Genomic DNA, 72,089 nt, shown 5'->3' with positions numbered 1-72,089 from the left:
CTTAGCTATGACCCGCAAGTGCTAATTAATTTTGAACAAAGTGTGTTTACATTAGTGGAGAAATACTTAACAGGCAAGCTTATGGCATCGCATTTGTGTACTTGTACATTATCTTTTCTGAGTGTGAGTTGTTCTCTCCTTATTTGTCTTTTGTCCCAGTTGCTGTTTGTGAATATGTATGTGTGGGACTTTCTTTGGTCTTTTGTGAGGGCATACGGATTACTAAGCTCAACGAAAGAATTACTTTTTGATACTTCATTTGAAACCGTTTCCTTAAAAGCTAGAGTACCATTGTGTCACCAAGTGCAGCAGTTGATTAATGCTCGACCTTTGAGGAAAGGCACCATGTTTGGCAACAAGAGGGAGGGGAACTCAATTTTTTTTAAATGAATATGTTTTGACGGATAACTATCATCACTGTAGTACCTTAGCAATTGACATATATTATAGTTTTCCTTTAACAGCTTGAGGACAAGCAAAAGTATAAGTTTGGGGGTGTTGATGCGCCGTGAAATTACGGTGCATTCAATACCAACTACTTATTCTTTTGTAAATCCTCAAGTACTTTTGATATCGTTTCTCGAGCTTTTGTGTTAATTTGTAGAATAACATGTGTTGGAAGCAACTTGAGGCAAAATGAAGTAAAAAACCAGTTGAAGTGAACCAGAACATCACCTGCGAGTCGCATGTACTGCATGTGAGTCGCAAGTGCTGCAACATCTAATGACAGAGATGGCTAAAACGGAGGACAGTGGTGCAACACATGTGAGCACCACATGCGAGTCGCACGTGGTACATGCGAGTTGCACCTGATGCAGCAGATGTTGCACCATAGCTGCTTGAAGATGCAGTACCTACGAAGCTTTGGTGGAACCTGCGACTCGTAAGTTGCACATGCGGCACCAAGTGCGATTCGCACTAGATGCGCAGGGGTATTTTTGTCTGGAAATTGTTTCCGTTTTGGAGATTCTATGAATAGATTTTCTAGGGTTATGGACTAATTATTCTACAGATTTTAAGTTGTCTTTTTGTGGAGCTCATTTATTATTGGTTGGTGAAGCTTTTAAGAGATTCTTTTGCTTTTGTCATCTTCTCCATTCAATACTTTTGTAAGCTTTATGAATACACTTTACATTATTGCTTTACCTTTAATGAATATTAGTAGCTAATCTCTTTAGCTAGGGTTGTGGGACCAAATATGTTAGTTATGTGATTGACTTTTATATTCATACTTCATTTATATGCTAATGGTGTTTTCTATTAACTCTTCACGCGTTAATGTCTTGTGATGGTGTACAACATTACTTGTACCTTAATACTATTACTTTGCTTGGAAAAAAAAACTAGAGGTTAGGAAAAGAGTTAATAGCAACAATTTGGGTCATTAAATCCATCTAATAGCTTGAGCTAGGAATAGGAAATTTAGTGGAGGCTAATGGGTGTTCTCATATAAAACATTCTAGGGCTTAAAAAAACCTAGGATGGAATTTGCTAATTTGATTGGAAAACTTTTAGCAAGATTCACGTGACCCTTGGTTTAATGCATCTAGGCATACGAATAAGTTGAATTGATACCCAAGCGCATTACTTTCTATTGGAATCACAAGCTTGGTCCCATTCACCAATAGTTTAGATCTCATAACCACTCTTAGTCTTTAATGAACAAACAACAACCAAACTACTATTATATTTCCCTCTCCCTTGAAATATAGCCTAATAGTCGGGCGTTACACTTGACAAGTATATTTCTTCATTGTATTCTCTGTGGGATTCGACCCCAACCTCGTTAGGTTCTATATTTGACAACGACCGCTTACGCCTGATATTAAAGGTGTAATTTTGGGCGTATCACGCAACTATTACGATATCATATAATTTTATTTTTATTTGAGTACTAGTAATATATTTTTATATTAAGTAATATTTTAGCACGCGTTAATGTATAGTTAACTAGAGAGCATCTTTTCATTTAAGTTTAGAGGCCTAGAAATTAAAGGAAGAATGGATCAAAAAGGCCAATAGGCAATACATATTCAAATTTCAACCCATCAAAAATGGCCTATCTGCCTCCATTCAAAGTCGGCAGGCCAAATCAAATGACCAACCCATCAACCAATTTATCCCATTTAACTCTTTCTCTTGAATTAAATTACTATACCTAAGCGTATTTGTCCACAAAAAGATGCCGCTCAACTCTTGTCTCTAATCTTCCTCCATTTTTGATAAAGCCATCCCCTCAATATTTTTCAAGGTCAGAAATTGCTACTCCATTTTGGTGCAATATCTTCATCGTTCTCCCACCATTACGAGTAAGGATCCTAAAGCTCCAATTCACTCTCTGAATTCCATTCCATTCTTATTTAACCCATTGCCAAGAGTTTTGGACTATTCCAACAGCTTTGACTTTTTCAAACTTATCTTGCTATTTTGATATATAAAATTAGAATTGCCAAAGGTTGCTCCACCTTTTTGGTGAATATTTCTGTAATCGTAGTTGGCCTCAGCAAGAGGGCTCAAAATTTTGTTTGAAGTTCCAAACCCTAACGTTTCAAAATCCCGCCCAAAGTCCAGCTCTAGGAGCCCCTAATTCTTCTCTATAAATATCAGCACTTGGGAATAAATGAGAACAAGGTTTTTTGCCGCCTTTCCCCTCTAAACTTCTCAAAATACCCTGTTCAAATAGCAATTAATTTGCAAAATACTAGCCCTGAAAATCACCCTTTTTTTTCCTTCTCATATCTCTATCCACTTTTAGCCGTGGAGGAGACTTACTTGGCTTCAATCGTGCCATTTTATTTGTGAGGAAGGTCAGAGTCCGTCGGATCCGAGAGCCCGCACCCCAGTTCACTGCACCCGCAAAAGGTATATCTATCACCTTTTCTTTGTTTTTGTCTGTGTGCTATAATGCTCTCTGTATTTTAAGAAATTATGTCTGAAGGGTATATTTGCTTAGCTAAGATAATAAATAGAAATGATGTTAAATATGATTTCTTTAATTAAAAGGTTCTAAGTTTTTTTTAATTTCAAATAAAATTTATCACTGTTGCGGTGTGGTGTATATGTTCCTGTAAGAGATATGATAGCATGTTGTTGTGTTTTCGTCCTTTCATTTATATATATATATATAAAAGAAAGTAGTATATAGTTTACTGTTTAATTGAAAAGGGACTAACTATTTGATCTAAAAGTGAATACGAGTATTATAATTTAGTTAAGAGTCTTTGTTGAAATAAATTATAATCTTGTATTCCCTATTGTGATTATTATTAGTATATTAAAGAATTGGTTTCTTTCCCTAATCTAGTTTCCCTATCTTTGTTCTTTGTCTCTGTTATGAAAATGCTAGGCCTATTTATGAAATTGTGTGCTGAGAGTTGTTCTTTCTTAGTCTTTATCTTTAAAAAAAAACAAACAATGAGATAATGATGTTAAGAACTTAAGTTTAACAATGTATGCAGTTAAATGATGACTGAGTTCTCCCTAAGATTTAGTCATTGCTATGATAACTAATGAACGTTTAAAGGATTATCAAACGTTATGAGGTTAGCATTATAACCTTTAATAATATATTTACTTCCTGCCCAAGCGTCCGTTAGTTTCTTAACTATTGTGTGGGAGTATTAGGCGAGAATCGAATCTTACGGGGGGCAACGAGGTTAGTTAAGTGCTACTGTATTTTCTTTTCATTTCATCAAATACTAAGGCATGAGATCTTGTAATCAACAATTATTTATGTATCAATAAGATGAATCTGTGAAGTACTTTATTTGTTTAATTCTCGTTGGATTAAAAGTTTTAATATCTTGTCTTCAGTCATGTATTTTATTTAGTTATGGCCTAATTATCTAGGTTAGCTAACCCCATTTCATTTTTTTGTTGTTTCACATGATCATCGGAGCCGACGAGTCTCAATTGAGACTCAACGACGCCGCACGGAGCCAACATGACATAATTCCTCCTTGTTTCTGTTGAACAATGAAGTTGGCAATTTACCATTCCCAGAAAATTGGATGGAAAACATGCTTTTCATTTTATGTCATTTTGTTTTTGTTCTTTTCTTCCTAGTTGCTAACGTTACCTATGTGTTTGTGGGCCATAAATTTAAATAGTTGTGGGATTAATAGTTAGGCTATTTTATTATTTAGAATTTTCTACTTCCTGATATTAATAAGTACTTATCGTGTAGAGAATAATACTTGGATATAAAGATTTAAGTTGTGATAATAGTTACCCATTTTCATTGAGAAATATATTTAAAGCTTTTAACTTCGTAGACATACTTGGAAAACAATTTTGGTTTTGGATACGGCAATTTGTTTCTATTACGCAACTTTTAGTTCAAAAAATCAATTTTGTAAATAATTCTATCACTATCTAATCTATTAAAAGGTTTAAAGTTTGGCTTAGTTTGGTGAAATGACGTTCTAAACTTTTAGCTATTTTTGTGTTCAAGTATCTTTTTGAGATTTAAGCCTTCAAATACAGAAGCAGGACTTTTTTTCAAATGATTTATAAATTTTAATATTACTTATCAAACAAAATGTATTACTTAGCACTTATGTTTTAACGACCTTTCAAACCCTATTTTATTAACCTAAGTTTAAACGGTAACCGTAATTAACGGATTCTAATGGATGCCTAAGACCTTCCCATTAGGATATTTAGAACCCTTACCTAGAATTTATTAGGTTAGTAAGACCTTTAAAATTAGGGTTTATTTTAGACATTTACTTAGTTAAAATAGGTGTCTTAACTCACCCTAAAAAATAATTAGGTGGCGACTCCTTAAGTTAATAATATAGGAATCACCAATATGTTATACACCGCTTTGACCCGTTTAAAATGGTGTATAACAAGTCTGAATAATAATAACGAGCCAAAATGGCTAGAAAACTCCAAATATCTGACATAACATAACTGACTAGTCTATGAAACCTCTTACATGAACATGAGCCTGCTAAACATAACTGCTGGGACAAGGCCCCCAGCATACCTTTAATGCATAACTAATAGGACATAAATAATGACTAAACCCCGAAGAAAATGGGGCTCACCAAAAGCCGATACGTGGATGATCCTACTGAGCAGATGCGTCGTCCTGTAAATCCGTACCTACATCATGAAATGCAGGCCCCCGCGCAATCGAAAGGGAACGTCAGCACATTGAATGTACTGGTATATAAGGTAACTGAATAAAATAAACATGGCACGTGCGATAACTGTCACGCCTCGAAACTGGGCCTGGACGTAACACGGCACCCGGTGCCTGACTGCACGTGACTGAACAAACCAACTGGCTGGCTGAATCAACATGTGATATCAAAACATAACTAATTTATAAAATAAAACTAACACATGCTGATTAACTAAAAGTATGACTGAAATATCATAATGCGGAAATACTTGGACAATCCGAACATATCTGAAAGTAGCCAACATGGCTAAACCAAAACAATTAAACAACTGAGTATAACTGTCTACAAGGCTAACATAACAAATATCTGACTGTTTAGATTGTGTATTGATAACGTCCAAATCCACTCCTCAAAGAGAAGTGTACACGGTCGTATGCAATATAATTTACCCAACTATGAGTCGGGGTCGATCCCACAAGGAACAATATGCTAGGCGATTAAGAAAGTAAGGAACTTTCACCAACTAAGCTAAAGCCAAACGATAGATAATATTTTGATTTTTGGAGAAAATTATAACTAATGAGGAAATGTAAACTAACCTAGAAAGCAAGTAAAATGATCAATGGCCACAAGCATGGATACAAGGGAAATTACTCTCAAGTAACGATCCAATGTATTTTACAATTTTACAACTAAGAGCGGGTCTATGTTAATAGATAATGATTTCTAAAATCTCATTGAAATTCTCTCAACCAAATCAATGAATTTCACTCTAAGCTTTCTCAAGCCTTAGAGTGTGATGTTAAACACAATCAATTCAACCTCAAGTTAACTATCCTATCTCTAGCTCAAGTTATTAGAAGGGTTTAATGACCCAAATCCTTGCGATCTAACTCTTTTCCTAACTTTCACTTTCTTTCTCAAGCAAAGTAAAAACACTTAGGCACAAATAATGTTTGCAACCATTAAAAGACATTTAAGCATGAAGAGTTGATAGAAAAACATTAACCCACTTCATTAGAAATAAAAATCATTCAATACATGAGTAAAATAAGAGATTCATCCAACACTTTAATCCTAGAATATTTCCATAAACAAGATTTAAGTGAAGAAAATAAACACTACACACTTAGATATATACAATACAAAGCAAGAGATTGAAGAAATGAATTAAAGGTTTAAGAAATGCTCAACCAAATCTTCAACCCCAAAGTGTGGTGTAGATGAAACCCTAACCTCCAATCCTGCAAAATGGCCAAAGATCAATAAAATTGCTCCCTTGTCTTCCTTTTGTAGTTGCCTAATTTTTCCAAGTTCCAAAAATGACAAAATATGCCCCAAATTTCAGTTTTTGCAGTTCTGCCCGTTTGTTGCAGTTCTGTCCCGTTTTTGCAAAACTGTCCACTTTTGACAGTTTTGCAAAACTGTGCAGTTTTTGTCCAATTTGGCCTCTTTTTGACTTTATTTTCGCTTGGTTTCTTCCGATCACTTCTAAATCACCTAAACCTATAAAATGGAAGTAAACGACATTAAATGCACTATTTTTTCAATCAAAACATAGCAATAATCTAAGATTAAAGAAGAAATAAGTTGGTAAAATACCAACTTATCAAACCCCCAAACTTAAACTATTGCTTGTCCTCAAGCAAATCAAATTATAATTTCCTTCAAAGGACTCCATTCAAAAGTGCACCAACATCATACCAAGTCAAAAAGGTCTACTTTAAGCACAAACACATGACTTTGATTGGTACCAACAATTAATCCAAAACATATGAATCACCAACTTCTTCTCAAAAACTTCATTTTCATTTCAAGTGCTCAAACACCAAGTTAATCAAAGTAGCAATCACGTCATGACACTAAAACTTCAAAATTTGCCTCATTATCACAAAACAACTTTCTTTTGTTCATTCATCTCAATTGGAAAATGGAACAAATTCACAACTTAAATTCTCATGTGCCCTCACAATCAAGAGAGAATCCCAAACTCACAAAATGCAATTTGAAACACAAATGGGATATCAAATGGAAAGAATTAACTCTCTTCTCTCACAAAGATGTTCAAATACACAAGTAGTACCATAAGCTTGGCCTTCATGTATTTCTCCACTAATGCAGACACACTTGGTTCAAAATTAATTAGGACTTAAAGGGTTGTAATGTAGGCTTTTGGTTAAGGTAGGGCACAATTTGAAAATAGTGACTCAAAAACCCCCCTAAGCACTACAATTTGCAACAATCAAAGCACATTTCCTTTAAAAAATTTCCACAATTTTCTTCATCTTTTCATTTCACGACCTAGTCTTCCCATTATTCACAACTCTTTATTCTTCCTTTCCTTTTTCTTCATTTTTTTTTAAATTCAAGCAAGACTACTATATCTTTTTTTTTATTTTTTTTATTTTCACCTTTCAAGCAACTTCCACATCACACTTTACCAACCATCACCCCCAAACTTAGGCTTTTAGCCTATGTTTACACTTTCAAAACACTTAGGGAGGTAGGATGCCAAAAGATAGGTCAATGAAGAACAAAGGGGTAAAGCTTGTAACATGGTTGCCAAAGAAAAGGTTAAAGGCTCAAAAGGGGTTGACTAGGGGAAATATGCAAGGGTAGGAAATTAAGGGAACAAAAAACAATCCAAGAAAGGCCTAATATCATTTTCCAAACCAAGTTAATCTAGGATTTCGCCTTAAAACACATTCTGGGCAAGTTCTGGACCACAAGTTATGCAAAAGAACTCACAAATAAACCTCACCACACATGGCACATGAAAACCTAAGTAAAATATCTATCCAAAACCCAATTGAAACAAATGAACTCAAAAAGTTACTTCTAGTCTAAAGAGACTATTTAGTGAACAAAAGAGCCAAACATTGATTCTAAAAGTCACAATACGAATCCTTACTTCAATCATTTTTCTTTTTTAAAATTCAAGAATTCATATGCCAAGGTTTAAATATGTTGGTACCAAGCAAGCCAAAAGTTAGCCAAGGGGCAAAAAATCACATCCTAATACCATTTTTACTCCTAAACTACCTAACTAAGAACGGAAATAAAATAATAAAAGTGACTAATCAACAACATGCCAAAAGAACGACATTTTCAAAAATTTGAGCAAGTTCCATTTGTAACAACGTCTATCCACAGCCACACCAACAGTCACAAAACAAGCCCGACAAGGGCACAAATAAAGCATAACCAAAATATAATGTGCTAGCTACCACATGTCACCCCCAACTACAAACATTGCAGTGTCCTCACTGCACATAATCAAAACAAAACATAAAATAGTTTGAGGGAGAAAAAGAAAAATAAAAAGAAAGAAAAAAAATAATTTTTTTTACTGGCACAACATGCGACCTAACCTGCGACTCGCAGGTTATGTCAGCTGAATTTTTTTTTTTTTTTAGTCTCTGTCACACTTTGCGACCTGACCTGCGACTCGCAGGCATGACCTGCGATTCGCAGGTTATGCCACCAGAAAACAAAATTTGGCAGCTTTTACTAGTTTGGGGGCTGTCCGGATATCCGACATGCTCATGGGGCGGTGGTAGAAAAGCAAAGAGGCCAACTCTTGGGTGTCGCATTTTGCACTTCTTGGCCCGTAAGTGAGGCATGCCATTTTGTCTTCTTGGCATAGCAAACTTCAATATGAAAACGCTTTCTTCTTCATCTCCAAAATTCTCCATAGGCTCGGTTAGTTCAACTTCCATATCATCAACCAAGCACAATGTTGAAAAATGGTTGGAATGTGGTCCAATGCGCTTCAATTTCAAATTCGCTTCATTTTTGACATCCTCACCCAAGAATGAACTAGAGTCTTCAAAAACCATTTCATGAACTTTTTTTATGCAACTCTAGTATCATTTCTAACTTCGGCATCATTCACTATTTTTGGGTTGGTAGATTGGCAATTTACCATTAGCTCATGAAAATCAATCTTGACCTCTTCTTCATTGGAAACCAACTCAAAACTACAATCCATGACCCTTTGATATTGAGCATCACATGCCTCAATTTTTGCATTCAATTCGGCCTCCAATTTTTGGATAGCAATTTCAAGTAGCTCCACTTCTTGACTTTGCTCAACATGCATTTTTAGAAATTCTTCTATCATCCGTGAAATTCCTTCACGGTGATCCCCATAGGCTTCAAGTTGTTGAGCTTGATTCATTAGCCAATCTTGGCTCAAAATTTCCATCTTGTCATGTTTTTCTTCATTGTGAGAGTCGTCCAACTCTTGTAAAAATCCATCCATGGTGAGATATACCTTTTGGATAGTTTCATCCTCTCCATGTTGAACTTCTTCCCACAATTTGGTCAAGACTTGCCCATAGTTTTCATTTCTCCCCATTATGCTTTTCAAAATTTCCTCAACTTCTTCTTTTTGAGAATTGGAGATTTCTTCTTCAAGATTTTGCTCTTCTTCAAGTTGAACCACTTCTTCACTTTCACAACTTTCGTTGTGGTCACAAGAATTTTCGGGCTCATCTTTCAAATTTGAAATCTCTTCTTCAACCAATTCATTTTGAGGAGTCGACACTTCCATGACAATTGAGGAATTGGCATCCTCACATGAATCATTCATTCTTTTCATAGCTTCTCCATTTTCTAAAATGGATTGTTGGACGAGCTTTCGCTCTTCCTCCATTTTAGCTTCCCGATCTAAGTATGTTTGTAGCATTGCCATGATGCCTTCAAATCCGGCACTTTGCCCTTCACTTGTCATGTCATTGTCCCTGTCAAGCTCAAAAGCACAACTAGCATTTTCGTTAGAACAACTTGGGGGAGAGGAAGCGAAATAATTGGGACAAGCACCCTAATGTCCATCTTGACCACCACATATATTACAAATACTCTCATCATAGGATTGAGATAGTGCACACATCTCTCTTCCGGGAGCATATTCACAATCTTGCCAAAAGTGGGGTCCTCCACAATATGGACACGGGTCATCAAAATATAGGTAGCAACCATCAAACCCATTTTTATTACAAGATGCCATTGTTTTTTTTCTTTTTAAATTTATTTTAGCAAAAGCAAAAACTGGACAGTTTTGCAGAAGCAAAAACTGGACAGTTCTGCAAAAACTGGACAGTTTTACAGTTTTGCAAAAACTGGTCAGTTTTTTTTTTTTTTTAATTTATAAAATAAAGCAAAGAAAGTTTGGACTAAAGCAAGTTAGCTTAAATCCCAAACTAACCCAAATACGCCAAATTGTTCCCCGGCAACGACGCAATTTTTTATAACGTCCAAATCCACTCCTCAAAGAGAAGTATACACGGTCGTATGCAATTAATTTACCCAACTATGAGTCGGGGTCGATCCCACAAGGAACAATATGCTAGGCGATTAAGAAAGTAAGGAACTTTCACCAACTAAGCTAAAGCCAAACGATAGATAATATTTTGATTTTTGGAGAAAATTATAACTAATGAGGAAATGTAAACTAACCTAGAAAGCAAGTAAAATGATCAATGGCCACAAGCATGGATACAAGGGAAATTACTCTCAAGTAACGATCCAATGTATTTTACAATTTTACAACTAAGAGCGGGTCTATGTTAATAGATAATGATTTCTAAAATCTCATTGAAATTCTCTCAACCAAATCAATGAATTTCACTCTAAGCTTTCTCAAGCCTTAGAGTGTGATGTTAAACACAATCAATTCAACCTCAAGTTAACTATCCTATCTCTAGCTCAAGTTATTAGAAGGGTTTAATGACCCAAATCCTTGCGATCTAACTCTTTTCCTAACTTTCACTTTCTTTCTCAAGCAAAGTAAAAACACTTAGGCACAAATAATGTTTGCAACCATTAAAAGACATTTAAGCATGAAGAGTTGATAGAAAAACATTAACCCACTTCATTAGAAATAAAAATCATTCAATACATGAGTAAAATAAGAGATTCATCCAACACTTTAATCCTAGAATATTTCCATAAACAAGATTTAAGTGAAGAAAATAAACACTACACACTTAGATATACAATACAAAGCAAGAGATTGAAGAAATGAATTAAAGGTTTAAGAAATGCTCAACCAAATCTTCAACCCCAAAGTGTGGTGTAGATGAAACCCTAGCCTCCAAGCTTGCAAAATGGCCAAAGATCAATAAAATTGCTCCCTTGTCTTCCTTTTGTAGTTGCCTAATTTTTCCAAGTTCCAAAAATGACAAAATATGCCCCAAATTTCAGTTTTTGCAGTTCTGCCCGTTTGTTGCAGTTCTGTCCCGTTTTTGCAAAACTGTCCACTTTTGACAGTTTTGCAAAACTGTGCAGTTTTTGTCCAATTTGGCCTCTTTTTGACTTTATTTTCGCTTGGTTTCTTCCGATCACTTCTAAATCACATAAACCTATTAAATGGAAGTAAACGACATTAAATGCACTATTTTTTCAATCAAAACATAGCAACAATCTAAGATTAAAGAAGAAATAAGTTGGTAAAATACCAACTTATCATGTATATGAAGCCTCTAATGAATACAAAAAGGTAACTATCTAGAAAGCTGTAAGAACTGCATGACCGATATTGCCCCGAAGGAAATTGGGGCTCACCACAGTAGTTGATACGAACACTCCTAAGTAGCTGGATCGTCAACCTGTATGTCTTTACCTGCATGGCGAGATGCAAGCCCCCAAGCAATAAAAAGGGACATCAACACATTTGAATTGTACTGGTATGTACAACAACTGAAGCAATAAAATACTGGAACTAAAACTGAAACTGAACTAAACAGGAAAGCAAGAAGGTGAAGTACTCCCTGTTCTGGATGAAGAATCACCTGTAAAACTGTAAATATAACTGTGGCCTAGGGCCCAAATAATGTGCACAAAACCTGTGGCCTCAGGACCAAGCAATACATATTCATAAACTATGGCCTAGGGCCCAAAATACAGATACAAGTGTTCAACATTAACAATTTACAAGACTGAGACTGGCTATAGCTGATAGCATGATAACTGTTTCTGATTATGGGATTCATGCAAATAACTGGTTATACACGGACTCAGACTCATGTGATAACAATTAATAAGTCTATAAATATTACGTGTTGAGTTCATGACGTTCAAAGTGACAACCATGAATGAATTCTGTAATTGCAACCCTAGAAGATAACAGTTCTATGTCATATCATGAAACTAGGGCTCAACTATATTTTGAGTCAAATTACTGACAAGTATGAAGAATGAGGCGTAGGAAGAATCATGAATATTCCTTAACGTAGATAGTTAACCTCACATACCTTAATTCCAGCCTTTGAGCGTAATACAACGTTCATCAACCCTTTCAAATTTAATCTATATCAATACAAGTCAAAGGGATTCTATATTAGCAATAATATCCATGTTTTGGTCATCTAAGCATTTTATCAAACACTTGGTGGGCATAAAGCTCCACAATCTCCATTAATGGTGTTTATTCACCCAATTCCCATTCTATTACTTCTAGGTGATTCTACAATCTCAATTTGATGAAAGTAACATCATTCTTCATCACCCATATGACTACAACAATCCTAAGTTAATTCTCCAAAACCCTAGCATAGTTCATATGATACTCTCTATCAAACCCATTTACGACTCTCCCAAGAACTCATCAATTCACAACTATAAGTGATTAGAGAGTAGAAGTATTACCTTTTTGAAGTCCAATCCTCTTGAATTCGGATGCAAAGGTTCCTTTGCCCAAGACGAAGATTCAATCGATAATCTAATGGAATAGATTGGGATTCTAGCGTTAATCTTTGTTAGATTGATGCAATAATCAATGGGGTTTGAGTAGGAACTCACCTTGTATGCTTTGTGGAAGCCCTAGGGTGTTTTCTCTCCAAAAAGATGGTTTAGAAAGAAGTGGAAAAAGTTTTTCGGAGTTGGGTACATATAAAATTCGAAAAGGACGTTTCAGGCATAATTTGTCCTGGTGCGTCACCCAAGGCGGTGCACCAGGCCTATATTATAGGCCCTGATGAAAACTATGTTTTTGCAAATTTATTGGCTTGGGGCGGCGCCCTAGGCCATTCTGATAGCGTTCGGTAACATGGGCATAACTCCTAGCACAAAACTTCATTTTGGGTCCATAATATACTGTTGGAAATATATTTCAAAGGTCTACAACTTTTATGTTTTAATCTTTCTCAAATTCCCAACGGATTTTCACGAAATTTGGCTGGAAGGCAGACGTATCGAAAACTTAGCCGATTCTATCGAATCTCAGCACCCCTCTATTAGCCATTTTGAGAAGATCATATCTCCTTGATCCGAACCTCGATTGGTCTGATCGTTATATGTCTGGAAAGGTATTTCTATGTACTAAAACTTTCATTAAAGAAGCTTTTCCAAATTCCCAACGAATCAAGGTGTTATGGTTGCCCGAAGTAGGCCCCTCAGCCACTTTCACAACACGCTCAAACCTTCAAATTTTCCACTAGATCTCTAATGATACAGGGAGTTACAATAATATGATGAAAGCTGGAATTAGAACTGAAACCTGGTCATGAACATGGATATATATATAATTTTAAGTGGGGAGCGCATAAGTATAATCGACAACATGAATCACTACGTGGGTACGTGGAGTCTGGTACCTGACCCGACCAGCAGAGCTCTCATACCTTTTCAGGGTTATAAGATATAAATGTGGCATGAAAGGGTCCAATCAATATTAAGGAATCGTCCTAAACATGGGCGGAGCGATCCTTATCCTACGGTGGCTAACGTAGTTTCAAGCTATTTGAGCCTTCTCGGTAATTTGTGCAATTCTCAAAAACATGAACATGAAAATAAGTGGCATCTGAGCCCATGGTTTTTCATAAAACATGACTTGCATTATACATGGGTATAGTTACATAATATACTTGCATGAAAACGTGTAAACATACAAAGTGTTTCATGAAAATAAACATAGTAATTAATAACTTGCATGTAAGAACCCAGGGAATGCAAAGTATGGGTTTTCATGGATTACAGACAGATTCTCAATAGCCAAACTGGAATATCAAGAATACAATAACGAACTATTCATAGAAACATGGTATATCATAGTATATAGACTTAGGGTTATCATGAACATATCCCGAACTCTAGTTTTCGTATAATCTCATACTTTCATGGAAGAACGTGGCGTGGGGAAGAAAATGATGTTCCCACACGTAGATAGAAAATCTACAATCCTGGTGACGCTCCAAACTTGAAAAAAAATCCGAACATCAATAATTCCAAAGCTTAAGTCTTGAATCCCTTTAATTGGGTTTTCTTAAAAACCCTAGTTTTGTACGTGAAATCTATTAGGCATTAGTTGTTTTGAGTGTAGACCTAGAGGACTTCCTAGGATATGTAATATTGTATGCACATATCTCATGGTTAGGAGGGTTTAAGTTCATATAATAAGCTACAGAAGAATTGGAGGGCAAGTGGATCAAGAAAATTAAGTTTGTTGGATTTTATGGAAAATATGAGAGACAGTTTTGGTCCAAATTTGAGAAAGAATATCTTTTAGTATATGAGGAGTTTTGAAGCAAATCAAAAGCCTAAATTTAATTTCATGAAGTCTAGTTTACAATGCAACAAACCGCTTGTCGATACGACGTCGGAGTAGAGAATTATGGACGTTACAAGTTAGGTGGGCAGAGCAGGGCGCACTGCTACAGTGCCAACCGACTCTTATCCGCTATAAAAGGGTTTAAAACCCCATTTTTCTCCATCATAATCTCCTAAAATATTCTAGAAATCTCAGCAACATATGAGAGCTCATATACAACACAAAAGTGAGGCTTTTGAGTAATTTTGAGTGACGGAGGATTAATCGGGGTCCGCCACGATTATAGTTTCGTTTTGCATTGGAGTTGGCTTGGATTCAAAGTAAATATTGAAGATCTTCCTATTCTAGCAAAGGTAAGGTGTGAATCTCTCTTTATTAATATTGATTTAGGAATATTTATAAGAATAAGAGTTATACTTATTGTGTTGGTGTTGTTGGCTTATGGGTTGAAGTTTGAAGGGAGTTTTGGATAGAATTGTACATATTTATCTTGTAGACCATTGAGGATATTCTTGTTGATGTTGTTGGTATTGTTTGAGAGTTGTTTTGGTATTTAGAGGAAATAGATGATATAGGGGAGATGTTTCCCAAATTTTCGTAAACTAAACTAGCCTTTGATAATTAATGCATATAAGTTGATGGAAATATGATGGAAGTATGATTAAAGATATATTTCTCAATATATGTAGGTTCGGGTGAAGGGTAGGCATCGAAGTAAAGGATCCTTTAAGTGGTGGCTTGGCGAATAAGGTATGTAAGGTGTTCGCTTCTTTCTTTCTTTGGCACGAATCCAACTAGAACATGAACATGAGCATTCCATAACAAATTCACTCCATTCCTATGCTATGTGTTTCAAATCTAAAAGCCTTAATTATTTGATTGATTCTTGAAACATTATCATGTATCGTCATTTAATTATTTCTTTGATTCGATACGGGTTCCATAAATTGTTTTGGAGGTTACCGACCTTATGTCACTCCGAAAGGCCATTGTACTTCATTGGCTCATTATATATATATATATATATATATATATATATGTGTGTGTGTGTGTGTGTGTGTGTGTGTGCGCGCACTATTTTACTACATCGAGCTGCGCTATAGTCGGCTGGGTACGATACCTATTGTGCAACCAATGCGTGTACGTTATACACCGAGTCCCGAAAGGTCCGGGTAAATTATACACCGAATCCTGAAAAGGTCGGGTATGTTATGATGATGATACTGTTTATATATATATGTGTATGATTGCATATGATTTTAAACTCATGCATTGTATATTATACGTTCTCAGATGGCAGGTTATTTCTATTCTCCTTATATCTCCGTCCTACTTATTTCATTGATTCCAGCCTTACATACTTAGTACTTTTACCCGTACTGACGTCCTATTGCACGGGACGCTGCATTTTGTGCTGCAAGCTTTGACAGGGTTATTGAGGAGCGACGGTAGTATGATTTTCCAGCTTCATCAGTGTCAGCAAGTGCTATCCTTTGGTAATTTTCTGCTAGTGTAATATATGCTCACATGTACACTCTTAGAGGCTCATAGACATAGTGGGGTATGTAAATATTATGTATGGCCTTGTCGGCCTGGTTTTGGGTTCTTTATATTGCTCTGATAGCCTTGCCGGCTTTATGATACTCTTGAAGTTGTAGCGACCTTGTCAGTTCGCATTTGTACATATATGTTGGATTATCAGACATTTCTATGTTGGGCCTTTTCTGTGTGCAGGTGTTCTTTGAGTTACGGTATATGATGTTCAAAGTAACCGTTAAGTTAGGTGCTCTCCGACACACGAGGCGGAGCTCGTCATACTCCTCATCGGGGTGTGACATTAGAATCCAATTAAAATAGGTTGGGATTGCTTACCTTAACGTTCTTGGTGATGGAGAATGAGAGCTGTTCGTTCTAGGGCTTCGAAACTGGTGAAAAGTGAAATTAGAACTAAACCCATTGTACTTATAGTTTTTTATGGACGTGGGCAATGTACTGGCTAAGATATGTCCTGTACTCTGAAGTACGGGCCGTACTTCTCAGCACGTACTTGGATGCTAAATTCCAGTGCCAATAAATTTTGACGGGGGAAGTACAGGCTCAAGGTACGCCCCGTACAAGCAGAATATGAGCCGTACTTTGCTACCCGTACTTGGGTTGTAAACTCTCAATGCTCTATGCCAATTCCCCTTGATGTATGCCCATCATTGTATATCCCGTATATCAATGTACGGGTCGCATTTTGGATGTAACTCGTACAATTGACGTCCTAAGGCCGAAAATTTTCAATTCTAACACTTTTGTCTTGGTTTCTAAGTCCCCGAATCATGAACATCAACTGGTTAAAGATATGAGGTGTTACAATATCTCCCCCTTGGGATCATTCGTCCTCGAATGATGGTCGTGGTTAAGAATGGGACTAGACTTGGCTTTAATATATAAATGTGGAAGGAAACATAACATGCAACATGGAGACTGAGCTGACATCACATGATTACATGAGAAACATGAATACTGAAGCATGAGACATGACTGTTGAATACCTGAACGTGAACGTGAAACATGAGACATGAAGACATAAGGGACATGACATGGATACGGAGGTTAGTTACCTAGAATTGTGAGCTTCTGATATAATTCGCTCTCGGAGCCCATCTACATTTGGAACACACAATCTACCGCGGTATGTCAAAGTACCGTCATCTTTCCTTGTTCAAAAGTCATTGTCTTATACTTATGAATCCCCTCTTTCATCTGTAACAAGTAGGGTTCATTAGTACTGCTTTTCTTTTACTTTAATGACTACGGAGGAATGAGATCTATTCTGAACAATAACACCTGCCATCCTCGGAGTCTAAAAGTCAAACTCCAAGACTGGTCAAACGGTGAACTTCCTTGATCATAATCCACTTACCTGCATCAACATGAGCTAAAATTCCCATGGAACGCCGACTGAGGGCATCGGCTATAATATCCACATCATAATCGTTAAGCAATTCGAGCCATCTTCTCTGCCTAAGATTTAGCTCCCGTTGCTTGAAGATATACTGCAGTCTTTTATGATCCGTGAAAATATCAATATGCACTCCCTAAAAATAACGAAGTCATATCTTAAGTGCAAAAACCACGGCTGCCAATTCTAAGTCATGAGTCGGATAACTCTTTTCATGAGTCTTAAGCTGTCTAGACGCATAAGCAACAACCCTACCATGCTGCATTAAGACACATCTGAGACCAACTCCTGAAGCATCACAATAAACCACGAACCCTTCGGTTCCTTCTCCTAGCGTCAAAACTGGAGTAGCAATCAATCTCTTATTCAACTATTTGAAACTCTGCTCACATGCATCAGACCATTGAAATTCGACATTTCTTCTGAGTCAACTTAGTTAGCGGAGCCGTGATAGAGGAAAATCCCTTGACAAAACGCCTGTAATAGCCTCCCAGACACAAGAAACTTCTGATATCAGAAATTGAAGTGGGTCTGGGCCAATTCTTTACGACATCTTTTTCTGAGAGTCAACCTTAACGCCTTCACCTGAGATCACATGGCCTAAGAACGCCACTGACTTAATCCAAAACTCACACTTTGAGAATTTTGCAAAAAGGTTGCGATCCTTAAGTGTCTGCAACACTATTCTGAGATGTTCTGCATATTCATCCTCACTACCGGAATACACCAAGACAATGACGAATAAATCAAGATAAGCCTTGAAGACCTATTCATAAGATCCATGAAAGCAGCTAGCGCATTTGCCAACCCAAAAGACATAACAAGAAATTCAAAGTGACCATAACGGGTCCTGAAAGCGGTCTTAGGAATATCAACTTTCTTAATCTTTAACTGATGGTAGTCGGATTTAAGGTCAATCTTGGAATAACATTGAGCACCCTGTAGCTGGTCAAATAAGTCATCTATTCTATGAAGGGGGTATCTGTTGTTAATGGTGACTTTGTTCAACTGGCAGTAGTTAATGCACATGCGTAAGGAACCATCTTTCTTTCAGACGAACAAGACTGGCGCACCCCAAGGCGAGACACTAGGCCTAATAAATCCTTTATCAAGAAGATCTTTCAACTGGGCATTTAACTCTTTTAACTCTTCCGTAATCATTCTGTATGGTGGAATAGATATCGACTGAGTGTCGGGAAGTAGATCAATTCCAAATTCAATCTCCTTGTCAGGAGCGACTCCGGAAAGATCTTCTGGGAAGACCTCTGGAAATTCATTAATGACTGGAATGAACTGGAGAGTTGGGGTTTGGGTATCTGAATCCCTGACTCGAACTAAGTGATAGATATACCCCTTAGAAATCATTTTTATGGCTTTAAGATAGGAAATAAATCTACCCTTGGGCACTACTAAATTACCCTTCCACTCTATGACTGGTTCATTAGGTAACCCAAATCTCACTATTTTGGTTCTACAACCCACTGTAGCATAACATGAAGATAGCCAATCCATACCCATGATTACATCAAAGTCTACTATTTTTAATTCTGCTAAATCAGCTATGGTTATGTGGTGATAGACTAAAACTGGGCAACCTCTATAAATACGTCTAGCTATAACTGATTCCCTAACTGGTGTGGACACCTCAAAGGGTTCCTGCAATTTTTCTGGTTTAATCCAAAATTTCTTAGAAATAAATGGGGTTACATAATATATGGTGGATCCTGGGTCAATAAAGGCATATACGTTAAAAGTGAAAACTGTTAGTACACCAGTGACAACATCTGCACGTGCTTCTGTATCTTGGCGACCCGATAACGCATGCAAACGGTTCTGACCATCGCCTGTATTTCCAGGACTTTGCGGCTCCACGTCCCTGCTGGGCTTGAGAATTATGAGGAGCTGCTGAATTTATGGACTGGGCCACACTAACTCCGATACCTTATCTAGCTGATAGACAATCTCACATAAAATGGCCCTGCTGGCCACACCCATAGCAAACATCCATACCCATGCGATACACCCCTGGGTGTCTCTTACTACACTTGCTGCAAATTGGAATGTCATAAATCTTTTGACCCACACTATCCTGAGAATAGGAGTGAGTTGGTCTGAAATTCTGTCTCTTCTGATCCTTCCTGATCTTTGGGATTAGGGCACTAGCTGCCGATGGAGCGAGTCCTGATTACCTGTTCTTAAAGAATTTTTTGCCTCCACCCCCCCCCCCCCCCATGACTGAAGTTACCTGCAGACTTAGCTCTTTTATTGATTTCCCTCTCTTTCTCTTTCTGAAGAGCTTCTTCTTTCATTCGGTCCTTATTACCTTGTACAAAAGCAACCATATTGGCAATGGTCATGTTGTTGTTTTGAGAAACCGTATTTGCATTACCGTGCAAGTCATATTTGAGTCCAAGCACAAATCCCCTAACTACGCCCCTCATATCGGGAACCATATGGGGAGCATGCTTGGCCAATGAAATGAACTTGTGATAATATTCTTGGACTGTCATGTTATTCTGCCTTAGCCTCTTGAATTCAATAGCCCTTGCTTCCCTGACCTTAATTGGCAAGAAGTGGTCAAGAAAGGCATCTGCGAACTCATCCCAAGCAGCAGGAGGATGCATCTTTCCCTCGGGATTGTTCCTATGACTCATACTAGATATGGGCCACATCTAGTAACTGAATATACTGCTTCTGTCTCAGTAGCATGCATAATGCGAAACACCTTCTGCAGCGCATCTATAAAGTTATGCGGATGCTCCTCTGCCTTAGTCCCTATGAACACTGGAGGTTTCATCCGCATGAATACCTGAGTCCTGGAACTAGTAGATCCTCCACTAGCACTGACGCTAGTAGTCATTTCCTGACGTTGATCCTAATTATCCACAATCTTGGTGAGCAACGGAATAGCTCCCCTAGCATCCATGTCTGAATTATTAGGAGGTGCAGCTATAGTATTAGCTGTTGGGGCTGCTGGGCCTGTAGCAGTTGTCTGAGTCTAAACGGTTTCTTCCTAAAGCTGTATCAGCGGTATTCCTTTGGCTGGTAGCTGAGTTCCTCTATGTGAATTTTCTTTTGGGAGCCATCTTATGAAATACATAATTTGCACAAGTTAGAAGAATTGCTGAAAGTACTGCTCTAACTACACGATCTATAGTATGAAAGAAATGAGACAATCCTGAATGTCTTGGTGTTCAACTGTTTATATGTGTGGGGCCCTCACATATATAAAAATGACTCTACTGGACACAGTTTCATAGACTCCCTAAGACACTTGAACCTAGTGCTCTGATACCAAGCTTCGGCACGCCCCGAACCATGGCCTGGGCGCAACACGACACTCAATGCCTGACTGCACGTGACCGAGTGAACCACATGGCTTGCTGACTCAACATGGGCATGAACTGATGCGGAATAACAGAGGGACATGCATAATTTAAGTAAAGCATGGGACCATAAATCATAAGTCTGAATAAACATAACAATAACTAGCCAAAATGGCTAGACGACTCCGAATATCTGACATAACATAACTGACTAGTCTATGAAACCTCTTACATAAACATGAGCCTGCTAAACATAACTGCTAGTACAGGGCCGTCAGCATACCTTTAATGCATAACTAATAGGATATAGATAAATGACTAAACCCCGAAGAAGATGGGAGTCACCAAAAGACGATATGCGGATGATCCTACTGAGTAGATGCGTTGTCCTGTAAATCCATACCTGCATCATGAAATGCAGGCCCCTGGGCAATAGAATGGGGACGTCAGCACATTGAATGTACTGGTATGTAAGGCAACTGAATGAAATAAACATAGCATGTGAAATAACATGATGAAAGCTGAAACTAGAACTGAAACCTGGTCATGAGTAAAAAAAACATTTTAAGTGGAAAACGCATAAGTATAACCGACAACATGAATTACCACATGGGTACGTGGAGTCTGGTACCTGACCCGACCTGACCCGACCAGCAGAGGTCTCATACCTTGCCAGGGGAATAAGATATAAACATGGCATGAAAGGATCCAATCAATATTGAGGAATCGTCCTAAACATGGGCGGAGTGATTCTTATCCTACGGTGGCTAACGTAGTTTCAAGCTATTTGATCCTTCTCGGTAATTTCTGCAATTCTCAAAAACATGAACATGAAAATAGGTGGCATCTGAGCCCATGGTTTTTCATAAAACATGACTTGCATTATACATAGATATAGTTACATAATATACTTGCATCAAAATGTGTAAACATGTAAAGTGTTTCATGAAAATAAACATAGTAATTACTAACTTGCATGTAAGAACCCATGGAAAAGTATGGGTTTTCATGGATTACGGACAGATTCTCAATAGCCAAAATGGAATATCAAGAATACAATAACGAACTATTCATAGAAACACGGTATATCATAGTTTATAGACTTAGGGTTATCATGAACATATCTAGAACCCTAGTTTTCGTATAATCTCATACTTTCATGGAAGAACGTGGTGCGGGGAAGAAAATGATGTTCCCACATGTAGATAGAAACTCTACATTCCTGGTAACTGCTCCAAACTTGAAAAAAAAATCCGAACATTAAAGAAGAATCCCAAAGCTTAAGTCTTGAATCCCTTTAATTGGGTTTTCTTAAAAACCCTAGGTTAAAAATGATGAATTCTTGCTTAATGTTCATTAACATATGTTAGAATCTGATAGAAATAGGTTGGGATTGCTTACCTTAATGTTCTTGGTGATGGAGAATGAAAGTTGTTCGTTCTAGGGCTTCGAAACTGGTGAAAAGTGAAATTAGAACTGAACCCCTGGTACCTATAGTTTTTGATAGACGCGGGAAATGTACGGGCTAAGGTACGTCCCGTATTTTTCAGCCCGTACTTGGATGCTAAATTGCAGTGCCAATTAATTTCGACGGGAGAAGTACGGGATCAAGGTACGCCCGGTACAACAAAGTACAGTCGTACTTTGCTGCCCATACTTGGGTTGTAAACTCTCAGTGCTCTCTGCCAATTCCCCTCGATGTACGCCCACCATTGTACGTCCTGTACATCAATGTAGCGGGCCGTACTTTGGACATAACTCGTACAATTGACGTCCTGAGGCCAAATTTTCCAATTCTAACACTTTTGTCTTGGTTTCCAAGTCCCCGAATCATGAACATCAATTGGTTAGGGATACAAGGTGTTACACATAACATCAAAGTGCATGAACTTGAAATATTTAAAATTATATTTTAAATACTCCCTATATTTCCTTTAATGTCTAGAAGAATATCTTGTAATCGGATTTGGAATAATTCGTAGAATAGTAAAGTAATTATACAACCAATAAAATACTCCATCCGTCCCAAAATTAAAAATGGAGCTAGCTAACAGTGGAAGAAATAGTAACATAGTTACAATGTAATTTCATGTGTCAAGTTTAATAGTACAAGTATTATTACAAATCAGATAATTTTTATTTTAAATTAAAATTAACTCTAAATTTAAATAAAAAATTTTAGATGGAAAAGTGAATAAACTTTAATGTTTAAAAATAATGTGTGTATAAGAAATATGAAATTTTCTTTATTACCAGATAGTTTTAAAAAAATATTTTAAATTTCCTAAATTTCATGTTTGTGACTATAATGAAATATCTGCACCCTGATTTAGTTTCCATCCTAGATGTGAGAAGATGAACCTTATACAATTAGGATTTGCTGAGGATCTCAGTTTTTTTTTTTTTTCCAGATTTAAATCCGTCCTAATCTTATGCTAGAATATCAAAAGTCGCACAGTTTGCCCTTTAGATGGAACTTATACCTTGCGAGACATAAGTTGTTTAAGGAATCCGGTAGAACTCGTGCCAGTTCCCTTAATGAACTCCATTTGCGGGGAAAAAAAATTAAAAACCAGTACAAAATAGGGACAAAAGTGCAAATGACCTAAATATCCCACCCTTTATATTGTAGAAAAGAACCAAAGAAACACAAACTTGAAAGCATGGCCATTATTGCACTTTCCATTGCTTTGGCAGTATGCTTTCCGATCACCTTTTGGTGCCTGAAATTGCTCTACTTGATATGGTGGCGCCCCAAAACAGTAGAGAAGGAGCTACGGCAGCAAGGAATATGTGGTCGTCCATATAGGTTTCTTTTTGGAAACCTAAAGGAGATGATGGAGATGAATAGAATAGCCAAGTCTAAACCCATGCCCTTGAACCACGATTACACTCCTCGACTTAATCCATTGTTCTATGAGCTCTCCACCACTTATAGTAACTACTCTTACCAATTTCCATGATTTTCTTTAGCAATGCAAAATAATGGCGAAGCTAGAAATTTACTTCCTTTGTCTCAATTTATGTATCACACTTACCTTTTTAATATGTCCAAAACGAATTTCACCCTTTTATCCTTAATGAGATGATTTACAGTCACACAAATATCTAATATTATTTGGACCACAAATTGTAAATAGTCTAATAGTGTTACAAAAATTGAGACGGAGAGAATAACATATATGTATGAGAAGTAATATTTGATTGTGTATACAATATAAATTTTAGATGAAAGATGTACAATTGACCACCTTGAGCCTATATGATGCAAATGAGTTTCCTTTTTATTACTTTTAATTTTTACACTGATTCTTACTAATATACCGTCTTTGCAGAGAAACTTTTCTTGTTTTGGCTAGGACCGATACCTCGAGTGACCATCATGGATCCGAAGCTAATACGGGAAGTACTGTCAAACAAATGGGGTGAGTTTAGAAAACCAAAGATCAGTGCTTTCCTCAAGCTATTCGTGACAGGGCTGGGGACTTATGATGGTGAAAAATGGGCCAAACACAGGAAAATTCTTAATCCGGCTTTCCACATGGAAAAATTGAAGGTATTAATACTGATTAGTTGTCTTACTTGAACTATGTGAAAGGTTCAAATGTATTCTTCATTTTTTTTTTTTAATAACGTGACACGCGGTATCACCGGTCGCTAAGCTTCCGCCGTTGAAAAATAAGGGCAAATGTGTTCAAATTTGCATAGTTCTAGGGAAAATTTAATCCCAATTGATAACGGCGAGGCCATATTTGACTCCAACTATTAATGAAGGACAAATCTGTTCCATTTCGCATAGTTCATGAGAATTTTTTTCCCTTTAACCTTTTGTATAAGTCATTCTTGTTCGGAGGCTTATTGTCATTTTGGCCTTTGTGCAGCTGATGTTGGGAGCATTTGCTCAATGTACAGAAGATATGATGAACAGATGGGACAAGTTAACCGGATCAAGGGGTTCTTGTGAATTGGATATTTCACAAGAATTTCACAGTTTAACTGGAGATATGCTATCAAAAGCAGCTTTCGGTAGCAACTTTGAAGAAGGGAAGTTGATATTTTCACTTCTGAGGGAGCAATGTGAACTAATTTTTACTGCAAAGATTGCTATTAATGTCTTCCCATGGTTAAGGTAATTCTAATTAACCAGTGCCTTTAATTCCCTCCCACGATTTCTTAACATTATTTTTCTTGGATTAATAAATGTCTTAACCAGTGGTGGAGCCGTTAAAATGTAAGACCATCTCATCCAAAAACTTAAGTTATTAGAGAGAGTACACTTTTTTAAATTACATTCTCAACATGCCCCTTCACGTGGGGCCCTTGATTCTTTGTTCAGGGATCAAGCACGTAGAAATTCTTTTTGATAATGGATGACGGTGAGATTCGATTCTAGAATCTCTGCCTGCTCTGGTAAAATTAAGAGTTGTGAGAAATACTTGAAAATTATATTGTGCAAATGAATAATTATTTGCTATATGCTATAAGTTATTGAACCTTGATATAATGAAATTTTTGAGTGAAATGACCACGGGGTTTAAAAATTGTTGTGGATCATATATTCGAATCCCGTGTGTGACATTCTATTTTTTTTTTTTAATTCCATTATAAAAATTTCTGAGTCCAACGCTGATCTTAACAATTGTTGTCGTATGTAATAGGTTAGTGCCAACAAAAACTAATAGGAGAAGATTGTACATCTATAACACAGTTCGTAGTTCGCTAAAAGGAATAATAGAGAAGCGAGAGAAAGAGGTACAATCAGGCAAAGCACACAATGACGATCTATTGGGTTTGTTAATGAAATCTAATCAAGAAGAACAGCAAGGGAATAGTAAGGACTCGAGCAAGGGAATGAGTACAGAGGATGTGATAGAAGAGTGCAACTCATTCTACTTCGCTGGTCAAGAGACTACTGCAACATTGTTAACATGGACTGCAGTTGTTTTGACAATGCATCCAGATTGGCAGGAGAAAGCCAGGAATGAAGTTCTTGAAATCATTGGAAAAAATGAGCCTAAGTTTGATCAACTGAGCCAGCTAAAGATCGTAAGACACTCCTTTTCTTTTTGTTTTACTGACACTATTTTCTTTTTAGTATGTTCTGATGTAGAGCATAACATCTTTAAGATTTAGAAAATCTTTAGCTTTAAACTTTTAATTTTACCCCCTTAATAGCACGTTCTTCTAGCCATAAGAATGTATGGCTTAGTTCTGATAAAAGCTTTTCTTTCTTTTCATAAATTTCACTCCCGGTCAAACACACAGGTAGTACTAATGATTGATTTGTTCGACAAAAACTCTTTTACAAAAGAATATTTTGACTGCTAAAACATCTGATTGGGCTAATAGCATTTTTGGTCCCTCAATTACTGGTAACTTCTAATTCTGGTCCTTTAACCTTTTAGTGTTGACTAAATACGCTTAACTTTCAATTAATCAAAATGTATGTTTTTTGTGTCTTCATATAAGCAATTTGTAACAGTTATTCTATGTGTAGAACCATATGATAAAATTATGTAATGGTCAATATATAGCTCATTAAAGTTGAATGTATTAAGCCAGCCAGACATTACAAGCTTTAGAATATGAATTTATAGATATTTAAGAAACTAGCAAAAAATTTCCAATCTGATTTATTTGATTTTGCTATGTCGGTGACCATGATCTTACATGAGGTTCTGAGGTTATATCCATCAGGTTCTCTTGTTAGAGAAACAAACAAAAAGACAAAACTTGGAGACTACACAATTCCATCAGGTGCACAACTCTTAGTGCCTCTACAAATAATTCATCGCGATACAGAGGCATGGGGACAAGATGCACTTATTTTCAATCCAGAAAGGTTTTCCGAAGGAGTGTCAAAAGCAGCTAAGGATCTGATGTACTTCCCTTTTGGTTGGGGCTCTCGGATATGCCTTGGAATGAATTTCGCCATGATTCAAGTGAAGCTTGTTTTGGCTAAAATCTTACAGAACTATTCCTTTGAGCTTTCACCATCCTATGCTCATGGTCCTAACATGCCTGCTCTTGTTCTACAACCGCAGTTTGGTGCTCCTATCATTGTTCGAAAACTATCATGATATATACATAGTAGCCCTTTTAATCGTATCATGTTTCCTGCATATTCTTAGTAAGTAAAACAATAACTTTGTTTTGGTGTCCCTGAGATAATGAAGGAATCGCTTCTCTATTTCCTGTGTGGAAGAAATGTTAAGATAAGGTGAGTTTTTCCAATTGAATTTAACTTCTATCCACTTACAGTATGATGAAAATTTTATACTATGATTAGTTTAATTCAAGTGCACGGTTTCAAGATTTGAAGTTTATGCGCTCTTATAGCAATCTCAAGTTAATAAAGTACTGGTATTTATACCTACACATGGTACATCAAGATCCAGAGTTATTGAGAAATAATGCATAATGCATATGGTACATCACAAGTCATTTGTAATAATATTCAGATGTATTTTGCTGTTTATGCATTTCTGAACATTATCATTTTGGATGTGAGAGTTTCGTTATTCTCATCAGCACTATGAAATTTGTCACAGTTGCCTTCTTTTATAAACTACGCACGGAATGCTGTTGAGATGGCTTATCCCAATCAGTACCATTAAGAATGAATAAAATCAAACTCTTTGTCACGCTACTACAATTAAAAGGATAGTAAATGATATACTTAATGTCTTCAATCGTAGTTGGCTCGTAAGGCCACTGAAGAATCAAGATTGAACTGATCGATAATCTCCTCAACTTGCTGTTGCTCTATCATTCTGTGATACTCTGTAGTCTCTATGAGCACTTACCTTTTACCTTTTTTAAACCATTTCACAATCTCTCTTTTTTATTTTTATTTTGCCATGTCTTTTTGAGTCTTGTTGGAAAGGAATGTTTTCAAATGCACATTCCTTGCACTCCTACGGAATAAGCTCTTGTAATGCGTTGGAGTAGTTAAATTAGCTACTTATTACGCTTCTGCAGAGTACACAATGAAGAAATGGAGCAGCTGAAACTCTCAATGGAGCAAAGTGAGGGCTTGAGCACGAGTTTTGCTCATCATTACAAATTAAAATAAAATTCTGGTGTATATAGGTCCAAAATTAGTCTTCATTTCTTCAGATAGGTGCACCTCAACTTCAACATTCTTATGCCTATGCAGCTTGTCATCTAACATGAAATTCTTACTTTTCTTGGCCCTGACAATGACAATGCTTCAAATGTTGGAATGTAATTATACTCGAAATTGTGCTAATAACCTTATACTCACCAGAAGCACAATTCTTGCATGAAATCAACACGTTTTTGGGCAATCACTCAAGAAGATCCACTTCCACATGGACCCTTCTGTGCTAGGCCGTTCTATATATTGTTAGTTTATCTACCAATAATCGCTTGCACTGATAATATTAAAATAAATTAAGCTTGCCGAGCAAAAAGAAGTAGGCAACATAATTGGGCAAAATGCAAGTTATGAATATGAAAGACTTTCCCCTGTGCTTACTAGCGAGTACAGATGGAGACCATTCTAAATCTGCCTCAGCACGACGACTAATCTGAGCAACAATCCGTGAACCATTCCTCTATGCAGTCTGTTCCTTTGGAAGCAGAATTGGTAATTAAAATAAAAAAACATATATACAAAAGAAAATCTGGATATTCTTTTAATTTATAGGACCAGAGTGAGGAACATTGATTCATAGAGAAAGGATCACTTTGATATTTCTATCAGGATTTAATTTCTATACATTAACTGTATTAAGAAGTGTTACTCTATTAATGTAATATAACTTCTCATAGAAGCTTTTTGGTCTTCTAACCTGTTTAACCTAGCTTTCAGAAAATTGGAAGTACTTACATTCCAAAAAAAAAAAAAATGCTTATTTTGAAGAGTTAAAAGTGTCTGACCCTTTGGGCTTTACCAATAAACTCAGTGGGGTTGTAAAATTCTAATAAGGTTGAGATAAATTTTAATCCTATTTATGCATTTGTGACCACTATTATTTTTTATGTCAGAGCTTCTTTAGAAGCTGTTGCCTTTCTTTGTAAGCCAATAACAGGTGGATGATCATTTTTTTCATAAAAGGAGAAAAAAAGAATGGATAAGGCATTAGTACCCCCAAATTTACCTTTACGGGGTCCTATTACCCTCCTAAACTTATTCTTTCTGTATGTTTGTTTTACACCTTATGTGCTTACGTGGTCCCAAAGCCCAATTACAATAGATGTGGTGTATACATGTGCCTGACACGTTATTTTATCACTTTGATTTATATTTTTTTTCATTTTTTCTAGTTTGCTTTTCATCCCTTGTCCTCTCTTTGATTAGTAGAAAAAACGGAGTTGATTTTATGAAATGGGTAGCGACTATGGAGTTTTCCAGTGTTGAGTGATGGCTGAGATTTGGTGATTAGAGGAGGTCTGGTGGTGTTTTATTTGGGTGAAACAGGGGTGGTTCGGTCAGTGGAATGGTGGTTTACCGAGCTGCCAGAGAGGGTGAAGATTGAGACGATTCAAAGTGTAGCCCTTTCTAAATTCACCCTCACTTGTTCTAGAAACCGAAGAACTTCAATGTTACCAAGACCTTCATCTGCAATAGCAAAACAAACATAACCCTTGTTGACACTCAATTTTGTCCCTCCTTTGTTCCAATTTATTTCCTTGGGATTTTAAATTTATTAACGAGATAAATATTTTATTTTCACTACTATTTTTTATTACTATTAACATCGTTATTTTCATTACTTTATCACAAATTTTAGTGGTTCGTCACCATTTTATTTTTTGGATTTAAACTCGTTAAATTAATCATAAGTCAATATTTTATTAAGTCTTTATTTTCTACATACAAATCACTAATTGTCATCACATAATACATATTATACAAGTTAATCACTTAGGAGTGTGTAGAGGTTAATTATTAAGAGGCTCAAAGAGAATTGAGTTGAAGGAAAGGGCCATGAAGTTCAGCCCAATTCGGCCAGCCCAATGTGTTGAACTCACAGACCAGCCCACATCCTAAACTACCCAACCCGACCCACATTATTTTCACTCACATTAGGTTATCTCTCTTTCCTCATCAGCCGCTCCTCCCCTGTCTTCTTCCTCCTCTTTCCACATCGAGAAAAGGGCTTACGTCCATCGTCCATGACAGAAGATGCCCCTCCATTTTCATGCCATGGGTTTGTCATCTATCTTGCTGCGTCCTTTCTCTCTCACCTCTTTCCTCTTCCAAACAAAGCCAGCTTTCACAGCCATGGCAGGGAGCTGGACCATTCCACTTTCATGCAACTTTCGAATATAGTCAACATAAGAGGCCAACAAACTTTTAAAAGTCTGATTTTCCTACACAAGAAAATCTGAAAACCAGATATTGAATCGCGACTTGTACCTTCAAACGGCTATTTCTTTCCTCTCTAAGTGCAAAATCTTTCTTTTCTCCTCTGAACTTCGACCACAAAAGAAAGCCTTACCAATTTTGGTCGAATTCATGACATCTCTTTTGACATTTTTTTTTCGAATTTGAAATTTGAAAGTCCAAAACCCTAGCCTTTTTCTCCTATAAATACCATCTTATGCCTCAGCCGAAGAGGAGGATTTTTTTTTTTGGGGGGGATTGAAGCCACTGATCGGAATACACAAACTTACCCCCCTAAAATTTCATACCATTCAACAAATTATTTTAGCCTGTTCTTGAATATTTTCTCATACGAGTTCTTTTCGGCTGCCTTAACCCCTCAGTGAACACCGAAATAACTCTAGTCATTTCATGTTACTATTTTGGTTTATCTGATGGCGTGATTAAGTTGTCTTATGTGACTAACCTTGGCTGCTGTTGGATAATTCACTACTTAGACTTTGGTTACGTCATACGTCGCATTTGATATTCCACTCTAGCTAATACACAAAGAACTAGTTATTTAATATTGGAATTTACTTATATTTTTACGAAAGGGACGTATTTTATCAAAAACTTTCATTTTCTAATAAGTCTGATCTTTCTTTGAACATAAGAAGAACTATCTTAATTTCTTTCAATGTCTCATAATCGCTTCCACGACAAAACTTAATATTTTCAATAAAGATTAGAGATTATCACTAGTATAATTTGCAAATGAGAAAATTGATTTTACACGATGAGCTTTCTAAGGGAGTTGATACAAATGTTTCTTTAAGTTAATTCAACTAGCTCCCTCTTAACACTTGTACTTTAAACATTTCTTACACTCACATTTTTGCTAGCCTAATTTAATTAATTAATCTAAGTCCGGTCGGTTAACCATTATTAATGGATCTTAGAGGATGCCTAATACCTTCCCTCTAGATTAGTTGAACCCTTGCCTAGAATCTTAAGTTTCGTAGACATAAAACGGAGTTAACTTTAGATAATTAATTTAATTAACCTTAGGTGTCCTAATTCACCATAAATAATTAGGTGGCGACTCCCTAACTTTAATTAACCCCGGAATTACCTGGATGTTGTAAACTATTTTGACTCCGGTTAAAATAGGGTATAACAGCTTGGCGACTTCACTGGGGATTACTTAGGTTCTAACCATAATGGACTTAGATTTAATTAGGCTTTGTGTGCTAACTTAGTTACTTTATTTGCCTAAACTGTTTTACATGCTATAAATTGCTTGTGTGATTAATTGTTTGTTTGATATAAACTGTTTAAGTGTTACTGCTTTGATAAACTGTCATTCCGTATCACTTTCCTCCACTCCTGGAAAATTCACATAAATTCACACACTTAAAGCGGTTTCGCGATTTGCGGCCGTACACTACAAAATCACCCTTTATTTGGATCGATCTTGTGAATTTAGTCGATCGGCGGTGCAGTCGACAGCCACGGACTTTCCACTTCCAAGTAGTCCACTTGGGAGAACCTCGTGTCATAAGAAACCAACTCTTAGTCAACCTAGGGTAGAGCTAAACCAACACCCTGTATTAGGAGCATACATTTCATGACCTAGGAGGTTTAATACCCTTGGTGTATTAAGCCCATTAGATGACTTTACCCAAACGTCCAAGCAGATTCACAACCCCAAGTGACATTAATCATACTTTATGTGCATGTTTGAAGGATAATTGTGGCTAAATATTGACTATTTGCTCTAATTAATTAAACTTTAGGAGGGAGGGAATGATTAACGTTTCTATGACAGGTATGGATCTACGTTGGAGTACATCCGTGATCAACAATCGACGAAGACCAAGGACGTCACAAAACGGAGCGGGAAGTTAGACATAGGAAACTGCATTTACTTTACTTAGATTAGGAAACACTTTATGCTGTACTCATTTGACATGTAATAATATTAAATTACTTTTGTACTTTATTTTGGGAAATAGAATTTGTTTAATTAATCAAAAGCAATGGGATGACGTATTATGGCACACTTTACCCTTCAAACAAACGTTAGGCCCACGTCTGGCGCAAAGAGGTCACATGCATATTAGGATGTGTTATTGTTTGATATACTCGTGTACATTTGTTTGACAACTTGTTTGACTTTATTTGATGAATTATTTGCTACATGACTTACTTGACTCTATGTGATCATGACTTTACCTAAATATGTTATGAGACTGACATCATTTGCACTATTGTGTTTGTTTTTATTTTTATTCCCAAAAGAGTTGATTCGTGTTGACACTCGATGGCCGACCATCCTTACCTCACAAGGTCAAAGACGTCATCGTTACCCCAACGTAGTTGGGTTGTTCAAGGAAATGCAATTATTATGTCTGATCCGGCTGCATCTATTTCAACTGGTTTGAAAAACATCGTGATCTCTAGTGATCTCCCTGAGACTTCCGAACATAGAACTACTATTCAACATGATGAACATATCGCCCGCCTGACTCAAGAGATCGAGGATCTACGTGGAGAACTAAATCTGGTTAGAGACCTGACCAACTTATCCGTTACACTCCAAAGTCCACCTCCTGAACCCAGAACTGTCGCACCAAACCCACCTTGTTTTCCATCACTAGAATCTCCAGTTCCTAAACATTTTCCTCCACAAAATACTGCACCTAGCAAAAACAACTTTCCTCCAGTCACTCTCGCAAATCCACCAAATCCGTCATCCATCTATACCCCTCCACAAAGTCAACCACCCACCTACACTACCTATGCTACTCCAAATCCACCACCCGTCAATCCACCGAATCAACCGCTAGCTCACACTTCTTATATTCCTTTATCCACCAACATTAATCCACCACCTACAACTACTTCTTTAAACCAACCAAACCAACTACCTATAAACACCACTTATAACACACCGCCTCAAGTCCAAAACACTCCCACCGTCCAAACTTATCCAACCCAGCATATACAAGGGGCACATTTTGTCACTTCCAAAACGCAATATGTTCCACCGGTATATGCAGTGGAAACACAAGCTTTTACCAATCCAGTAACGGTCAGGTTCCAGCCCGAAGTGGATTAATACGAGGAAATGGAAAAAAAAGCAAAAGCAAGGGCGGACGATATGTTGTTAAAAGAGATCCACAGTCTCAAAGAAGCAATGAGAAACCTTCAAGTTGCTAGGGGAAGCAAGAGTGTAGAATATGAAGATCTGTGTGTTCAGCCTGACGTCGATTTGCCCATAGGCTACAAACCGCCGAAATTTGATACTTTCAATGGAACCGGCGATCCCTATAAACACTTAAGGGCTTACTCTGACAAACTGGTTGGAGTAGGTAGAAATCAGAACATAAGGATGAAGCTATTCATCAGAAGCTTATCTGGCGAGGCTCTTACCTAGTATACCCAACAAGACGTCCGCAAATGGCGTGGTTGGAGAGATATGGCACAAGAATTTATGGACCGATTTAGTTTCAACACCGATATCACACCAGACAGAGTCTACATGACCAAGTTAACCAAGAAGTCAACTGAGTCATTCCGTAAGTATGCGATACGCTGGAGGTCAGAGGCAGCCAGGGTATAACCCCCGATGAGTGATAGAGAAATGACTGCTACCTTCATTGAATGCCAGGCTGGCATATACTATGAGAAAATGATAGGTATGATGGGGCAGAAATTCATAGAAGTTGTCAGAATGGGAGGAGCCTTAGAAGAGGGAATCAAATCAGAAAAAATTCAGGATCTTACTGCTTTGTAAGCAGTAAACAAATCTATTCAATATGGTTCTATCAGTGGGACCAAAAGGAAGAAAGAAGATGTAGCTGCAGTCATGAACATCCAAGGACATAAGCCGAGCCAAGTCATTACATACTTTAACCACCCACAACAACCTTTCTACCCTTACCACTACACTGAACCCTACCAAGCTCCACTAACTCCTTACCCTGTCTACAATACCCAAAGCAAATTACTACCAACCCCGAGCACCTCACTGTCAAAACCCACGTCCATACCAATCTGTTCAAGCTCCCACTTACCAAAATCGACCACATACCACACATAAAGCTCGTCCAAACCCTGACATAAAAAATACCTGGAATTACACTCGGTTCGCTGAACCCTTGGCTCAATTATTTGAAAGACTGAAAGCGGCAGGTGTGGTACAACCAATTGAAGGGAAAATTCCCGATCCCATTCCAAGATGGTTTGATAGCTCCAAATGTTGTGCATACCATTCTGGAGTTGCTGGGCACGACACTAAAGATTGCTATGGTCTCAAAAACAAAATCGAGGCCTTGATTAAGGAAGGAGCGATCCAGCTCACTGGAACTCGACCCAATGTGGACAACAACCCTCTGCCTACTCACGAGAATGCCAACGTGAACATGATAACCGTTGAGGAAGATGAAGATTTGAAAGGAGCTATCATGCCATCAACCTTTGTCGCTCCCATAGAAACAATCCAAAGACAAGCAGCAATGAAGATTACTGCTACAACTACTCACAACACCGAGACACCGACCATCTGGGGTGCCGAACCAGGAGAAACTCTGAAGAATTGGACTTGTACTCCGTCCCTGGTTCGCCGGGAGTCTTGGTAGATTTGAACATGTAGTGAAATTTTTGGAGATAACACGATTTTAAAATTGAGGCTTAAATCGTGCACCAAAACTTTTGTTTCTTTGCCTCAACTTTTGGAAGCTTAAATTGCAAAATCTATGAATGCGTTTATGATTTTCCTTAATCATCTATTATTGATATTTTCTACTTTATTTATCAAATCTGCCAAATCTATGATTGTGACATAAAATGAACGGATGAATGACATACGTCTCGAGAGAGTAACAAAGAAAACTAGAGGACAAGACAAGATTCCACTCGGAAGAAATCGAAATAGCCGATAGACAATGACACAAGCATCAGGACTATCATATCAAAAGACGACATTAGGTTAGACAGCCTGGTTTGCAACCTTTCCTTTAATACACGTACGAACTACGCTGACCTGATTCCCATGGCGGGATACGTAGGGAGCCCACATAGGGTTCGGTTGCATTATAACAGAAAATCCAAAAATCCTTATATAAGGAGAACTACACATGGCATGATTCCCACGGTGGGATTCGCAGACTTTTGACATACAGGTCATTCATATTTAGGTAGAAATCTAACAAACCTCTACCATTTACATAACAGAATTACGCTGACCTGATTCCCTTGGTGGGATACGTAGGTAATCCACATCGGGTTCGGTCCCTTTATTAAAATTTCAAACAATTTTTATGAACCTTCCGAACTAAGTTCTGACCTGATTCCCTTGGAGGGATACGTAGGCAACCTATACAAGGTTCGGTCACACCACAAGTTTAGTATACTCTCACGAGGCCAAAACTGAGGCATATTTTGAAAGATTAGACAAGAGAAGAGTGGGACATCGACAAGATTAAGGCTACCAGACAGGAAGTATTATAGACAAATGACGTTTCAATTATTTCAGAAGCATCACAATCTAAAGTTGGCAGAAATATTTTACAACTTACATACGTATATTTACATATATATATCTTTCCTTACATACATATACTCACGTATATATCTTTTTTTTTTTTGGTAACTAAGCTTTGTATTAATCACCAAAGTAGGATTTTACATATCAAGGCAGAGCTATACACAACTTGCCATTCCAAATGAAACAAAAAGAGGCTACAGAATCAGGCTAAAATTGGAAACTAGCAATTACATCACTAATCCTGTTAGGGGCCCATACACAAACTACGTATGCAATCTCTCGTGCCACACTACTCCATTCGCGGCATTTCTTCACAAATATTCTATTGTTTCTCTCCATCCAGATACCGTATACAGTTTCTTAGTATATCAGTTTGTACACTTGGGCTTGTTTTGTGTTTCCTCGTGAATAACTCAAAAGCCAGGTCATGTGTTGCTCCCATATGGTAGCTGTGCTTTGTGGAATTCCCATCCAGTGTTGCACCTTTGTCCAGATTTGCTTTGCATATGCACATCGCACAAATAAATGTTCTCTAGATTCGGCATGTTGGTGGCATAAAGAGCACTCGGGATCCACTTGTAATCTCCACCTTATCAATCTATTAGTGGTTGATAACCGTCCTAGCATGAGCAGCCAAGTTGTAAATTGTGCTTTAGGTCTTGCTGCATTATGATACATCATTCCCTTCCATGGAACTCTAGGCAAAGGAGTCAATAGTTGGTAATAAATTTGTCTTATGATACCTTTGTCACCTCTGATATGCTGCAATTGTTGGAAACTATTATTACATTCAAATATTTTCCTAATCAGCCAGCAAGATTGTTTCGGCACCTGTAGCTCTTCGATCCTTTGGTTCTTTATATAGTACACATGAAGCCATTTTATCCACAGCCTGTCTTGCTTGTGAGCTATGTCCCAAAACGTTTTGATTAGAGCTGCTTTGTTCCACAAGAAGACATTAGTGAGATTAAGTCCTCCAACATATTTCGGAGTGCACACTGATTCCCATGCAACTAATGCTTTTTTTGTTATTATGCCACTGGTTGACCATAGATAGCTTCGACAATGAGCATCAATGAGGTATAAAATCTTAGCTGGGATGGTGAAGAGCTGGGCCCAGTATGCTTGGATACCAAAAATGACCGACTGAATAAGTTGTGCCCTCCCTGCGTAGGACAAGTTCTTGGTAGTCCATGACGAGATTCGGGATGCGATCTTATCTACCAAACGTTGCCATTGGATGAGGGAAATTTTCTTAGTTGCCAATGGAACTCCAAGATATTTAAAAGGAAGCTCACCATAACAGTAGCCTAAGTGTTGCAAGATTTGATTCTGTTCACTTACTGGTACGCCACCAAAATACACAACACTCTTGCCAAGGTTTGCTTGAAGGCCAGAACATAAGGAAAATTCAGTAAAGGCCTTGTGTAAGGCAGCGGAATATGTATAAGGTGTATATATTTCCTTATACATATACTTACATATATACCTTTCAAATGAAACACTTTCTTTCAATTGTTTCACTACTATTCATCTACCGACGTTGAACGAAGACTACAAGATCCAAACAAACAAAACGAACGGAGCGCCAACAACGTCAAGCTTCGAGTCAACACGAATCAACTTTCCCCTCCCAAACTAAGAATTTTTCTTTGAGTGCAAGAATTAAAAGACTGCGAAACCAACAGTTAAGTCTATCGATCACGGCCGAAAAGCATCATTTGGCTCATTATGGCCTCGCCTCAAAAGCCAAATGGCTTTATTTCCAACTTTATCTTTAATTTTATTTTTATCACAATAACTTCATGACTTTATTGACAAATATACCTGTTTTGTAGGTTGTCGAGATTGAAGACGAATTAAATCAGGATTACGTGTCATTAGTTTGGCCTGTCACGATACCATCAACATCATCAGCCAAACGACTATGCTATCACTTTACGCCATACTTTATCAATTATTTTATCATTCACTTTACCTACTTTAACCACTTTACCCTGAACTTTACAGGAATCAACATTAAGTCTCCGAAGACAACCGGAGGCATCATTTGGCTATTCAGCCTCTTCTGCATTAGCCAAATGGCTACACCATCACTTTACTTTACCAATTACTTTATCATTTACTTTATCAACTTTAACGACTTTATCCTGAACTTTACAGGGATTATCATTAAGTCTCCGAAGACAACCGGGGGCATCATTCGGCTATACAACCTCAAATGCATAAGCCAGATGGCTACACTATGACTTTACTCTCTACTTTATCATTCACTTTACCAACTTTAAGACTTTACCCTGAACTTTACAGGGATTATCATTAAGTCTCCGAAGACAACCGGGGGCATCATTCGGCTATACAGCCTCATATGCATAAGCCAGACGGCTACACTATGAATTTACTCTCTACTTTATCATTCACTTTACCAACTTTAACGACTTTACCCTGAAATTTACAGGAATTATCATTAAGCCTCCGAAGACAACCGGAGACATCATCCACTTTACGAATTTACCCTGAACTTTACAGGAATCTTCATTAAATCTCCGAAGACAACCGGAGATATCATATGGCTATACAACCTCATTTTCATAAGTCGGACGGCTGCACTCTTATTTCACTTTCTACTTCATCAATTACCTTATCATTCACTTTATTAACTTTACCTTAATTCAACAGATATCATCAAGTCCTGAAGACAACCGGAGACATCACGTGGCTACACGGCCTCATCTGCATAAGCCAAACGGCTGCACTTTTACTTTACTCTCAATTTTATTACTTTACTTTATCATACACTTTACCTACTTTAATGACTTTACCTTAAATTCCACAGACATCATTTATCATCAAGTCCCGGAAGACAGCCGGAGGCCTTATTACTATCATTAAAATCTCCAAATACAACTGGAGATATTATTATATCTTCAGCATAAACATCACGCATTCATTTACGTCCCTGAAGACAACCAGAGACAACATTTGGACACATGACCTCACTATAAGCCACACAGATTCATCTCCATTCTCACACTTATATTTATTATCATTTTACATTCTTTATAAGATTTACATTTTCAACTTTACCCCAGACTTTATTACTGATTTTGACATAAATTTTAGTTTTTGACAGAAAGTACGACCCACATATAGAGACGCAGCACAACGTGGAACTTTATCTTACGCGGTGAACTGGGGAAAACATGCTGAAGAGGAATATCAAACTCATAAGCAAAGGTCACGGATCTACTCTCGAACTCAACTCCGCCTACGTCCACAGACATGTGATACGTAGGTTACCCAAATTTCTCTTTCATATCCACCGCTAAAACTCTACTCAATCAACTCATTTAACAATCTTGTAAGTCTTTTCTATATCCCAGTCTCACCATAATTCAACACTGGGGCAAAAAGTGTAGCATCAGTATCGATTCATTTTTCTCGAACTACATACAACTTGATTCTCATAGAACCCGAGATATGTAGGCAATTTGAAACGGGTTCGGCCATAATTCCTTCCACCCTATAATACTTTCCACCAATTCTCCTAACCCCTGTTTTCACAAGTTCTTTCAAGTTCATATTTGTTCCCCTGTTAACGGATCATACAGACCACCGGCCACGATCAAATCGGACCAACGGCCATGATGGAACGGACCAACGGCCACGACGGAATCGGCCATGGCAAATCCGGACCAAGCGATGTTCCTCCCTTTCCCCGATTCAAGCACTCCTCCGATCCAGAAAGAAAGTCTTCGCGCATGTGCTTTTTTATTTCTTCCCTCGGTCACCGGTATTACCGGCTCAGCAGATACCCGATTTTTACCGTATACAGATAGTCCCCACACTTTCCGGACCGAAGTTTTATCGGAGTAACGGGAAGTGGATGAAGCAAGGAACCGGTGGCTCCATTCGTCCGTTATTATCTTTTCATTTTGGCGGGAACAGTTGCGTCACGTCCCTCTTCCATCGGCCATGTGTCATATCCCGGATGGTCAGCTTTGACAACCGCCATAACGCACGTCGATTCAAGTCGATTCTCATTAATTATGGGACACGTGGCCTTCCCCGGTTGGCTGGGCTTTTGTAACCGCCCAATCCCATGCTTATAAAATGTCCCTTACCTCTTCACTTCAACATTTTTATATCTTCACCTCTATATTTCAATTTTTTTGCCTCTTACCCATTTCATCTCTTTACTCATAATCATCTGAAAAAGAAACGATACTGCCAATTTCTCCACTTGTCGTTCTTGCGTGTTGCTGCTTCCTCCTTTCGTTCTTTGCCATTTTTGAATTCTTCTACTGTCACCTTCACTTTTTAACTTCTTTTTTGCATTCTCCCAAACTCTCTTTTCCCATATCTTCAAATGTCTGCTAGTACTGAAACCGCTTCCCATGATGTTCCCTCGGTTTTTTCTCAAGAAACCGAGCCAACTTCTCCGGCCAAGGGGAAGGTTACCTTCGAACCCACCGCATCGGACATCATACCGGCCAAATCGAACTTCAACAAAGACTTCGAGGTTGAAAAGCCTTCTCCGGTATCCGATATAGGGTTTGATGTGAGACGATATCCCTCATCCATTACCGAGGGAAAACTCGACTTAGTCCGGGCTGATTGCGGGTGGGACACCCGTTCCGTTCAAGTTTTTGCCCCCGGGCGAAGAGAATTAGTTATCAACCATCGGGAAGGTTTCTTATACGTTTATACTTACCCTTTGACTCTCAAGCTCGACCCCCCGGTCGATCCGGTCATCTTAGACATGTGCCGGACCTATAACGTAACCTTGGCATAGATTGGCCCGATCGTTTGGAGGATCGTGGCTTGCCTCCGGCAGTTGGCCAATAATATCGGGAAGGAGCTCACGCTGGCCCACATGATACGCTTATATTCCCCGAGGTTGTTCCGGGGTGGCGTAATAAAACTCGCTAAGCGTAGCCGAAATTCATTTTTTTTAAAAATGGACAAAGATAGAGACAGGGGATGGTTGGAGCGATATGTCCGGGTGCGGACCTCGGACATTGTCCCGGATGACTACATGCCTTTTCCAGAAAGTTGGAACAACAAGCGTAAGTCTGAATTCTATTAATAATTGCTTTTGTACACTTTGCCGAACTTCAGTTCCACTTTCTCATCACTTAGTCTTCTTATTTCCATTAGCTGTGGGTTGGATTCCTCCGGTCGTCCGGAATCTCAAGGAATGGGTTACTGCTCTCCTCAGCCAACATGCTTACGACGATCGGACGTGGGATCATCTGTCTCGTGGCCGATGGATCGCCCAGAACCACGGTAATACTTCGCTTCTATCTGTACCCATTGCATCTTCTACCTTTCTGTAACACCTTCTATTTTCAGGCTTACCTAAGGTCTCGGTGGATCCAAGGCCGGAGTTAGCAGCAGAACCAGTAACGTCGGCACCCGAGTTTGATTCAGCGGGTGTCTCTCGTATCCTTGCTGCTGCTGCCAAGAGAAAAAAGACCTCCGACAAAGGGAAGAAGCCGAAGAAGAGGGCGAGGAGCGTTACTCGGACCTTACGGGACAAAACTGAGCCCGATATTATCGTTCGGAGAGTCAGCGCTGCCTCCGTGGCTTCAATCCCAGAGGAGGCTGTCACCGTTTCACCACTTCCATCGACCGGGGAAGCGCTTTCAGCTCCGACATTATACACAGGTTTGGAAGAAATTCATTGTCCGCTTCCTATAAGGTCGGTTGAATTCATCGATATTTCAAGTGATGCCTCGCCCGAAGAAACCCCTTTACAAAGGACGAGGAGGTCCAAGAGGGCTCCTGCCGAGGCCGGTCAAAGGACTGAGCCGGTCCCCGAGGTGGAAGTGCCCAGGGATGTGGGTCCGCTGCCGGATCATGAAACTGCCGCAACAACGGAGATCCCTACTTTTGCCGAAGATGCTGAAGTCCATCCGGGTTCCCCAATTCAGCCCTCAAGGTCGAATAAATTCGAAGACATGTTTTCGGACACTCCTCATGCAACCGGCGAAGCTGTAGGTTTCGAACATCTTCCTATCCCTCGAGCCACGAGGGCGGCTAGTCGGACCACTGAGTCCAGTGCCAGAGATAGCCTGGTGCGCACCTTTCCGGCCCCAAGTGTGGAACCGAGAAGGATGAGGTCGGCTATGATCACCGTTCCCGAGGATTGTAGCTTTCTTTCTTGACCGGTAGGTGTGGCAAGCTACCTGAGGCCCCTAGTCTCGGACTCAGACAAGCGAAAGATGCAAGAGGTCCCTTGGCAATGCCTTATTAACGAGGGTATGCACGCGGGCAATCGGGTAAACCTATCAGCCACCTTTGCATAATTTCATTGAGAATTTTAGTCTCGTTTGTTCAACCATTTAACTTGCTTCATTTTCAGAGTGTGGTGCTCGTCATCGAGGCTTTCATTCATGCCCAGCAAGAGGTGGATGATCTCAAGCGCCAACTGGATGCTCAAAGCCGTGAAACGGAGAAATATCTGCACCTCCTGCGGGTGAAGAAGGATGAGTTGAACCAAGCAGTTGCTCTTTCTAACCTCCGGCCCGAGCTCGATGCAACAAATGCTAAGAATCGTCAATTAAAGGGTAAGCTAGCCGAGATGGTCGAATATAACAGACGTCTCGAAGCAAACAAGATCGGCCTTAGCCGAGACAACGAGGTCGAGACAACGCTCAATTTTCCTCGAGGCATGGTGAGCTCGAAACCACCCTCTCTCAACTCTGGGGGGAGCTGGATTTGGTGAAGTCTAATGCTACGAGCTTGGTCGAGAGGAATCGGCTGCTCGAATCTGAGAGAGCCCGGTACAAAGAGCGTATGAGGGTGTTCGAGGAGAAGGTGGAAAAGAGGGCCCAAACATGTGATGATCTAAAAAACGAGCTTAAGGAGACGGCCGATGCTAATGACGCTCTGAAGGCCGAGCTCGAGTCGGCCATCCACATGCAAAATGTCCTCGGAGAGGCTCAGGATGTTCTGGCGGCAAAGTTAGCCCAGGCCGAGGCCGATTTGGAGAAAGCTCTGAAGAGCGTGGAGGCCAACTTGGAAATGACGAAAATTGTCTCTTCGATTGTAGTACCTTTCCATTCTCTATTTTTGGGTTGCAATATAGACTAACGCGTTTTCACGAAGTTCATCCGTGACGTCGAGTTTTACGGCCATGGCCTCCTCGTTTGACTCCCCGGTAGTATAGCTGGACCGGAGAGTGGGTTCACCAACTTCTACGGGAATAAGGGCTTCAGCCCCGTAGACCAACGAGAAAGGAGTTTCTCCCGTACTTGATTTTGATGTGGTTCTGTATGCCCACAATACCTCCGGTAATATTTCCCTCTAGTGATGTTTTGACGCTTCAAGTCTTTTCTTCAGATTTTGGATTATTGTCTTGTTCGTGGATTTCGCCTGTCCATTTGCACACGGGTGATATGGAGTTGATACAATTTTCTTGATCTTCAACCCCTCAAGGAAATCGTTGACTTTGCCACCCACGAACTGGGGTCCGTTATCACAAGTTATCTCAGCATGGATGCCGAAGCGACAGATGATGTGGTCCCATATGAAGTCAATGGCTTCTTTCTCTCTTATTTTTTCAAAGGCCTGCACTTCAACCCACTTAGAGAAATAATCAGTCATAAACAGAATGAAACGGGCTTTACCTGGTGCCCATGGTAATGGACCGACAATGTCCATTCCCCACTTCATGAAAGGCCAAGGTGAAACCACTGAATGCAACAACTCCCCGGGCTGGTGAATCATCGGAGCATGTCTCTGACACCCGTCACATTTTTGGATAAAATGTTTCAAATCTTCGTCCATCCGGTTCCAGTAATAACCGACCCTGATGATCTTTCGGACCAGAGCTTCTGCACCGGAATGGTTGCCGCAGGTTCCTTCGTGCACCTCTCTCATCACATACTCTGTCTCCCCGGGGCCCAAACACTTAGCTAGGGGTCCGAAGAAAGACCGTCGATACAATTGGCCGTCCACCAAGAAAAAACGCGCAGCTTTGGTCCTTAATGACCGTGATTCTTTGGGGTCATTCGGGAGCTTTCCGTCACGCAAGTAGTCGATGTACTTATTGCACCAATCCCAAGTTAAACCCATTGTGTTTATTTTGGCATGTCCGTTTTCTATCGTCGTGTTCAACAAGTGCACCGTAGTCCCGGGATTGATTTTTTCCCCTTCGACCGAAGATCCCAAATTCGCCAATGCATCGGCTTCACTGTTCTGCTCCCTCGGTATATGCTGCATGGTCCATTCTTTAAACCGGTGTAGTACCACCTGGATTTTTTCCAGATACCTCTGCATCCATTCGTCCTTGACCTCGAAGACGCCGTTCACCTGGTTTACGACCAAGAGCGAATCGCATTTTACCTTGATTATTTCGGCCCCCATACTCCGGGCTAATTCCAAACCTGCAATCATAGGCTCATACGCGACTTCATTGTTAGTCAATTTAACAGTTCTAATAGATTGTTGAGCGGCATCCCCGTCCGGGGTTCTAAGGAAGATTCCTAGCCCGCAACCTTTGAGGTTCGAGGCTCCGTTCGTATGTAGCGACCAAATGCCCGAGGCTTTCCCCGAGTTTAGCAGAAGTTCATTCTCAACCTCGGAGACCATAGCCGAGGCGAAATCTGCCACAAAATCGGTCAAGATCTGGGACTTGATGGCCGTTCAAGGTTTGTATTCGATATCATATCCGCTATTTCTACGGCCCATTTGGTTAGTCTACCCGATAGTTCCGGTTTATGAATGATGTATTTTAGGGGGTAAGTAGTCACTACACATATCGGATGGCATTAAAAGTAGGGCTTGAGCTTTCTAGAAGCACTTACCAATGCCAATGCCAATTTTTCCAAGTGGGGATAACGGCTCTCCGCATCCCCCAAAGTTCTACTTACATAATAGATAGGGAATTGTGTACCTGACTCTTCTCGGACCAAAACGCCACTTACCGCTATCTCGGAGACAGCAAGGTAGAGAAAGAGCTGCTCGTCCGCCTTTGGTGTGTGCAACAGCGATGGGCTGGATAAGTATCTCTTTAATTCTTGTAAAGCTCTTTGGCACTCTGGTGTCCAAACGAAGTCGTTCTTCTTCCTCAGTAAGGAGAAGAAGCGATGACTCTTGTTTGAGGACCTCGATATGAAGCGACTCAACGCCGCTATCCTCCTGGTGAGTCTTTGTACTTCTTTGAAGTTATTCACCACCTCGATATCCTCGATGGCCTTCATCTTATCTGGGTTGATTTCGATCCCCCAGTTTGACACCATGAAACCTAAAAATTTGCCGGACCGGACCCCGAAGGCACATTTTTCGGATTGAGCTTCATGTTATACTTGCGGAGCACATCAAAGGTTTCTTGCAAATGTTTTAAATGGTCCTCTATTTCCAGGGACTTGACCACCATGTCGTCAATATAAACTTCTATTGTTTTCCCTATTTGTTCTTCGAACATTCCGTTAACTAGGCATTGGTAAGTTGCACCGGTATTTTTTAATCCAAAAGGCATGAAATTATAATAGTAAGTCCCATATCGGGTGATGAAGAATGTTTTCTCTTGATCCTTCGGGTGCATCCGAATTTGGTTATAACCGGAATAGGCATCGAGAAAACTTAACATCTCATGTCCGGCCGTCGCATCGATCATTCTATCGATGTGAGGCAACGGAAATGAATCCTTTGGGCTTGCTTTGTTTAAATTCTTGTAATCAACACACATTCGAAATTTATTACCTTTCTTTGGCACCACTACCACGTTAGCTAGCCAATCAGAGTACTTTACCTCCCGAATAGAACCTACTTTTAAAAGCTTTGTTACCTCATCTTTTACGAAGGCGTGCTTCGCTTCTGCCATGAGCCTTCTCTTCTGCTTCACCGGGGGAAACCTCCCCTCCAAACTGAGCTTGCAAGTTGTTACTCTAGGTGGTATACCTGTCATGTCTATGTGGGACCATGCAAAGCAATCTGCGTTAGCTCGAAGAAATTCAATTAACCTGTTCCTGAGCTCCGAGGTTAACCCCGTGCCCAGGTATACCTTTCTGTCCGGTAGATATTCGAACAAGATGATCTGCTCCAGCTCCTGTACTGTCGACTTGGTCGCATCCGAGTCATCCGGCATGACGAATGACCTGGGTACATCAAAATCATCCTCTTCATACCCCGGGCCCAAACCCGTGTGCTTTGATTGCTATTTGGCGTCCGGTTCTCCGGTTGGATCTTCTTCCTTGTGCTCCGATTTTTTGGGCTGAGATATCGCCTCCTCGACCGCGAACATCTCCCTTACAGCGGGTTGTTCACCCCGGATGACTTTTATCCCCTTCGGGGTTGGGAATTTCAACAGCTAATGCAATGTTGAGGGCACGACCCTCATGCTATATATCCAAGGTCTTCCCAGTAATGCATTATACTTCATATCCCCTTCGATCACGTAGAACACCGTCTGCTGGATAGTGCCATCGATGTTTACCGGCAATGAGATCTCCCCCTTTGTGGTTTCACTTGCCATGTTGAATCCGCTGAGTACCCGGGCTACCGGTACGATCTGATCGAGCAGCCTTAACTGTTCGACCACTCTCCACCGGATGATGTTGGCCGACCTACCTGGGTCAATCAAAATACGTTTAACCTGAGTTTTAAAGATAAGTATAGAAATTACCAATGCATTATTATGCGGTTGAATGATGCCTTCTGCATCCTCGTTGCTGAAAGAGATAGAACCCTCAGATAAATAATCCCTGCTGCGTTTTTCGCGAACAACAGAAATCTTGGCCCGTTTCATCACCGGCTCTCGAGGGGCATCGGTACCCCCAACTATCATGTTGATTATATGCTGGTGTTCTACTAGCTCGTCCCTTTTATGAGTCTCCCTTTCCTTGTAGTGACTTTTTGCTCGTTCATTCAGCAATTCTCGGAGATGGCCATTCTTCAATAACCGGGCTACCTCCTCTTTTAGTTGGCGACAATCCTCGGTTCTATGACCATGGGTTCCATGGTATTCACACACCATGATCGGGTCCCGTTGGCCCGGATCCGATCTTAGAGGTCTTGGCCATCTTACATTCGGGATACGACCAATAGCTGAGACGAGGCCCGAAGTGCTGACGTTGAAGTTGTACTCCGCTATCTTCGGCAAATCCTTGTTGCCGGCAGAGCTTCCGGCATCGCTCCCGAAGGAGAGACCCTGACTATTCGATGGGCGTTCGACCCGTTTATCCCTCCGACCGGGGAAATGGCTCGGGCCAACCCTGGATTTCTCCGACCTAAAACATGGCTTTTCCGAATGGGTATATGGCCGATACCTTTCCCTCGACGATCCGGCCTCCAGTTTGTAATTTTTCCTTGGTCTTTCGAAACTTTTGTTCATATTTATTGGCCCCGGGGGAAGCTCTAGTTAATCATCCTCCACCCGAATCTTTGACTCGTATCGGTTATGGACATCAACCCATGTCACAGCCTCGTACTCCAGCAAGGTTTCCTTTAGTTTGAATGAGGTCGTTGAGCTCCGAACATTGAGCCCCTTTGTGAAAGCTTGTGCAGCCCATTCCTCCAAAACCGGGGGGAGCTCCATTCGTTCCCTCTAGAATCGGTTGATAAATTCACGCAGTAATTCGTCGTCTCTCTGGGCTATACGGAAAATATCTGCCTTATGGGCCTGCACCTTCTTGGCACCGGCGTGAGCTTTTATGAAGGCATCGGCAAGCATTTCGAAAGAAGTGATCGAATGCTTGGGCAGATGGTCATACCACATCAATGCTCCTTTTGACAGAGTTTCCCCGAACTTTTTCAGGAATATCGATTCAATTTTGTCTTCCTCCATATCATTGCCTTTTATAGCGCAGGTGTATGAGGTCACGTGCTCGTGTGGATCCGTTGTGCCATCATATTTCTGGATATCCGACATTTTCAACCTCTTCGGGATTAATTTTGGAGCTGCACTCGAAGGAAAAGGCCTTTGGATGTACCTCTTCGAATCTGGCCCCTTCAGTAAAGGGGGAGCCCCCTGGATTTAGTCCACCCGAGAGTTGTATGTTTCCACCCTCTTTTCGATCGAGTCTACCCGTTTTGCCAAAGTTTCGAGCATTTTCAGAACCTCAGTGGAGGGACCAGCTCCGGACCCATTGCTCTCAACCATCCGTGCCTCATCTCTTTTGGGTTCGACAACATCTTTCGTCTTCTCCGGGGTCGATTTATCTCCTCCACTTTGCAACAGGGCAATTGCGATTCCTTGTTCGGCAATCACTGCCCTCTGTTCCTACAACACTTCAAAAATTAAACGTAAGTTGATGTTATCATTCGGGGTATCCGGTTCTTTCCGGCACTGTGTCCGGGAAAAAGTAATTGAATTGTGAGTATTTAAAGGGTCAGAGGCCGGCTTGTCGGCATTCTCCTGATCCACGGTGTTTTGATGGTTGAGGCCCTCCCTCGAATTAACGGGGTTAGGGTCAGCGGGGTTTGGTAATCCCCGTGGACTGCTGCCTTCATTTTCGGCCACAATCTCGTTGTTGTTGACGTGACCAGATTGCCCACTGCTAGCCATTTGGTCCGTTTTTTCAGAGACGAGCAGAAGATGTTTTCAATTCTGATGGGTAAGGTAGAGATCAAGACTAAAGACCACTATTATCCTAGCCCCACTGTGGGCGCCAAACTGTTTACCCCGAATTTGGATAATCAATTGAATTTTTGAGTGAGGTATAGGATATGTGGTTGTGCCTTGGTCTATTTGATAGAGGAAAGAAATATATGAGTATGCTATGAAGAAGCAACTAATAATCAGCAGTTTACTATAGATTTTATATCTAGTAATGCATAAAGATATTTTGATTGAACAGATTTGAGTAATGAGCGCAATAATCCGGACCAAAATCTGGTGTGGAGATAGAGAGGATTTGTACATATTTTGCTATTACAAGTGTTATGAAGTTCAAGAAGCCAACCCTTTAAAAGTAGGGCAATGACCCCTATTTATAGCATTGCCCCATGGGCTTCATACAACAAGTGTGTCTAAAAAATAAAGAAAAAACTCTGAAGTGGAGTAGGTTGGATTAGGTTAATCGTATGATCTGACACCCGTACGATTGGCAGTTGAATATGGCAGCACGTTACCGACGCGTGGCGATCGTATAATGGATCATACGGACCACCAGCCACGATCAAAATGGACCAACGGCCACGATGGAACAGACCAACGGCCACGACGGAATCGGCCATGGCAAAGCCGGACCAAGCGAGGTTCCTCCCTTTCCCCGGTTCAAGCACTCCTCCGATCCAGAAAGAAAGTCTTCGCGCATGTGCTTGTTTCTTTCTTCCCTCGATCACCAGTATTACCGGCTCAACAGATACCCAATTTTTACCGTATACATCTATGTCACCTCAGCACCGAAGAGTGTATTTATTACACTTTAAAATAGTTCTGGGAGGTTTGGGGGTAATAGGACCTCTATAAAAGTAAAGTGTGTCGCTGGAACTTCGAGCGGTACTTATGCCTTTGAAGTCGCGGTATTTATTTCACTCAAGATTGGGTCTCTTTACCAGGTGTTCTACCCGTGGCTTCAGGAGGTATTCACGTTTCCCAAAAAATAACGCAAAAGGGGAACTACATCATGTTCAACACTTTCAACTGATTTGATTAGTGTGTGTTTGGTATGGAGAAAAATATTTTTCAAAAAATGTTATTAATTTTTTTCATGTTTGGTTAATTAAGATATTTTGGAAAACATTTGCTCTAGCAAAATAGGAAAATAATTTCCCTAACAGAATTAGGGAAAACAAGTTCCGTAAGTATCATTCCAGGTTCATTGTTTCCTCCCTATCCCTTACGCTCCCAACCCCCACCCCGACCCCTTTGACTATCCCACCACCACTGAACCCACACTCCCCAACCCATTCCACCCCATCGTGTTTTTTTAGTTTTCATATAAATATTTTTTGGATTACTCACCAAACAGGGGCGAATTTAATGTAAATTCGGGGACAAGTGAACCCACGGTATCTTCATAAAATTAGATATTTTATGTACATATTTTTTAGAATTGAAATAATATTGACGGTTGACAGCCATGCTTTAAAAAGGTTCAATGGTGCACTTAGTTGAATGCTGAGTTATTTAATTATCTAGAGTATTAGGGATCAAGTCTCACTTGCTACTTTTCTTCTTCTTTTTTAAGTGATGTACTTGTGTTTTAAAAATTCCAAACAATAAAAAATAAGTAAGAAATCAACCTGTTTTCCGTGAAAACATCTTCTAGAAAGACATTTTTCTTCATACCAAACACTCCCTCAAAATCAGCTTGTCGCGGCGTCCTCTTAACATTCACTCATACTCGACAAAAAAAAACGTACCTGCTTCAAAGTAAAAATAAATTTATCGCTATCTCTGTACTCTTTTCCAAAGTTTCTTAAAAAGAGAGTCTCTTCGTTTGTATCTGATGGGGGTTGTCTCAACAGTAATTACACTTTCGATGCTCAGAAATTACAAATTTCAAGAACTACGTCAATGTAATAAATAAACAAATGAAGCTTGCATGAACAGATATATAAAGACGACAAATCTTAAATGCAGAAAACCAAACTACTTCCCTGAAAAGCTGAAGTATCTTCTCCTATGTTTCAACAGTAATTATATTTTCGATATTCAGAAATTACAATTTCAAGAACTGTGTCGATGTAATAAAAATAATAAAGTTTGCATGAACACAGATATATACAGACGACATATTTCCCCGGAAATAGACAAAAGAAGGCAAATATGGTACCACCGTACGGTTGAAGCATCTTCTCCTATCATGACAACAACTTCATAAAGATTCTTAAATGAAGCTCCACATTTCAGAAAATCAATCACTGCTCTGACGTGAATAATTAACCATCGTAACTCATAAGTTACTAACAAAACAACAAAATCATGAATTACTGCATACGAAACAATTCCAGTAGTAAATTAAAGATTCTATGGAGTTGAGTTGAGTTTGTCTTTGCAGTTATTGCACACTTACAAAACTCTAGTTTCAAAATTCATCTGTTCAAGTTACAGGATGCAGACCCATGAATTTGATTCTTCGAGGATTTGACCAAAACTAAAATTTGGAGGCTTGTTATTAAACATCTGAAAAGGACAAAATAAATGCCTGTACTATCAAAAATGGTTTCAATATACCCATTATTATATTTTGGGTCCAAATATACCCCTTTCGTTCGGTCCAAATATACCACTCCTTTTTTTTAATTTAATTATGTCCAGTTGGGCTTTTTATTTATTAAAAGAAAGAAGGTCCAACAAAGAAAATAAAAGAGCAACTGGCCGGCCCAAACTTGGTTCGGTCAAAATAAGTTACATTTGACCCCCGTTTCTAAATTGGGGATATCTGAAATTTGTTGCCCTCTTTTCACGCCGTTTTGTCTGAAACTTGTTGCGACTCTCTGAAGCTGATATAAAGATGGTCCTGCTTCGCCCCTATACTCTTTCTCGTGTTCTTCTTTCCTTTTCTGGTACGTGTTCTGAGTCGATTTCGGCCCTTTTGTTCCATTGTTGTTTGTTGTTCCATTAATTGCTTGTTGTTGAACACGAATTAATCCCCCTCTTTCTATGTTGACTCGTTTTGTTGATTTCCTCTGTACGAGTTGAGGTTTCGAGCTGTTGTTGTGGTCGTATTTCTGATGATGTGTTTCTCCATGCTTACGCAACCAGCTGGATCTGAGCTTCATTTCTCCTGTAAGATTTGTAAACTCTATGTTAGACCCCGTATTTTATACGTTGAGTTATTCGCGAAGGAATCGACGTGAGATAGAAACCTCGGATTTTTAATTTCTAAACTAGAACTAATCGGTTATAAATTTTACTTAGTATAAGAATATTTTTGGAAATTAGGAACTACTTAATTGTGGTGTTAAGTAAAAATTAGTGGCAACAATGAGCAAATATGAACATTAACATGCCATGTCCAAAAGATGACTCAAAGTCATCTAAAACAAGGCTATTATGGAAGACATACAAATATGCATTTAATGTTGATTCATCCACTACACTTTCATTATATTATGGACAACCAAATGGAAAGAAAAAGGGATGTGAAATTCGGCCAAGATGGCTGAAAATAAGAGGAGAAAAAGTTGAGGCATGCATTTGAATATTGAAAGTATCCATTATTTTATGAAGGCATGCATTATTTTATGAAGGTATACAAGTTGGATGAGTCATTGCACATTTAAATATTGCCCATTCATCTTTATATGATTGCAATGGACAAGGTTAGTGTAAGAATCATCCACTACACATGCAATTGTCTTGTAAACAATTAAATGGAAAGAAGAAGAAAGGAGACAAAGAAGTGAGGATGGCCAAAAGTATAGAGAAAAAGAATTGAATTTTAGTGTAAAGTTAATTGAGTGCTCAATGTCATGAGTGGAGCATGTGTTGTTTCCAACTTGTAGTCATCTTAGTTTAATCAAATGGATGACTAAGAGAGCTCATCTTCTCATTTCAACTTCACAACACAAAATAGAAGGACTAGAGAAGGAGAGAAAAGCTCTCGGCCAAGGGGCTGAATTTTGAGCTCTTTGTGTGTTGATCAAAAAAATATTTCTTCAAGCAATTCAACCTTTTAGAAGGTCCCTAGAAACGTGAAGATAGTCATTGGAGCAACAAGAACCATTATCATTTCAATTCACAAACTCTAGCCAAGTTGAGAAGTCGGATTGTCAAGGTAAGATCTAACTTTCTTTTACATGTGTTACGAGTGATGTAGATGTGTGAATATAAGTTTCATGCATGAAATGATGTGTGTTGATGTTGGAACATGATAGTAGACATGAACTTATATATGTTGATGTTGAAGTATGGTTGTAACTTGATGAACATGAATTGCATGCATAAGATCATGAATGTTGGTGTTGGAATGTTAATGTGGCCGTAGGGACTGTTTTAGTGGCCATGGTGGACTGATTTTCTTTAGTAATTATGGATGATGCTATCATAGATTTCATGGTAAAAAGAATGAAAAGAATTGGAAGGTTTAAGGTGAAGTTGTGTTAGTATGAATATAAATTGAATCCATGAAATCTTGTGTGTGATGTTGAAGCATGTTGAAACCGTGTAGGGACTGTTTTGTGTGGAAGATAATGAACTGATTTTACTTGATATTTTGATTGTTGTTGTCATGAATTTTATGATGGAAATGAAGGTGTTTAATGGTTGGAGTTGGAACTAAAATCGTTTGTGGGTTGTTTTAAGGATTATAGTGATGACAAGGTAGCTTAGTTGCGTATGAAGTGATGATGTACATGTCGTGTGGTTGCTGGTCATAACTTACTGAAATTATATGAAAATAAGACATGAAATAAGGTGTAATAATCGTAAGTAGTTCGCTTAATATGTTCGTAAGCGTTTGTAAGAATTCCGAGCACCTTTATGTTGTTGGTTAAGGATTGTTTTGGACGTGTTGTTGTTTTTGTTAAGTTGGAAAAAATAATTATAATTAAGAGTATACATCATGTTGTCATAGTAATTGGGCTGTTATAGAATCATTTTGATGAAGTATTATGCCTATAGACTAATGAGAATAAAATAGAGGTGTCATAACCGCATGTAAACTATTATCGAATGTTGTAAGGTATGGATTGATTTGAAATCGCATACGGACTGTTTTGACACGTTGTTGTTGTTCTTATTGAACTTGGAAGATTAATGATAATTAAGATTATGCATTGTGTTGTATGTTGGATGGGCTGTTATAAAGTTGTTACATGCAAACGTAAGGCTACAAACTATTATGAATAACTTGAGGATGTAGTAGCCGTTTGTGAATCGCTATTGAATGTTGTGAATGCGGACTGTTTGGAATGTTGTGTGGGCTGTCCGGATTGGTATTGAATGTATAATTATTGATGAGGGATTGGTTGTGTGTAGTTGGTTTGACTACAAGAGAAAACGTCGTCTAAACATCTAGAAAGGAGTTACTAACGTTAGAATACGTTTTGAATCTCCCCGTAGCTTAACCGTAGTTGTTGGCGTCTTAATATAGGTTGAAGTATTATTGGGCAGCGTATACATATTGTGTGACAAATAAGCGCGAAAGGTATGTGAAGCTAACCCTTCTTTCTTTTTGGCATGATCGTTGTGAAATGAATATACGATATATATATGATTCTAAAGGAATTCCTATTCCTAGAGCCACTAGGATGGCTAATGATCTTGATTCTCATAACTTACATTTTATATATATATATATTTTGATATGTACACATGATTTCAAAGTTCCATTTTGATATATTACACGGGGACATCCGAAAGATATATGACATGACTATTATTTGAATTTGCGAACGATGGTTCATGTTGACTATCCTATTGAGTCTTTAAAAAAATGTTTTGAATCGCATATAGTTTCTCATTACTCTGCTCGTGCATGTCTCAATATATCTTTCACCGAGTCCCGGGCTGGGAATGTTATCGTGCACAGTTTCACTACATTGTTCACCGAGTCCCTCATTAAAGGGCCGGGTACGGTATATATATATATATATATATATATATATATATGATACGATGATGTGATTATATGATGATATGATGATATGATGACATGTCATGGCGGCCAAGAGGGAATATGATGATCTTATTCACCGAGTTCCTCATTAAAGGGCCGGTACGATATATATATACATGCATACGATATATGATATTGTCAAGTATGATTATGTTACAAAGGCAAGTGTTTTGGTATTATGAATATCGTACACATTTACTGTACTCCATATTTTAGTTATGATCCTTTTACTGTTATTCACGCTTTACATGCTCAGTACATATTACGTACTGACCCCCTTTCTTCGGGGGGGCTGCGTTTCATGCCCGCAGGTACAGATACGCGTTTTGGTGAACCGCCAGCTTAATATTTCCCTTTTGCTATCTTGGAGAGTTTCGTTGTTCCAGAGCCCAGACTTTGGTATAGATCTCTTTTGATCTAAATATATGCATATGTTGTTTAAGGGTACGACGGGGCCCTGTCCCGTCATATGTTGCGTTACTGTTGATACTCTTAGAGGTTTGTGGACATATGTGTGGGTTATGTATGGGTTCTGTTCAGCTGTGTCTATACGATGTGTTGTGGTATGATGTTCGTCTATAATGGCAGCCTTGTTGGCTTGCATATGATATTGATATGTGATGGTAACCTTGTCGGTTTGCTTTTATATGTATGATTATGCGACAAATCTGAGACCATGGTTTGGTCGTTATGAATTCCATATGGTGTCTATTGTGGACTGAACATATAGCTAACAGGAGTTTATATGAGTACCTAGTTCGGGTAATTAGTCACGGCCTACGGGGTTGGGTCGTGACACTCTATTTGTTCCCCTCCTTGATTTGTCCTGTGTATCTTTACCTGATGTACATCTCCCTCTAGCCATGACTTATAGTTGTGTAGATTTAAATTCTGCCTACTTGAATGAGCATCATATAATGCTAATACAAATAAGGCATTAATCAAATCCATTTTGTATAGGTCATGACTTAAAACTTGACTGTGTACTCTTTCACTCTGATGAACCTGTTGTATCTGCAGTGACTTTGTAAGCTCTATTTGTTCCCCACTTTGTTGTATCATGTGTACCTGTATCTGTTGTAAATCTCCTTCTAGCCATGGCTTATAATTGTATAAATTTAATTGCTACCCACTTGAATGAGCATCATAAGATGTTAATACCACAAATAAGGCATCCATCAAATCCCTTTGGTATAGGTCATGACTTAGAATTTGATTGTGTACTCTTCCTCTCTGTTGAACCTGTTGTATCTGTATGACACTAGCTTTACCTTGTATATATGTGTCTGTTCTGTGTTGTGAATTTTCTGATTGTTGTGTCCTGTGGTTTTCCTTGCACAATATGCCTTGAGATTCTTCATTGTGTGTCTTCTGTATGATATGTACCTTCTCCCAGTAGCCTTTTATCTTTGTATCCAGCTTCTCTGTTGCCTGATGCCTAAGGTCTGCCCTATGTGTGCTTATGTGACCCCTACCTTGTTTTGTATTATTCTTGAACTGAGTTGTATGCATATTAGTATCCTTTGACATTGATACAAATAGATGTAGTGTGTATCCTTTGACTGAGTACCATCTGGTACTAATACCACAAAGTAGACCCACACCATCTCTACTTGATCCCTGTCATTGATGTACCTTCTGTGCTTGTATTGTTGTCCGGTATCGGACATGTTGTTTCTAAGATCTAATACACAGCAGTTGACATTTCCTCTGTATTGTTTAGTCCTGTAACATAAACTTGCAAAAATAAACAAACAGTTAGATAAAAAATCAGTCTCATTCTCCTCCTCCAGGATTTTAATGAAATGATCTCCTAGTGTCCATTCTCCTTCTTCCTCCATCCCCTTCAATATCTCCTTATTCTTAGATATGGAATTTGACTCTTATCATTATTTAGAATTCTTCTCATCTGCACATTCAACTCCTCAAACAAGTAGCACTACAAAAGACCTTCATCTAAAGCAAAGTTGGCTAAAGCATCAGCCAACTTATTTGCTTCCCTTAGAGTATGATTGAATATGACGTCCAGGTCCCTTTTATATTCCTCCACCTCTTCCACCCAACCTGTAATATTCCATGGAGGTTTCCATTCTTCAGACAATATTTTCTGAATAGTTTGAGAATCTGTCTGAAAAATGATGTTGTGAAGCCCCTGTTGCTTGCAGTACCTCAAGGCCTCCAAAATAGCCACAATTTCTGCTTCTATATTTGTGGCATAACCAATCTCCTCAGCTTGTGCATATAGTAAATTCCCTTCAGCGTCTCTCAAGCAAAAACCATAGGCACTCCTCCCTGGGTTACCTCTAGAAGCACCATCTGTGTTGCAAGCACACCACCCCAGTGGAGGTAAATTCCATCTAACTTGTGTTACCTTCACTCTTGCCTTGCCTCCCTCCAACATTTGAATCAATTCCTTCCATCCAGCAGGAATATTTCTAATAAAGGGATTCTTGCATGATACTAGTCTTTGAATAGAGAGTAAGACTAGATAGATAACTGAACTATTAACCTTCCTGTGCCCATGTTTAATATCATTTCTTCTCTTCCAAAGTTCCTAAATTATAATTGATGGAACTGCAGCATATATTTGTTTCAATCTGCCAGTTACTGGTGCCTTCCACCACTTCAAAATCAATTGTTGCAGCTGCACTCCTTCCATGCTTATTCCTGCAGCATTGCAGAAAAAAGACCATGTCCTTTTAGCTGTATCTGATGTTAGAAACAAATGGTGCATAGTATCCTCCCTAGGACTTATACAACACCAACACCTAGACACCAAATTGATATTCATCTTTTTTAACACATCATCTGTAGGAATTCTGTATTTCCAGCATCTCCAAAAAAAAAAAGAAATCTTAAAAGGCAACCCCTTTATCCACATGAACTGTAACTGTCCACTCGTGGTCCCCTCAGCCTAATAAAATCCCAAGTTGATTTAATTGAAAATTTCCCTCTTATGTCTAGTATCCACCATGATCTATCAATATCTCTTTCCTCCCCGAGTGGGGTTATATTCTCTATTAGATGATCAACAATGTCCTCAGTGAGTGCTTCTATCATTTTTTCTCTATTCTTCCTCCCCTCCACTACCACTTCTTTCACATTCTGAATTCTCTCATCATAAGTATCCCCTGGATTTACATAGTATAAAGCTCCCAATCTAGTCCAATTGTCAAACCAGAACTGTTAGTCCCCTTTCCTAACTTGCCACCAAATTTTATGTTCTATTAAGTCCCTGGCTTCTAACATTCTTTTCTAGGTCTGTGGCCTCTGTTTCCATTGTACCACTATAGCATGTTATTTCCTACAATATTTGTTAGTCATATAAGCACTCCACAAGGTAGGTTTTGTCCTGAAATTCCACCAAAGCTTACAAAAAAGTGCCAAAGACACATCATGAAGGGATCTAAAACCTAGGCCCCCTCTGGAGTTGGAACACACAATTTATTCCAAGCCACCCAATGTCTGCTCTTACCCCCACTAGTATTGCTCCAAAAAAACTAAGCAAACATCTTGTGAATTTGCCTAATGATGCCAATAGGAGGGTTAACAGCTGACAACATATGTATTGGCATACTTTGATGCACATGTTTAATAAGAATTGCCCTTCCTCCAAAGGATAACATTTTACCCTTCCAGCCTTGTAATCTATTCATGATTTTAAGGATCAAAGCATTAAAGAATTCCTTCTTCCTCCTACAATGACAAATAGGGAAACCTAAATACATAAAAGGAAAGTCTTTTCTATTAATACCAGTTACAATCTCAACTGTGATACTAATGTCCCCTGTGACATTATTATGAATATAAACAGCACTTTTGTCCATATTAATCTTTTGACCAGAAGTCTGCTCATAATTCTTCAAAATCCCCATTATCTTTTACAAAGATACCACATCTGCTGAAGTAAAGATGATCATGTCATCAACATAGGCAAGATGATTTACTTTTGGACTCCATTTAGGCATACCAAAACCCTTAAACTGGACTTTCTGGTGAAGTGCATTCAGGCTCCTAGATAAGACCTCAGCTGCTAGGATAAATAAAGTAGGGGAAAGAGGGTCCCCTTGCTTTACTCCTCTGGTAGATTGGAAGAAACCTTGCTGCTGCCCATTTACCAACACAGAGTACTAGTTATTTTTAACAATCCTGTAGACTATGTCTATAATCTTCTTTGAGAACCCCATCTGCTTAAGTACCTTAGTTAAGAACAACCAAGATACCCTGTCACAAGCCTTTGCCATATCCAACTTAATTATCACATTTGCATCTTTTGTCCTCAGCGTTATATCAAACACAATTTCTTGAGTCAACAGTATATTCTCCATAATACTTCCATCTTTAACAAATCCAGACCGATTGAGTGATATAATATCAGATAATTTTGACACCAATCTCCCATGAATCAGTCTAGAAAAGATTTTGTTCACAAAATTGCTCAAACTAATTGGTCTCATATCATAAAAGGTGTTAACCATCTCCTTTTTGGTAATAAGACCAGGTTAGTATAAGTAAAAAACTTGGGCAGTTCTGCTCCACAAAAGAAAGCCTTTATCATATTGGTAACATCCTCTCCAATAATTTCCTAGCAAACTTCATAAAACACACCAGTAAAACCATCAGGTCCTCCTGCACTCTCTCCATTTAGTTGAAAAACCACTGCCTTTACCTCTTCTTTAGTTAGTTCTGCTTCAAACCACTAATTATCATCCTCAAAAATCATTCTGGGCAAGTGATTTAGAATTTCAAAATCTTTTGGATCTTCTTCCTTTGTAAATTGAGAAGTGTAGCATCTGATGGCTTCAGCAATTATTCCCTCTTCTTCTTCTTCTATCCAATTCCCATCGGGCCCTTGAATTCTTCTTATCTGCATCCTTTTCCTTCTCCTCTGAAAATAAGCATGAAAAAATTTGTATTTCTATCTCCATCCTGAAACCACTGCATCCCAGCTTTCTGTTTCTAAAATTCTTCCTCTAGATGTAAATACTTGTTTAATTCTGCCTGAACTTTATGCAATTCCTGTCTATTTGTTGGAGTTGGAAAACTCTGAAATTGTGCTTCTTTCACCTTAATGACCTCTTCAAAAGCCTCAATTTCTTGGAATATATTCCCAAAAGTTGCTTTACTCCATTGTACCAAAGCTGCTTTCACCTTTTTCAGTTTATGATGAAAAAGTATGAAAGGATTTGCCATAAAATCAGTTGTCCAATTTTGTTTAATCAACTCTATGAAACCTTCATTCTTTACCCAAAAGTTTAAAAACATAAAAGGTTTTTTGATACTTCTATTGTCTCCCGTATAGGAAATTAACATAGGAGCATGATCTGACCCATTCCTGATCAGATGATTGATACCTACACTAGAATACTTTTCTTGTAGCAAATGATTACCCATCCATCTATCCAACCTCTAAAAAATACAATCATCACCACTTTGGCCATTACACCAAGTAAATTTACTACCACTAAATCCCAAATCTGACATTCCACAGTTCTGGATGCAACCTCTAAAATCCTGTATTTCTTTGATGGTTACTGGAAGACCACCAAATTTCTCATCATCTGAAGTTATTGCATTAAAATCACCCCCAATCATCCAAGGAATATCAACTGAAGTAGACAAATCCTCCAGAGAGTCCCACAACTCCAATCTTTCAGCTTGAGTGCACTTTGCATAAACTAGTGACACTAGCATATCCTCCTGAGTTCCTCTAACCCTTAATTTAATGGATAAGTGCTGCTGATGATCCACAATTATGTGATAGTCAAATATATCTTCCACAAAAGCCCAAATCTTACCAAATATATTAACTATTGCATGCTCCATTCCAATTCTTCTTCTATATTCCTCTATCTTGTCTGGATCTTGAAAAGGTTCCATTAAGCCTATAAAACCAAAATGGTATCTTTGATTCAGTTTTATCAACCTTGTAAAAGCTTCCATGGTATTAACAGACCTAATATTCCATATAAGAGCATTCATCATGGTTTATTAACTTTATTAATCTGCCTTCTAGTATGAACTCCACTCCCAGGTGGAACACTTGTCTCCCTTGATATCTTTTTCTTTGCTTTACCTCCTCCTTTTTTAAGATACTTTGGTGAAATATCTCCTGCTCTAACATCTGCTTCCATATTATGCTCTATGGTATGCACATCTAGATCTCAGCTTCCCCCTTCAATATTAAATTTTGATTTTGGTATCTCCTCCCACACTGTTATCTGCCCTGATACTGCTAATTTGCCTTCTTCAGGCTGCACCATGTTAGGATCATGATTTTCCTTATCCTTTTGTTTCCCTGCTACATTCCCCTGATTGTTAGTACTACTATCCCCTATTTGTTAATTTTCTTCATGGCTCTTCAAATCCCATCTGCTATGATTCTCCTGTTGTGCCAATGTTTTGCTTTGACTATCACTCTCCCTTCCCTGCAATATTTAATTTAGATCTGGAGTTTGAAATTTCTCCACATTAACATGTGCATCAGGTAGTAGTTTCTCCCCTCTGCTTGTGGTTGTTGTCTTGCTGATGTTCACACTGGATCTATGTGTACTCTTATTATTATGCTCATCTTCCTCCCCTTGATGATTTGTTATTGCATGTTTTGTTTGAATACTTTTGCCTGGTGTTTGCATTTGGGACACATCAAGTAAAATACCCTCAACATCATCATTTACTAGTTGTTATTCCCCTGGTTTCTCCATGTGTTTGTTATGTTTTTCATCTCCATATACCATGTTGTCCCCTTTTGGTTGTTTTGTTTCATGTGGCTTGTTGTCTGTTTCCTTTACAGGGCTTTTGTGGATATAGAAGCTCTTCTCAATCCATGTTCTAGTATCTTCTTGTGGCACCTGTTCTTGATTTACATTGTCCTGATTCTCTGAGACCTCTTCAAGTGCTGTAAATACATTGGTAGTTACCATGGTTCCCTCCTTATTCTTTTGTACTGGACTAACTTCCCTAATTATAACACATGATTTATCCTTCTTGTATTTGCTCTTTCTTTGCATCCATTCTTGTTTACCAGTATTGTACCATCCCCTTCTCCCTTGAATGCCTTCTTTATTTTGTGTTTCTGTAGAAATATCTTCTGCATTTTCTTTCCTTAATTCTTCTCTGAATTGCTTTGCCAGTTCAGGATTAAGCACTCTACATTCCATCTCCTCATGACCTTGGAGTTTACAGTGTTCCCAATATTTTGGTAAGTAATCATAATTAATCCTTACCCATTTTGATTTTAGTATTCCTGATTCATCCTCTTCAACAATTTTTATCCTCTTTGGAAGTGTTGCTAATAAATCAACCTCAACTTTGACTTTTGCGCAACTTGGCCTTATTTTGTTTGCTGAGGCCAGATCAACAGTTAAAGGTTTTCCAACTGAAGTTGCCATGGAAAACACAACCTCTTTAGCAAAGAAATTTGGAGGCAGTTCAGGGAAACTTATCTAAGCTACAGCCCTAGAAGTCTCTTCTTTTGGATTGAACCATGGATCCCATATGAGATGTCTCATTTGGCAATACTTGCCATGCACTTTTAGGTAGTATGCAGGGGTAGACATCATTCTAACATAATCTTCCAGAAAATTTAGTCGGATCAGAATATGTCTTTCATCAAGCAATCCTATGATTGGCACACCTTTAATTCCACATTGTATTGGAATTACCTTCCTAAGTTCTTTAATATCAATATTGTCGTAGGAAAACTTACCGATCACTGCATATTGTAATTTCTCTTTCACTATCATCTGTTGTATCTTATTGGAATTCCAAGCAATGAATGGTTCCCCATTGATGTATGTAATTTTCTTTGGTGGTATTTCGATAGTAGTGGTATCTATAATTGTGGGTTTGAATAAATTGGCATAAGTTTGATTTTGAGTTTTGGGCATAAAGTATTTAGTATTCAAAATTGTAGGTTGTGGAGTTAAAGTGTTCGTTGTATATTGGGCTATCGGTGGAGGTTGTCCATCGGTTGGTTCGGCCATTCCGGCCAGTAGTGGCGGCGGCTAGGGTTTGGGTTATTTCCTTATCTCCTAAATGTTAGGTTCCTCCAAATATACCCCTCCCCAAATACTTTGGCATTGATTTTAACCTTCTACTTAATGGAATGCACGTGTCAGCTCAGAAATAAAAAGATCCGTCCCAATTTTTTTACCCATTTCCAAAGCAAAGGAATTCAAGTCCATTTCCAACTACCACGTCGGCATCGTTAGCCTCGGCTCTGACAATCGTCTCTTCCTCGGGATTCCGGCATATCAGTTCTACCATCATTTCATGTATTTCTCTTTTTCTCTACAGTTATTTTCATTATTCACCCTGAATGACCTTTGTATCAATAATAAAAGAACCTCAAAAAAGAATAAGTACAAGTAAGGAGTGCTAAGCCTTACTTGGAAGAGACGACTGCTGAAGCCGAGGCCATCGGTGCCAACGTGGTAGTTGGTGATGGGCGTGAATTCCTTTGCTTTTGAATCGGGCCGGTTAGTAGGTAATAATATTTGGGAGAGTCTTTTTTATTTCTGAGCTAACAAGTGTCATTCCGTTAAGAATAAGGGTAAATCAGTGTCAAAGTATAAGGGAAGGGGTATATTTGGACCGAAAGTATAACGGAAGGGCTATATTCTGACTGAAAGTATAATGAGGGGTACATTTAAACCATTTCTAATAGTACAGGAGTATATTTGGCTCGTTTGTGAATAAACATAGAGCTGTCAATACAGCCTGACCCAGCTTACGCAGGCTTTGAAATTTGATGATCTGAGCCAGGCCACCATCACCATGGGCCTTAAAATGGTTAGATCAGCCTAGCCCTACATGGGCCGCAGGTTGGGCTACCTCAACGCAATACTTGTGAATACGTAATGCTTATTCTTAATATGTCACTATATGATCAGTATGACGACAATCCCAGTCCAATCGCCTTGACCCCATTCCTATGATGTCTCCCAGTTCAAGGTTCTAACATGTTCGCATTTTTATGCCTGATCAAGGTTACGTCTTATCAGGAAATTCTTTCATAGTGCCCGAACCAATAATACACCAATCTACTACTCTAGAACGAATAGCTATGCATTATATGAACCACAATAGGTTACAAACCCTTCTCAGAAATCTATGGTTAACTCCTAAAATATTTTTTTGGAAAATTCTTTCTTTGACCCCTTGGATCTAATTTTGTTCTTATAAATATTTTTTTTCAATCCTTTGGGTCAAATTTTACTATCAAACTGGACATATTAAATAAACATTATCCTTCTTGTATATGAAAAGCATAATATAAGTGATAGCAAATTCGTTGAGTTTTAAAAATTCTTTCTAGTTGCATTAAGTGCTAAACAAATGAAATCATTATTGCATAGGGGGATGTTATGAGAATAAGCACTTATATTATTTAAAAAATTCATTTGAGCATAACACAAAATCTTTCATGGATAATGCATTCTTGCCCCTTCCAATCGAACACACACTAACCTTCTAAAGTATTATGTTGAGTAGTTGCTGGCTCAATGGTTATGAGCTTACATTGAAGTTTTGGTGATTTGACAAACAATGTATTCAGTGACAATCAAGGAGACATAAGTGTGAAGTTGAGAAAATATTCAAGTCAATTCCTACTCAAAAGTGGAAAGAAATAAAAGGAAACTTTTTTATTTATTGGTTTTCGAGCTTGATTGGGATTTAGATCCTTTCTAAGAAAGGGTTAGACCTAGTAGGATAAATACATGCTAGCTAGGATTTATTAAGGACAGAACATAGAACCTAGAGTATTCAATCTTGTAACTTACTTTCTCCCTTGATATTAATAAAAGTGTCGGCCGTTCTCCGTGGACTAGGATCACATTGATCCGAACCACGTTAATTACTGTGTTTTTATCATTTTCGCGCTAACAATTGGTATCAAGAGCCTACAGGTCATGAGATCTAGGAGACGAGGAGACTATGACATTTATGAAGTTTGAGGTAGTGAATTTTGATGGGTGAAGTAATAACTTCAACATCTAGAAGATCAAGATCATAGCGTTGTTACGGAGAAAAGGATCAGTATATATTTTGGACAACTCGTATCCTGAAAGTACGGAAGAGGCCGAGAAACAGAGGATTGATATGGATGTGTTTATCATAATTCAATTATCCTTGTTAGACAACATGTTATGTGAAGTCAGCACCGAGAAAACAATTGTGAGTTTGTGGAAGAAACTTGAAGTTCTCTACCAGAAAAAATCAGTAACAACTAGAATGTTGTTAAGGCAGCATTTACACACCTTCAAGATGAAGACAGGTACAAATTTACAGGATCATCTTGATGTTTTTAATAAATTGGCTATGGATCTTACTCATGCTGATATTAAAATGGGAGATGAATAACTAGCATGCACTCTACTGGTTTCATTATCACCGATGTACAAAGATGTAGTTAATTGAATGATGTACAGTAAGGAGTTGGTCACGTTACAGATGGTAAGACTACATTGAATTCGGATGAATTAAGAAACCATATCAACAATGGTGAGAAAGAGGACCATGGTGAGGGTGTGACGGTTAGAGGTCGCTCGAGCCAAAGAGGGAGAGGCAAATCAGTAACTAGGTCAAAGTCTAGGAAAAGGGTGAGTAGGAAAGATGCTGAATATTGGGGTTGTCTTCAAAAGGGTCACTTTCAGAGGGATTGCCCAAATAAGAAGATTGATAAAACAACAGCCAGTGCATCTACGGTTCAGGTAGCTCAAATATCTGGAGAGGATTATGTGCTAACTGCTTCAATAGATGACATTCAGACACAGAAGTGGATTTTAGATTTAGCTTGTATCATTCCCATGTGTTTCAGAAAAGATTGGTTTACTAGCTACGAGCAGACGAGTAGGACTGTACTTAAGGGTAACGATGCAGTATGTGAAATAGCAGGCATTGGTTTAGCCCTTATACGGTGTCATGACGACATCATAAGAAAATTGTCTAGTTTTTGATATATTCTGATATGAAAATGAATCTGATCTCTCTTGGTACTCTTGATAAGCTTAGATATAAGCATGCGGGTGAAGGTGGAATTTGCAAGGTGACCAAAGGTTCTCTGGTCACGTTAAAGGCTTATTGAAGGGTGGTCTTTATGTACTTATGGGCAGCACGATTCTAGGTGCTGCGAATGGTGCAACCTCACAGTTATCAGATGATGACAAGGCTAACATGTGGCATATGAGATCGGGTCACATGAGCGAAGAGGGTTGGCAATTTTGAGCAACCGAAATCTTTTAAAAGGTGAGAAGATTAGTACACTTGATTTTTGTGAGAATTGTGTCGTTGGAAAGCAGAAACGGGTCAGCTTTAGCACAGTCAAGCACAAAACCTAAGGGGTACTTGACTACGTTCATTCAAATTTATGGGGTCCATCTCAGGTACCATCCAAGTGTGGAAAGAGGTATCTTCTTACTTTCATTGATGATTTTTCACGCAAGGTTTGAGTATACTTCTTCAAGGTTAAAAGTGACGTCTTTGAGAATTTCAAAAACTGGAAAACATTAACTGAAAATTAGTGTGACAGAAAGATTAAGTGTCTTCGAACAGATAATGGCTAGGAGTTTTGCAATAAAGAGTTTGACAATTTCTACAAGATTCATGCTGTATTGAGACATAGAACTGTTAGGAATACACCACAACAAAATGGAGTAGCTGAAAGGATGAACCGCACTCTTCTTGAAAAAGCACGATGTATGCTCTCTAATGCCAAGGTGCCTAAGGAGTTCTGGGCGGAAGCAATAAATACTGCTTGTTATGTTGTAATCATTCTCCAACATCGGCGATTGACTTCAAAACTCCAAATGAGGTATAGTCAGGTAAATCGTTTGATAACTCGTATTTAAGAATCTTTGGATGTCCCGCATATTATCATGTAAGTGATGGAAAACTAGAACTTAGAGCTCGAAAAGGTTTATTTATGGGATATGCTGAAAGGGTAAAAGGATATAGAATATGGATTTTATATCCTCTTAAGTTTGTAATCAGTAGAGATGTTACTTTTGATAAGGACTCTATGCTTGATCCTGGAAAGACTTCTACTGAGTTTGCAGGACAGAAAGTTCTTACAACAGAAACGGTGGAGGAAAATGTGAAACTCACCGAGCAGAAGGATCAAGTGACTCAGGTGGAGTCAGATAATGAAAAATCTCAGACAGTAGTAACTGAAGGTGAACCATACAATATAGCTATTGGAAGGGACAAACGAACTTCGAAGCCTAATCCAAAATATTATCCTCAGCCTTCGCAAGTTAATATTGTGGCCTATGCATTAGCTACTGCCGAGAAGGAAATAAAGGATCTGGAACCCTCAAGCTATACGGAAGCTACTATGTGTGGTGAAGCTGATCAATGTCGTTTAGCCATGACCAAAGAGATGGAGTCTTTGCACAAGAACCAGACCTGAGATTAGATAGTCTACCAAAGGGGTCAGAAGCGAGATTTGGAGTAGATGATGCTAGATACAAAGCGAGATTGATTGCTAAGGGCTTTTGCCAGAAGGAGGGAATCGACTACAATGAGATTTTCTCACCAGTCGTGAAACATAGATTAATTCGTTTGATACTAGCTTTGGTTGCCCATTATGACTTGAAGCTTCATTAGCTTGATGTCAAGATTGCATTCTTACATGGTGACCTTGAAGAGGTGATCTTCATGAATCAACCCGAGGATTTCCTTATTGAAGGAAAAAAAAAGACCGGTTTGTCAATTGAAGAAATCGTTGTATGGTTTGAAACAGTCACCACGACAGCAGTACAAGAGATTTGATGTATTCATGATTACTAAAGGTTTCTTGAGAAGTACATTTGATAGCTATGTGTATCACATGACGGTATCTAGAAATTTAAATATTTATTTACTATTATATGTTGATGATATGCTTATTACTGCTAATAGTATGACAGAGATAAATGATTTGAAGAAACTACTAAGTAAGGAGTTTGACATAAGATTTAGGTGAAGCTAAGAAAATCCTTGGAATAAGATTCATAGGAAGAACAATGAGGTACATCTCTTACAGAAAAAGTATATTGAGAAGGTAGTTTAGAGGTTTGGCATGAATAAATGTTAACCTGTTGCTTTACCGTTAGCATAACATTTCAGACTTTCCTCTTTGAGGGCACTATAATCAAAGGAAGAGTTGGAGTACATGTCAAAAGTTCCTCATTCTAGTGCAGTTGGTGGCATTATGTATGTTATGGTTTGCACTCGGCCTGATATTACTCAAGCAGTGAGTGTGGTAAGTAGATTCATATTTAATCCGGGTAAAACACATTGGGTAGCAATTAAGTGGACATCTTAAAGGTTCTTCGAATGTTGGTCTAACTTTTTGTAGGATGAAAATGAAGGCTTATCGGTCCTTGGTTATCTGGATTCTAATTTTGTAGGTGATCTTGATAGAAAGAGATCAACAACGGGCTATATCTTTACCCTTGCAGGTAGTGCCATAAGTTGGAAGGCAACTCTCTAGTCTATAGTTGTTTTGTCCACAACAGAAGCTAAATATATGGCAGCAGCAAAAGCAGTAAAAGAGGCTATATGGTTGAAAAGTTTGGTTTCAGAATTGAGTAGGGTTCAACATAAACCAACTCTAAAATGTGATAGCCAGAGTGTTATTCACTTGATAAAAAATCAAAGATTTCATGATCGTACCAAACACATTGATATCAGATTCCATTTTATTCGTGATATTGTTGAACAAGGCACAGTTAAGGTATTGAAGGTTGACACAAAGGACAACACAGTGGATATATTGACCGCTTGTCAAGTTCAGTCATTGTATGAATTTTACAGGAGTTCGTATCAACTAATGCATCAGGATGAAGAGCGGCAGGGCAAGGTAGATCTACAAGTGTGTACAATGTTTCACTTAGTGTCTCTTGTTTCCTGCACATAGTTAGCTCACATAGGCTCAGAGATATTGGATTGAATGATGTTCATATGGAAGCTCGAAATTCATCTCAAGGTGGAGATTGTGAAGTTGAGAAGATATTCAAGTCAATTCCTACTCAAAAGCGGAAAGAAATAAAAGGAATCTTTTTTCTTTGTTGGTTTTCGAGTGTGATTGGGATTTAGATCCTTTCTAGGAAAGGATTAGACCTAGTAGTATAAAACATGCTAGCTAGGATTTATTAAGGACAGAACATAGAACCTAAGAGTATTCAATCTTGTAACTTACTTTCTCCCTTGATATTAATAAAAGTGTCGACTGTTCTCCATGGACTAAGATCACATCGATCTGAACCATATTAATTACTGTGTTTTTATTGTTTCCGCGCTAACAATAAGGAAGAAATTCATTCTAGAACCAGATATGCAAACAAATTTCTAAAGGATTCAGTGAAGCAGTCATATCAACAAAGGAACTGCTAAAAGAAACTGATCCTAAATGTTAGGATCGGGCTACTTTTACGCGTTCCAAGAATCTGATTCTTAGAACAATTTTTATAAGAATGTCATGTAACAGAATATAAAATCAACACAAGAATTTAATTTCACGTGAAACTCCTTGCTCAAGGGAGTAAAAAACCACGATCTATCTTAGCTTCCTATAGGATTTGCCCAAATTCTTGACTAAAATAGGAGCCTTTAAACATGTTACAATAAATCTAAGATTTTGTTCCCCAACAGTCTATTCTAAAACAAAAGTCTAACCATCGAACACCTATTACAAAATATTTGTAAAGATAAATAGATGGAACCACAATAGAACCTAACCTAGACAGACTAAAGAACTATATGGCTAAATCTTGATAAACTCGGGTTCTTTGTCGTCGTGCAGTTGACTCTTCTAAGACTAAGTGTTGTCTGCACTCACTTACGCCTCTCGTTGGAATGCTGTGATTTGTGGTTATGGTTAAGCTTAAAAGCTTCTTCATGTTGTGTTTATGTATAAATATTTGTCGCTTTTAATGTTTGAATCCAAGCAGGTTTTGATTTCATTATTTATACCCGAAAATCAAATCTTTTTTACTTGGATCTTCATTTCTTTTATTGTATGCGCATCGGCTTCGTTGTCCCAATTCAATGCTAATTTTCATGTTGATCAACTTATGGTATTTTTGAGAATATTATTATAACTTGAAATCCAACTCTTCATCGAATAGTAAACAGTCAGTATTTTTTTTCTCTAGCTTCAGAATGAAACAACTTCTAGTCTCTAGTTGCGGAAGGATCAGTTCCTTTGTTGATATGACTACTTTACTAAAACCTTTGGATATCTGTTTGGATGTATGATTCGTTAAATGAATATTTCCTTATATCTCTGATGCAATATTGAAAAAGAAATAAACCCTAAATCTAAGAACAAGAAGTAAAAGATAAGAGGTAGACACAAGAGTTGGAATCAAAAGCAACCAAAAGTTATATTAAAGTTTAAGACCTCAATTGGATTAACCAAAACAAGCACCAAAACTATTACACCTCAAAAATTTCATGTCATTGTGCGGTGAATAGACTAATGCAAGTTAAGGTGCATATGATGTTCCCACAAGTAAGAAGGGCTACTTAATGATTCTAATGATGATTCCGAAGATACTTGAGGCAAGAGAAGAAAGTTCGTCGAAGGAAGTAAAGTATAAGTTGTGTTCGGAAGGGTTTTGTAACAACCGAGCTAATATTGATTTAGTAATGTCTTGGGGAGAAGCTATAAGGCTCCTTAGATGGTTAATGAAGTATTATACAAGTGCCAAGGAGATTCCATAAGGATTGGAGATCAAACGAATCGACGAGAATAATTTCAGAAAAGTGGAGTTATACGACCACTTCTACAGTCCGTATAACTTTATACGGTTCGTATAAGGGTCTGTATAACCTTTACAGAAAAGGAAAATCCCTGATGGTAGTATACGGTCGCTTATACGAATCGTATAAAGTTATACGGACCGTATAAGTGTCCGTATAACTCAACTGGGTCACTTTTTCCAGATTATTTTTCTATTTCTATATATATATATATATATGACCCATGACCATTTAATTCATTTCCCACACTCTCCACAACTCTTGAAAGCTCTAGAACATTCCCCATATCATATTAACACTAATATAAGAGGAATCAAGGATTAGCTACCAAGAATCAAGAGAATCAAGTGAAGGAAGGCTACTAGGGTTTGTGGGAGTCAAGAATCTATTTTGTGTTGAAGTTGGGGTTTTCTCCAATGGAGTAACTTCATCCAAAGACCATTCCTACAGAATCAAAGGTGAATTTTACACTTATTTCATGTTATTACAAGTGTTGAGTGGTTGAAAGACTTGGATTAGAGAAGAAAGTAGACTATGAGCCCAAAATATGGAAGTAAGGGTATTTTGAATAGTAAGTTCATTTGAGTCATGATTCTCAGCATGAGATGAGTATAACCTTGTTATGAACGATGCTAATGCCGTTGAGGGAGCATTATGTGAAAAATGAATATGTTGTTGTATGGTAGTCTTGGTTGTGGATGATTTGGAAAAGAATTATGAGGATTGAATAATGTTTAACTTGAAGAAGTTTATTGATTATGATATTATGGGTGTTGCTATTGCTATTTGGGAGTTTTTTATTAAATAGAGAAAGTTGTCGAAACAAAGGAAATGCTGCTCAATTTTCGTTAGTCCTTAGTCGTTTTAGCCTAGACTTAAGCGTGTTTCTAATGATCTAACCTTAGTACAAATTCTCTTGTGTAGAGTTGTGAGCTTGGAAGGAGAGCGCTTAGTCGTTAAGGAGGCGTAAAGGTATGTAAGGCTAGTTCCGTTCTTTCAAAGGCATGACTCCTATATTATAATTTCTTCTTTATATTTCCATGACCTTCTTACATCCCAAAAGATGAAAGTTAAAGATTCTTAGGAGCTTCTTATGAGATAGAGATGAGATATGTTCATGATAATGATGATGATAATGATGCTTTCATGAGTTTGATAATCCTATTTTTATGATTTCATTGATGTTACTTCTTGTTGTTGTCTCACCTCATGATATTAGTTCTTCCAAGGTGAGGCATACCGATGATGATTATTCCATAATGTAATTGGAGGTTCCCAACCTTACGTCACTCCGATAGAGTTATAGCTTTTACTTGAGCTCCCATGCATGCTTCATATTAGGTACATGTAAGATTATACCGTGCCTATTTGGTCGGGCAGTCACCACTACGATGGGCGTAGTGGGAAGCTATGATGATGATTACACCGTGCCTATATGGCCGGGCAGACACCACTAGTGGGCTGCTTTAGATGGTTACCCCGGACGCACGCGGGCTAATGATGATCACACCGTACCTATATGGTCGGGCAGTTTATATATATGTATGCATGATATGATGTTTTCTCTTATTAGCATGCAAGATTCCGCCTTAAGAGACAATCAGTTACAGGTTCTCTTTTCTACTTATGCTTTCCTATTTCTTAATTATGTTATTGTACATGCCTTACATACTCAGTACATTGTTCGTACTGACATCCTCTTCTTTTATGGACGCTGTGTTCATGCCCACAGGTAGAAAGGGAGATGGTGCAGATGCTTAGGAGCTTTCTCAGTGGATTTGCAAGAGCACTCCACTACTCCGGAGTCCCCATTCCTTGGTATATTCTTTTGTGTACATATTGGGGCATGGCGGGGTCCTGTCCTATCCTTATGATTTTAGTACTTCAGTTAGAGGCTCGTAGATACTTATGTGTGGGTTGTAGGTGCTATGTGACCTCTTCATCGTATATTCTGTTCATCATTTTTGTAGCC

At 38.6% G+C, this 72,089-nt stretch overlaps 4 protein-coding genes across 4 annotated transcripts; 1 reads left to right on the top strand and 3 right to left on the bottom strand.

Annotated features, from left to right (window-relative positions):
- The first annotated feature begins 23,480 nt into the window (after positions 1-23,480).
- Positions 23,481-27,260, top strand: LOC132619054 (cytochrome P450 CYP72A616-like). Its single transcript, XM_060334031.1, has 5 exons — positions 23,481-23,898; positions 24,297-24,517; positions 24,843-25,090; positions 25,620-26,007; positions 26,637-27,260. The coding sequence occupies exons 1-5, from the start codon at positions 23,625-23,627 to the stop codon at positions 27,039-27,041; spliced, it is 1,536 nt and encodes a 511-aa protein (XP_060190014.1). The 5' UTR covers positions 23,481-23,624; the 3' UTR covers positions 27,042-27,260.
- A 28,791-nt stretch (positions 27,261-56,051) lies between these two features.
- LOC132619635 (uncharacterized) lies at positions 56,052-56,768 on the bottom strand. The gene is made up of 2 exons (XM_060334479.1): positions 56,318-56,768; positions 56,052-56,092 (listed from the first exon to the last, which is right to left on the bottom strand). The coding sequence occupies exons 1-2, from the start codon at positions 56,766-56,768 to the stop codon at positions 56,052-56,054; spliced, it is 492 nt and encodes a 163-aa protein (XP_060190462.1).
- A 1,480-nt stretch (positions 56,769-58,248) lies between these two features.
- On the bottom strand, positions 58,249-59,011 carry LOC132619634 (uncharacterized). Its single transcript, XM_060334478.1, has 3 exons — positions 58,976-59,011; positions 58,567-58,848; positions 58,249-58,473 (listed from the first exon to the last, which is right to left on the bottom strand). The coding sequence occupies exons 1-3, from the start codon at positions 59,009-59,011 to the stop codon at positions 58,249-58,251; spliced, it is 543 nt and encodes a 180-aa protein (XP_060190461.1).
- Positions 59,012-59,066: 55 nt separating this feature from the next.
- Positions 59,067-60,501, bottom strand: LOC132619632 (uncharacterized). The gene is made up of 4 exons (XM_060334477.1): positions 60,377-60,501; positions 59,788-60,323; positions 59,369-59,601; positions 59,067-59,255 (listed from the first exon to the last, which is right to left on the bottom strand). Exons 1-4 carry the CDS (start codon positions 60,499-60,501, stop codon positions 59,067-59,069), a joined length of 1,083 nt encoding a protein of 360 aa, XP_060190460.1.
- Between the last annotated feature and the right edge of the window lie 11,588 nt (positions 60,502-72,089).

Source organism: Lycium barbarum, chromosome 11 (assembly GCF_019175385.1).
Source record: "Lycium barbarum isolate Lr01 chromosome 11, ASM1917538v2, whole genome shotgun sequence".
Classification (NCBI taxonomy): Eukaryota; Viridiplantae; Streptophyta; class Magnoliopsida; order Solanales; family Solanaceae; genus Lycium; species Lycium barbarum.
The sequence above is the reverse complement of the archived record's forward strand: the minus strand, read 5'-3'. Positions and strand labels throughout refer to the sequence as shown.

What these genes read in the sequence shown, in the direction of transcription:
- LOC132619054 (XM_060334031.1), top strand. Translation starts at nt 23,625, where the DNA reads ATGGCCATTATTGCACTTTCCATTGCTTTGGCAGTATGCTTTCCGATC. An exon ending in TCCACATGGAAAAATTGAAG is followed by an intron (nt 24,518 to 24,842) that starts GTATTAATACTG and finishes GCCTTTGTGCAG; the next exon opens with CTGATGTTGGGAGCATTTGC. An exon ending in AACTGAGCCAGCTAAAGATC is followed by an intron (nt 26,008 to 26,636) that starts GTAAGACACTCC and finishes ATCTTACATGAG; the next exon opens with GTTCTGAGGTTATATCCATC.
- LOC132619634 (XM_060334478.1), bottom strand. Translation starts at nt 59,011, where the DNA reads ATGGAGAGAGTGCAGGAGGACCTGATGGTTTTACTG. An exon ending in AGGACCTGATGGTTTTACTG is followed by an intron (nt 58,849 to 58,975) that starts GTGTGTTTTATG and finishes ATTACCAAAAAG; the next exon opens with GAGATGGTTAACACCTTTTA. An exon ending in CTTGGTTGTTCTTAACTAAG is followed by an intron (nt 58,474 to 58,566) that starts GTACTTAAGCAG and finishes GTAAATGGGCAG; the next exon opens with CAGCAAGGTTTCTTCCAATC.
- LOC132619635 (XM_060334479.1), bottom strand. Translation starts at nt 56,768, where the DNA reads ATGTTGGAGGGAGGCAAGGCAAGAGTGAAGGTAACACAAGTTAGATGG. An exon ending in CAACTTTGCTTTAGATGAAG is followed by an intron (nt 56,093 to 56,317) that starts GTCTTTTGTAGT and finishes TTTATGTTACAG; the next exon opens with GACTAAACAATACAGAGGAA.
- LOC132619632 (XM_060334477.1), bottom strand. Translation starts at nt 60,501, where the DNA reads ATGGAAGCAGATGTTAGAGCAGGAGATATTTCACCAAAGTATCTTAAA. An exon ending in TGGCCAAAGTGGTGATGATT is followed by an intron (nt 59,602 to 59,787) that starts GTATTTTTTAGA and finishes TAAAGAATGAAG; the next exon opens with GTTTCATAGAGTTGATTAAA. An exon ending in AGGAATTGCATAAAGTTCAG is followed by an intron (nt 59,256 to 59,368) that starts GCAGAATTAAAC and finishes GCTTATTTTCAG; the next exon opens with AGGAGAAGGAAAAGGATGCA.